Genomic DNA, 66,795 nt, shown 5'->3' on the forward strand with positions numbered 1-66,795 from the left:
CTCCACACAGGACACAGCAGCTGTCAGAGCCACCGCCCCACATGGGACAGCGCTCCACACAGGACACAGCAGCAGCTCTCAGAGCCACCGCTCCACATGGGAGAGCGCTCCACACGGGACAGCGCTCCACACGGGACACAGCAGCTGTCAGAGCCACCGCCCCACATGGAACAGCACTCCACACGGGACACAGCAGCTCTCAGAGCCACCGCCCCACACGGGACAGCGCTCCACACGGGACACAGCAGCTGTCAGAGCCACCGCCCCACATGGAACAGCTCTACCGCACCTTTCCCCCACTGCCCGCCCTCCGCCACCACAGCGCACTTGCCCAACCAAAACAAGGGCGCGGCGACAACGGCCCGGGCCGCGAGGGGCGGCCGCGCTGATTGGTTGCGGCTCGGCGAGCAGGGCGGGGCCGGGCGGAACAGCTTTGCTGATTGGATGCAGAGGGGGCGGGGCGATAGCTCTGATTGGCTGCGGCGCGGCGAAGCTCCGGGCTGGCAGCCGTTGGCGCGCGGTTTGAAGATGGCGGCGGCGGCGGCCCAGGACGCGCCGGCAGCGGCGGACAGCAGCAGCAGCTCCGTCAGCAGCTCCATCAGTTCGGCCCCGCCGCAAGCCCTGGAGGCCGTGGCCGCAGAGTGGATGCTGGAGTTCGCCTGCTCCTGCCTGTGCCGGCACTTCGCGGAGCAGAGCGGGGCGGAGTTCTGGCGGTGGAGGGACGTTGCGCAGGGTGAGGGGCGGCGGCGGTTCGGGGCGCTCCACAGCCGCTCCCGGGACAGCGAGGCCTCGGGGGCCTCAGGGGCAGCTGCCTTCTGCCCGCCGGGGCCTGGGAGCGCTTGCCACCGTGGTTAGCAGCGCTGGGGGTGATGCTCAGCTCTTTCGGGGCCCTCAGGAGATGCCAGGGCTACCGGGGAGCCTGTGGCGGGCTTGGGTGGTATCAGCAGCACTCGCACACGGTAGCAATACAGCAGTGCTAGAAGTATTGCAGAGATCTATAGTCTGGCAGACAGAGATGAGATGAAATGAAGCCTGGTGACTGGGTTTTGAATGGAAAAAACATATATTTAAAATGGGAAATAAACTGTAGAGTGAGAGTGGTTGACAACTAGAAGTAAATGTCTAAGCCTCAGATAAATTTGATGGATTTATGATGTTTTCTTCTGTAACAAGCAGTTTTCCTGAGGATACCAGGTTAGAGCTTTGGGGATATTTTTTCTGTGTATATGTTCTTGATTCAAGTGAACATAGCAGTATGACTTGTTTAAACTTCTGCAGAGAATGAAATACAATGGCATGCAGAATGATTACTAAGTAGACTGATATGGGATATGGTAAGAAAACTAATGATAACTTACTAAAGTACTTTGAATGGGGGGCTGCTAGATTAAATTATTTATGTTGCTTCTCGATGTGTGGCCTTTGGACTGCAACTCAGCAGGAGAATTGTACTGAAGTCTTGTGAAGGTGGGAAGCAGAGACACTGTCAATGCAAAAGCAGATTGAAAAAATCTCCTGGGAAGACTGAGTGTATTAGTAAAAACTAATAATTAAGTTGTACAGAATTCAAGGACATGTGGAAATAACAAGTAATAGCAAATTTTGAACTTGTTCCTATCTGTTCAGCAACAGAGAAAAGAGTTTGGCACTCTAAGATTATTAAGTCAACATTGTAAAAGTCTTTGGGAAAAGCTAAGCACAGTCATAAGATTGTAATAGAAAAGTAGACGTGTTTTTTCATAGAAACACTGAACTGTTACTCGTGCAAGTGTTAAAGAGAGACCCTACAGAAATAATGATTGGCTGTCAACAAGAAAGTCAATTCAAACTGAAGCAAATGCAGAAAGGTAGGAAGGCAGTGGTTCTAGATCATACCCAGCAGCTCCTTTGAACCCTAACTATTCTGTGATTCATTTTTTATTTTGAATGGTTCTGTATTATGCTGTGAAGATTAATTACTATATCCAGCACATTAGCATAAGAAATTCACAGTAATCTGCATGATGGGAATGAACTCATGATAGCTCCCATTTTAAAATATGTAATAATCCTTGTGACCTTCCAGCCTCACAAGGAGGATTTCCCTTGTAAATTTACATTTCTGAGTAAGCTTTCCATGTTGCTTTTATTGCTTTGGCTCTGTAAGTTGCTATAGCAACATGTAAGTGCTACCAGTCTGCCTGTGGCTCCTGATTTGTGGGTATTCCCTGGAAGTGTTCTTTGGAGCAGACAGCTGTCTTTTGTAGTACCCTACTTACTGAAAAAAACCCTACATTTAATACTATGGTCTTTGAATTGGATGAATATAAGCCTGTGATTAATTCTGCTGTTTCTTCAGAAAAGGATATATTCTTCTGGTCGAGCTCTTAAATATTATTTCAGTTGTTTTGGCAAGGAAGAATACTAATTAAGTGGGCTTCATTGGTTTCTTAAGGAATTAGAAATTTAGTGACATCTGATAACACAGTGTCTAGTATATATCTAGCCACACTGTGGCAGTGCTGGAGCAAGACTGACTTAACTTCTCTCTTCTTTTCCAGCTCTTATTACTGGCCTCTCCCAAATACCTCCACATCAGAAAAAAACAGTATATCTCTGCCAGCTTTTGATAAGAATTGCACAAGGAAAAAGCCTTGGTAAGTACTCGGGTTCTTTCTTTCACTTGTTCAAAAATAGTTGCTTGAACTTTTTACAGAAATGTGTATTAGATATCTATATATATAAAAAAAAATTGAATAAATTTCACATTTTGGACTATCTTTATTACACACGTGACTGAGCTGTCTGCAGCACTGGTGTTACTCTGTGCTGATTGACTTGGCTGCATGGACTTTGAATGACCATATACTTCTTAAATTACATGGAGTTTTTTGTCAGTAGTATCAACAAAAGAAATATACAGGAAAGGACTGACTAGCTCTTAGTGAGCAATACTTGCAAGTTTAAACCTCAGGATATGTGTTCTTTTCTGCACATTTAACTCTAGAGATTAAAGTAGGACAGACAGCAGGACTGAGAAGATGGATGAAAAGGATGACTGCCCATGTTTCCTACAGAAGACTGTAAGACTCTCAGCTGGCAGCAAGTCCTTGGGGCTCTTACTGCATCTTCTGTTTGGCTGCATTTGCAACTTGTTCGTTTAGCCAAGATGATTTTGTTTGAGTTTCTGGAAGACTTTAACTTCTTTTTTTTTCTTCACTGTTTGATAAAACTCTTTGGAATTTAAAGACTTCAGAAGCAGTCTTGAAAGCATGAGCATGGAAGAAAAAAGTGTAATCTAGCCTAGCAATGCCACAAAGTCTTATTTTTGTACAATTAAATTTCCTATGTTGCTTATCAGGTATTATGGCATCTTGATTCAGTTTAGCTTGGGAATCAAATTCTGACATTTAAAACAGTTCATCAGATTATTTAAAATAGTACACAAATTATGAAATTTTTGTGCTAATGCTCTAAATTATATGATTGTATATAACACTTGAGAATATATAAAATGAAAGCATAAGTGAGGCTGTAGTTCAGTGAACATCTTGAATTGAGCTGGCAGTGCCATGGAAAAAAAGCACTTGTGCACCTGCCAGCTCCTCCTGCATGTGTTACATTGGCACACTCACCTGTGCAGGTGTGCAATGACCAGACTGAGAAACTGCTTGGTAGTGTTAAGGGGATGAATATTTGGCTAGACTAGATTTCTGCCAGAACTGGTCACTGATCCTTTGCTGGGAGTTTGCATAAACCTTGGTGTTGGCACAGCAGTACGCTGGTGTGGAGGGTTGCTTCTGTGTTTTAAGTGACACTCCTGTGTAGACTTGTTTGAGTTTCCCTCTCGGTTTAAGCACTTCAAATACAACAGGAAGTTAAGACGTGGAAATAGTGATAGACACAGGAAGAAAAAAACAAACTACTTAGCATGGTGATTATATTACAAAATTAATAGTATCAATATCAAATGTTGTGAAATCTCATGCTAAGTTTAATGTATTATTAATGCCAGACCAAATGCCTAATTGCAAGTGGCATTTTAAGTGAACAATGATTAGCTGACATAATATCCCCAGAAAATGCAGCAGTAATGTTAGTAGCAAGGGTAGGAAGAACCAGTCTCTGAAAAGAAGACAGTTGCTTCAGGTTTCTTAAACACACCTAAAAATGGAGGAAAAAGGAATTGAAATTGTATAATACATATTACTTTACTGCATATTGCTGCATACTGTAATCTATTACTTTACTGCATACTGTGATCTATTTAATCCTATCCTTAAATTTTCATAAGTACTTTGTTTTTTTCCCCCCCTCTAAGGATTACAGTTTGAAAATGATCAAAGAATTTCACCTTTGGAATCTGCTCTGTCTTTCTGGACTTTACTTGAAAGGGAAGAAATTAAACTGGAAAAACTTCATGAAGAAATTCGTCGCTTGATTCAAATTCAGGTCCGTGTGACTTACTCGTAATGTTTCAGGATGCTCATTGGGAATGAGTAGCTGGAAAGCTGCCTGGCAGGAAAGGACCTGGGGGTGCTGGTCAACAGTAGCTAAACAAGAGCCAGAATGTGTCCAGGTGGCCAAGAAAGCCAATGGCATCCTGGCTTGTATCCAGAACAGTGTGGCTGGCAGGACCAGGGCAGTGATTGTCCCTATGCTCAGCACTGGTGAGGCTACACCTCGAATCCTGTGTTCAGTTCTGGGTCCCTCAGGACAAGAAAGACTTTGAGGTGCTGGAGAGTGTCCAGAGATGGGGACAGTGTCTAGAGAAGGGCAAAGGACTGGTGAAGGGTCTGGAGCACAAGCCTTACAAGGAGCAGCTGAGGGAGCTGGGATTGTTAAGCCTGGAGAAAAAGGAGGCTCAGGGGCGACCTTGTCACTGTCTACAACTGCCTGAAAGGAGGCTGTAGCCATGTGGGAGTTGGTCTCTTCTCCTGGATCACTAGTGACAGGATGAGAGGAAATGGCCTCAAGTTGTGCCAGGGGAGATTTAGATTGGGTGTAAGGAAAAACTTTTAGTACAGAGTTTTAAACAGTTTTAGTACGGAGTAAATAGATCTGTACAGGGGACCTTTTTCTTTCTCATATAGATCCTGTTTGTACCAGTTAAAATTTGTTTCAAAAGTTGCCAATCTGAAAAAGATAGCAATTGAAATAAATTTCAAAACTAATTTCAGAACTAATGTTAGAAGTAGATATGTGTCAGTAACCCTTAAATATATAATCAGCTGAATTTTTGGAGTCTTAGAAAACTGTAGAATTGTGAATTCTCTTGCTTTTTCTGAATCTCAGGTGGAAAGTATTTAATCATATCTTTTAATTATATTTCTTGTAGATTGTAGCAGTCCATATGGAAAACAGATATTTCAAGGAAGCTGCTGAAGTTCTTGAAAGGCTTTTCACAGACTCTGAATCAGATAAGGTAGTAACTTGTTTAAATTGCATTAAAAGCTCTTGACTTTCAGAGGAGAAAGAGGGGAGTTGGTTTGCAAAGCTAACAAATCCTACCTGCATAACTTCAATCTCATCATTTATTGTCTGTGCAGTCACTTTCATACCTATGTCACTTTAAAATACATAAGGAAAAGAGCAACAGAAGAACTGTAGGTGAAGAGAAGTTAAAAATGCTTCCTATATCTTCAACTAGTATATTAGGACACATGTTCTATGTAAGTAGTAGCCTGTGTATAACTTACTCTTCAGATACACTTCCATTCAGAGGATTTGCATGTTTGGAAAGTGTAGATTGTGGTAATAGTACTCAAATTCATAAACAAAAATGTAACCCATACACAGAAGGTAATTATCTGGCTATATTGGCTTCTCTAAAATTCAGAGGGATTGGTGGACAAAATGTGAATTTCTAATTATCAGTATTGATGTATCCTTCATGCTGCTGTAGTAAGTTATCCTTCTCCTGAACACTGTACACCCCTTTCAATGGCAGTCTTTTTGAGGCAGCAAATGAGAACCAAGTAATGGGTGGCTTTTTCGGGGTGTTTTTCCTTCACTGACAACCCTGCTTCCAGTGTTATTCAGAAAGGAAATGAAAATGTGGATCTCTGGTCAGTTACACTTTACCATTTAGTGAGCACATAAGGTGAATACCTGGCATTATGTTTGGATGACTCTAGAACTGTTTCAAACTGCAGCAGGAAGCTGTATAGGGATATTCAGGAAACTGTGTAATCATCACGTTTAGCTTTCTGTATTTCCTGTTTAGCACAGATACCAAGTTTGCTGCAGGATTTGTGTTGTATAAAGCTGTGCTTTTCTTAGCCTTTAAGGGTGAAGCTGGCAACTGTAATTAAAACCAAGGATCCATATGTTCCTCTTCTCCAAACCTTCAGTTACAGTCTTTTGATAAGTAAAATCAAGTCTTACATTGAACTTTTCATGAAAGAAAATGAAACTAACTTCTTAATACAGGTATGTTGAAAGTATTTAAAAAACTTTTTAAAAAATTCACCTGATACAATTAAATAGATTTCTCCTTTCAAGGGAGTTGTTTAGGCAATATGCAGTTACTGTATTAGATGAAAAGGAAACTTTACCTTTCTTTGGATTGTCTTATTTTCAACCTTTTTGTTTTAATTAATACGTCTTGGAGAAACTTAGTAGGAAAGAGACTCCTCTTAAATATCTTCTGTGAATGTTTTCCCCACAACTGTTTTGATTAGAAAAATAGTTAGGACAATAGTGTAATTAAAACAAGATCTGTTTAAGAGATGCAGTTCTGATATGAGACTCCTTAAAAAATGTAGCTTTATATGTAATGCTTATTTTATTAAAGCCTAGATGACTTCCCATACTAAAAATAAGAAATCAAGACCTGTTAATTTGGATAAAAGCTTTAGGAATGTCAGGGGAGTTAGGAGATAGAAAACTATTATTGCTGTTTTCCTGTAAGTACAAATGTTCTTTACAAACAGTCTTGCTCAAAAGTGATTTAAAATTGGCAAGAACAACATTCCTTCTTCAGTTCATCTTCAGGAGGATTGTAAAGAATTTCTCTTATGTTTACTTCGTATAAAAGAATATTGAATTACTCAATTACAAAAGCACGGACGTCTAAAGGTAATAAGAAGCAAATTTTAAATAAACAATCCTGAAGTTCCTCTGTGTTTTTCATTTTCTTACCAGAGAGACTGGACAAGTTATTACATACACTCAAAGTATAACACGAGCAACACTTTTTAATGGTTTTACTTGAATGTTAGTTTTCAAGTTTATTTTTCAAGGCTCTTTCTTTGAGTCTAAGAGGAAGTGAAGGCTTGGAGGTGTTAGAGAAGGCCCAGAATTCCATACTAACAGGCCCTCACTGCCTGCATCCCCACTACCTGCACGTTTGTCCTACTGTCTGCACCCACATTGCAAATCTTACTTGGAACAGAGTTATTCTGGTACATGGAAGAGACAACTTTGTGAGGAATTTCCCACTTCTGTGCAGCACATGGGTTTCCCAGCAGTGTAGCCTGTCTTCTCTGCAGAAGAACATTCTAGCTTTAACTGCTAATTTCTCTTCCTTCTAGTGCCAGATGTAGAAGTATAATCATAGAGTAGTTTGGATTGAAAGGAATCTTTAAAGGTAGCTTAGTCCAACCCACTTGCAATAGGCAGGGGCATCTTTAATTAGATCAGATTTGTTTGGAGCCCCTGTTTAGAGCCCCCTTCAACCTGCCTTGAAGGTTTTCAGGGATCAGACAACAACCACCTTGCTGGGCAGCATGTTCCATGTTTTGCCACTCTCATAATAAACAAAACAAAATTCTTCCTTATATCTAGTCCAAATCTACCCTCTTGTATTTTAAAACTATTAACTCTTGTCCTACCTCTACAGGCACTGGTAAGTTTGTCCCATCTTTATTCAGTAAAGGAGGCCCCTTTTATGTACTCTATAAGGAATAATGAATTACTACTTCCTTCTCTTGGCAACGGAGGAGAAATAATCTTAGTTTGTGGCTAGAAGTTTGAGCAGGATGTTAGAAATATTTTTTGCTAGTGCAAAAAAGGTTATATTACAAGCCTCAAGTCTGCTTAGACATGTCTTTTGAACATGTTACATGTATGCTTTGTCCTGCCATGTGCTACAGAACTAGATAAACTTGACACCTGTCAGTTTTAGTTTCTAACCTAGTTATAAAAACCAGACTTTGAAGTACTTTGATAGTATTTGCAGTCTTAGTTAAGTTCTGCAATTTACTTAACACATTTTTAAGTTCACTCATTATGCAACTATTTGTTGTATTTCTTTGTGTCCATATAAAAATCAATTGCAGCTATGACTAAAATTTCTCCAAGTTATTAGTTGATAAAGATCTTTATGGATTTCAACTTAGCATGCTAAAGTTGTTTTGAAACTACTTAATGTTAATACCTCTGAAATGTCTGTTAAATAAGCACTGCTAGTTCTAATAAAAAGTATGCATGTTAATCTTAGTACAAACTCCTATCTAGGTACTGCCTGGCTTAATTTTAAGATATCAATTACATTTCTTACAGGAAGCCACAAAACATGTGGTATCTAAAGGACTGGGAGCAACAGCATTGCAAAACAGACCCGTGGAAGTCAATGAAAATGGCAAAAGTGATTTAGAAACAAAACAAAGGTTTGTATTAAGTATTATACTGCTAAGGGATGTGCTTGGACAGTAACATGAAACTTGTAGATCAAAGAGTAGGTAAAAGGGGGGAGGTTAAATTCCAAACTGCTGTCCAATAGAAAATTAGCTACAAGCACATTCCTCATTTTCTTTAAATTTGTGTTCTTCTGTGGTTGTTACTCTTGGCATTTACATGAAAAACTTGTCATTAAGTTTAATTATTTGTGAGGTTGCACAATTTGCAGTTTAAACAGCTGTCTGTTTATAATAATATAAGCACAAAAAAGACTTGGCTTTTTTAATGCTTGATTGAACTCCTTTTAGTTCTAATTTCAGGCTATAGGTCATCTCAAGAAGAAAAAGAATAAGGAAATGGAATCAGTCTTACATTTTTCTTACAACTGACTCCTTAATGATACTAGTGTGAAGGGAAATAGTTACATTGCTTCATGATTCTGACAATGCAAACCTTCAGAACAATTACATGATTATTTCTGAAAATGCTAATATTCTAGGTTTATCACCACTTGTTCGGGCAGAATAAGTTGCTGGCCTTAGCTGGGATATAGTCTGTATTTCTTCATTTTTGTACTTGGAATAATTGGCATCATTCAGTGATGAAAATGCTGATGCAAACAGTATAGAGGAAGACAAGTCATAAGATTTTTTTAATGCTTTTTAGAAGGGCAGCTCCTGACACATCTGAGAGATATGATGAAAGACTCAGTCAATAAAACCTATGGAAATAATTCCTAATGAAAAAATAGAAGTGCAAAATGCCTCTTACCTTCAACTTAAATGTCTTGGGAACAGGCTACCCAAGGAAGTGGTCACATTACCTAACCTCACAAAATTCAAGAAGCACTTGCACAGTGGTCTCAGGCACATGGTGTGACTCCTGGGGATGTCTGTGCAGGGCTAAAAGCTGAACTCAGTGATCCTTGTTGGTCCCTTCCAACTCGGCAGATTCTGTATTTCTCTTTCACGTATAGGGAGGCAAGGTTAAGAGGGTGAATGCATTGATGCAGTTAGTGATTGTATGCCACTGCTTCTGTAGAGAAGTCTTAGGATTTTCTTTCATTTAAATATTGTTGAATCATATAAATGGCAAGTTGCTGCCAAGGAAATAATTTTTTTGTCTTTTCTTTCTAAGGTTGGTGAAAGAGAAACAGTATACTACAAGTCAGTCATCTGGAGACATAAAAAAACCCATAGCAAGGTAAAAATTTTGTTGTTGTTGCTCTGGTCACAGACTTTTCATTAAGTTCTTTGTATTTTTACTTCAGATCTGTGTTCTTTGCAGGAGACATTCAGGACAGAAGCCCAAAAAGAGCAGAGTTCTTCAGAGTGAGTATTAGTTTATTTTTACACTTTCAAAACAGTCATGTCAAGCTTTTATTTCTAACTGCTATCCAATGTGATTGGATTAATGCAGAAATGGTTGTGGTGGATAAAAACACTCCAAGTTGTTTATGGTTTCTGCACAAATGCAAATTTGGTGGTTGCTATATTTAGGAAGCTGTGAAGTGGCTTAAAGTTCTCTAGCAATTAATTTTGCAAAATCATTCACTATTTTTTGGTTTGCTTGGTTGGTTTACAGGACTTATAGTATTCTATGCAAAAGAAAGCTGACAGAGGAGTACTGAAATTCATTACTTTCTGAATTCTGTGCTAGATAACTTGATTGGGAAGGAACTAAAGAAGTTAGCTGATTGGGAAAACAAATTGTACTGTAAAAGGTAAAAAGTCAGGATGTTTGTGTGATTTCCTATTATTACTTCTTAAAAACCTAACACAGATAATATAATAGTTATAAGTAAGTTCTTAAGACCATTAGCACCCTCTTACCACAGTGAGATGATGTTATAGTTCCTGCACATGGCCGTGTTGTACATGGAAGGACAAACTCTTAAGATGCCTTGAATGCTTGCCACAGTTAAAACCTGATACATGTACTTCTAAATGATGGAATTTGTATACAAAGAATCATAGCTCTGATTGTTACTTCCCCTTCTATGTAAAATGAGAGTAGTGCATATAGTAAAAATGTTTTTACCAAAATGAAATGTTTTATTATGACGTACCAATTTTCACCTAAATGTTTAAAATATAATTCTTCTGTGGGCTCTATTGTATAGAAATTATAGTGGGATTTTTGAATAGCCTATTTTTTGAAGCCCTTCGACTATGGCAAGATTCATGTGTATCCATTTATAAAAGTATACTTGTATGTAAAGAGACACTGAAATTTTCCCAGTCTGTCAAAGCATTCAAAATAGTGTACATTCTTGTCAGGTCTAAATGGTAAAATGCAAAACTGCTGCCTTGATATTGACTCCTCATTGTTTTGGATTTATATTAACTGTCTTCTAGGTCTTAACGACATGCAAAATGTGGGGGAAAATGGAGTTTCCTTGGCATGTAGCCGAAGAAGACAGGTTTGTACCTATTCTCTCTTCTAAATGGAGAGTAAATGAATCTGCATGCACAGAATTTTCTTCTCGGCTTTAATCTAATTCTTAAATCTAGTGCTTAGATTTAAGATTCTGTAGATTACTCAAGTGCTACAGTTCCTGAAATTGTTACAGTCCTTTTCTTCTTAAAGACAGGAAATATAACATATTTTTACTGTCTCAAATATTGTTGTTGCTAATACTTCTAAGGCATTTATTTGTTGAAATACACCATTACCAAAGCTTAGTGGGAAATAAAAAATTCTTTCCACAGTTTGCATTAAAGAATTCAGGATGTCATTTGCCTGTGAGAATTGTGGGCAATTATCAGAGGCAACTAGTTTTCCAGCTTAGAAGGTTAAAGATTTAGCAATTTTATAATTCAATACTTTTTTATGTGATGTAAAAACATATTTACTTGGGAAACTACTCTAGTTTTTGTAAACCAAATGGTAGGATCTTCTTATAATGCTACATTTCAAGTGGTCCTTCATGGGTAAGCCTACTTCATTGAATCACATTCAAATAACCCTACTGTGTTCACTAATGCTAGAATTCCCATCGGTGGGACATGCAGAAGTGTATGCCTTAAAAGAATGCAATTTGAAGTTGATTTGATGTTGCTGTTGTTGATGTTTAATTTGATGTTGGAGTCTTTCAAGCTAATTTTTGATTATAGCCAATTTTCCTTCATAAACCTTCAGCATTTTATCAAGGTAACTGAAGAAATTAACATTATATATGTGTATTGCTATTGTTGGATTCCTCTTCATAATATCTCTTAGGAAGCAATGTGGAGTCTTTTTGTTTAGATTATAGTACAAGTTATCATCATATATCCATTTTGATGTGAGGTGTTTCATTCTCCTGGTGTTCACTTTGATATTTCATTTTTCATAAAACAGAGAAGACCAAATCTGCCTTTTTTTTTTTTTCTGGAGGAGAGTTGAACTTACTCCTATTTCTTTAAGCATTCTTACTGAAGTTGATGTACTGATTAAATCTTCAGTTACATGCTGTCCTCAAATGGGTTGAAGTCCTAATGAGACCTCATTCCTGAAGTTTAAGCCCCTATAAAGAGTTTTTCACTTTCTCACAAATCTCAGGAGTAGTTAGATCACTAACAATCTCTTTAAAAGCTGCAGATAAAACCAGTGCCCCAAAAAAAAAAAAAAAAAAAGGCATTTACTGGATTTGCTTTTTGCCTTTAAAGACAAAATTACTTTATTCCAGCATATACTTGTGTAGGTACCTTGTTGCTGGTAAGCATGAACACTTCCATCAAGCTTGTTTTCAACATCAAGAATTAAACTATTTGGACCACAATGACACAGAGCTAATGAAAGCTTTGTGGTCACATATTTTTATGCTGAGCTAGTCTGTTACGGGGTCACCTACAAGCACTGTGCCTAGGTCGAGGGTTTACACACACATCTTGTTAGAAAAAAATAGGAGTTTTTTGCTTAATTATATTGTTATAGTTCAACCTCAGTTGAAATATACAGACTAAATTTGTAGAGAACTGCATCTGACAGGGGCATTGAAAATTTTAAAAGAACTTAAATGAAACTTAAGATTCAGAACTGTGTTTCTTTCAACACTTAAATAAGTTGTAGGCATCTGCTCCCTCTGTTATATTTATGCCTTACTCCCTACCACTAAAACCTCATAAATGTTTTATAGAAAGCAATGATAATTGGCCTTTTAAACAATAAATCTGCTCCTCTGCTTAATCATCTGGGTTATAAAATTGTCCACATGCATGAAAGAATGCAATGAATGTCAGAGCTGTTGACTTCTAGAACTTCCTTTTCCATGTAGTCCCTCATTCAATGTTGGCATTGTTTGCTCTTGTTTTGTAAATGGCATTTCATTGCAATGGTTCAGTGCCCATTTTCAGCCTTTCATTGCAGTGTTTTCAGTTAGCTGCATAGAACAATGTGCAGTGCTATTGAAAGGACACATACTTTATTTTCTCATTCCTAAATTAGGGGATGCAAGTGTCTCAGAATTTAGGGAACTGTTTGTACTCAATTTTATATCCAGTAATTATATGGCAAGTCCTTTGAGTTGTCTAAAATCTGGATGATACTTGATATAAATTAAGCAATGTGTCTGAAAATCTGAGTGTTCAGAATTTTGTCAGACTTGTATGGAAAAAATATAATCCATATATTTAAAGCTGAAGGAGAAAACTCAGAGCAGAGTCCCATGATGCATAAAGGAAGACAGGTTACTAGAGCAGAACTGACTCAAAGGAATAACAAGATCTTCAGATTTGTGAGAGAATGTCTTCACATTCTGCTTGGCAAACTCAAGCTTGCTCTGCTGGTGTTCAGAGCTGGCCAGATGTCATGTTGCTGTGGACCAGGCACTGTGCTGATGTGAGCTCAAGCATAGTGCTGCATTATGTCCAGGCTTTCAACCAGTCTTGAAACAGTGGAAAGCTGGAATCTACATAAATTCTGTCCCAGAGGGGACAGAGAGCTTGTCAGTGAGTGGGGCAGGGAGCAAGTTATTGCTCTATTCTGTTTCTCAGCAAAAATGAGTCAGTCCCTGATTTACCTGTAAAGCAGGCCCTCATTTATACACTAAATGGAAGAAATTTATTTTTTAAAAAACTCAATGTGAGCAATTTAAAATCAAAGCAAGCTAAAAACAACCCTTTTAACAGCAAATGTAATTAATCATTGCAAGTAACAAGGGTAGTGATTGTCTCTTTTGATGAAAGTATTTGAATTATCTGGTGCTGTAGGTCAAGCATAACTGTTACTTGAAAAAAGATTTTATTTAGTAAAGTTTTCTGGCATGCTCTAAAATGAGATGAACTACATTATTCCAATGGAATCTCTGGCCTTTTAATAATAGTAGAAAAAAAAAGCTATTCACTGCTAATGTTGCAAAAGATCTGTGGAACAGGAAGAATTAGAAAAAGGAAGTATTTTTGATAAAGGGTAAACCTACTTTAGAGAAGTTTTAGGTTCCTAACTGTTTAGAAATACAGTTGAACTACTATTACTTATAGTTCTTTCACTGCTTAGTGAGGTTTGTCAGTCATCAGAGTTTACTGAAGAGGCCCTGATACTTGCATTAAGCTGGAATAAATCCAGCTTTGTGATGTGAAGTTTAGTCTTTATACACCTCAGCTTGCACTTTGTGTAGATGCCACATTTTCCCTTTTTGGAGAATAACCAGGATACAGTTTTGATCTGATACAGTTCTGAGGCTGAATGTTATCTAAGTTCCTTCCCCCTCAGAGACTCCCCCTTGTCTTTCATGACTGAGCCCTGCTGCAACTTTTAGAAGTTTAAATTTAACGGAAGGGTGGAACCATGCAGAATAGCACTTAAAATTGTCACCTGGCCAGAGACTGTATTGATGATGCTAAGAAGACCAGAATCTTTTAAAGATCCCAAAAGGGTTCCACGTCATTAAGAAATAAGTTTCTTTTTTCTTCCTATTTCCATGGATGTGGGTTCTTGTGCCACTGACAGTCATATTGGCTGGGTGCTCCTGCTGCTCATCCTCCCTGTGTGCACAAGCAGGAGGGTATGCATTTGTGTAATGGCAGCAGCCATAAGATTTACATTTCCATTAGGTACATTATTTTCAGAGTTAAGTGATGTTTCTTCCCCTGTAATTCACATTTCCTTGCCCTTATCAGATCTACTAGCTGGCTTTAAGCTGAGACTATTCCTTTGCACCCGCATTTCCCTTTCTGCCCAGTTCTTTACAATTTCAAAGGTTTCAGTTCTAAAGGTGAGCCATAACATGATTCTCTAATGTTCCCTTCTGCTCTATAGCCAACATAATTTATCCATTTGATAGTTGGAAGTGAACTGTTACTTACAGGAGGAGGTTTTATACATACTCTGGGAAACCAACCTTTCTTTTATTCCACCAAGCTATAAATTTTAGGCTGTCAGATTCAGCCATTTACAATTCTTATGGCTCTTGTAATGTTCTATTAACATTTTTTACTTCCAATCCTGTTACTCCAATTAACCCAAGGCTTTATTAACACAGGTCCCCTTTGGGAGCCCCCATAAAGCTCTACAGGTTCAGTTACAAATTTATAATTTATCTCTAGTTTCACGATACAGTGCTCAAAAAAAACCCTCTGACATCTGTATTCTAATAACTAGAGAGCTCTTTGAAAACTTGCTTTCATATTTGCTATAAGCTCTCACATTAGTACTTTCCTCTGTTCATATATCTTCGTATTTTTCTTGCCCTAGAAATGGACTCACAAAGAAGACTTGCAGCTGAAATGGGGAGTAAGGGAGTTTGGAGTGGGTAACTGGGCTAAAATTTTAGCCCATGGTAGCTTCAACAACCGAACAAGTGTCATGTTGAAAGACCGGTGGAGAACACTGAGCAAGATCAATCAAAGTTGATTTGGACTAGAGGAACCAACTCTTCTTGACCTTTCCCTACATGAGGACCTACTGTAGCTTTTCAGAATAACATCTTATTTTAGTCTCAGAGTGTCCAGCAGTGCTACTGCCCTAAAACATGAAGCAGAATAGTAATAGGTGTAAAACATTAGTGTAAGCTCACCTACTCTGGTAATGATGACTTACATGTAAAATCTGGCCTTTTTACATGCAGTAACCTAGATTCTGAAATGTGAAAATGTTTGCAGTGATTTAAGAAATGTCTGTTGTGTAAATAGGGGTATTAGCTCTGACTGGCAACATCTTTAGTTTGATGGTGGCTAATAAAAAGTGTTATGTATTTTTAAAGGCCTGCATCTCTTTTTAGATTGACCTTTTCATAATTTTACTTCCTGTCATATAACCCATTCATATTTGTTATGCTTCACTTTGAAATTTAGGCAATTTAGGTCAGACTTGACATTTCTGTAAGTTTTACCAAAAAGTATGTATGTATTAGTATTGCTAATTTTCTGAGATGATGGTTTGTTGGGTAAAAAGCGTAAATTCATATAATGTTGTATTTTTAAGTAACAAAGGGATTGGTTAATTTTTTTACATGGAAAGAAACACTATTATACTAGCACTTAGCATTTCTTGGTTAGCTTGTGCCACCTACCTTGTCTTGACAAGTGACTTCTTCCAGACCAGCTGGAAAGGGAAAGCTCAAAAACACGTGGCCAAAGTGGGGCTCAATAATGAGTCTACACTGTCAGTGAGAGCAAAGATACACTTTAATGGGGGTCACTGTCAAGGTCTTTGCTGGCCACTGCGACTCTCCTGCTTGTGGGAGACTGGAGCAGATGGATGACGGCACTAGCCTGTATCTCTGGATTCAGATCATTTGGAAGAGATTTCCGTAATCTCAGAAAACTCATGCTTTCCACTGTCATACTGGTGTGGATCTAGTGACTTGAACTAACATAATACAGCATTCTTTTAAAAGCAAAATCCTTTGAATTCAGATGTTTTCTGTACCTTTTTTCTTGGCTAAGGTTTTTATTTTCCAAGAATCTTGCAAGAACAAGCAACTGTCTGAATTTGTCATATTAAAACAAAGCTCTCTGAGATAATTTTCCCCATTAAAAAGGTAAACATATAGTTATGAAGTCTGAAATGGTCAGAAAGTATTAAAATAATCTCTGCTTTCTGTTTTGGAGGCTTGCTTTCATTACAATAAAATGGTAAAATGCCATTCAAAGGTTGGTTTCACAAGACACTGTTATTGTGGACAGAACCTCAAGCAGATTACCCTCCTCATTCTTGCTAAGACGCTGTAGCTTCTTCCAGGCAGTCTTTATGTTGCATGGAGATGCTGCCTGTCTTAACAGAAAATTTCCTCAACCTGCACAGCAGTCTTGCCAGTGCTCAGACATTGCTGGTTCCTATATTAATCATTGTAGATGAGCATTTTTAACTAGTAATAAGTAATTTTTTTTACAGTTTGCCAAGGCCTTAGTCACAAAGTCTTGTCTAGGTTCATCTGCCAGAAAAGTTACACTGCGTATTACTGACATGAAGTTCAGAGGAGACCAATTCCTTAACAATGCTGACGAGGTCTACGTCTTCATGAAGGTGGCTCAATGTGAAAACTGCAGTCTAGAGGAAGAATACTTACACAATTATAGTGTAAAAAATTGTCTATGATGATAGTGGAGAGGAACAAAGTACCTAAATTGAAATCAGTTTTAGCTTTCAAAAACTTCATTTTTATTCACCCTTTCTCTTAAATGTTGACAGTAACTATTCTCAGACTTGAAAATATTTGGCTGGCTCACTGCTGAGTAGGAGCATTGCCTGGAGACAGGGCCATGGCCAGTAAAGATGGAGAACGTAAGGAAAGCATCTACTATGGTTAGAAACATTAGCTGTTTAATTACAAAAGAGAAACATGGTAATGTGCTTCTAGTGTTCTAAGACAGAGATCAGTCTTTGCATTTTGTATTAAGGCAGAGAGAATTTCCTGAAATGATTCTGCCAAAGTCCTGAATCATTTAAAATTTGTTAAGGCTCCAGAAAATGCAGCAGAAATACATAGGTTTCTTGGCATTGGTGTTAATTTTCTTAGTCTTTTTGTTGCAGTTTTAAAGGTCTTTTAAACTTTTTATGTAAAAATAAAACTATGCACCAGGGGACAGGAACAGTGTTCCAGTTGCCGGATCTTCTTCCAGGTTCCCTGGCACTGAGAGTTGCCAATTGCTTCCCAGTGTAAGATTTTATCTCTGAAATGAGAATAAATATGAAATTAGAAGAGTAAAGCTGTGTATTTAGTGTTACTGGATTGTGTTGTATAAAATGTCAGAAGATTTAATAATGTAAGATGTTATTAAACTCATCTAGCTCTTAAAATGCTTTCTGGAGTAGACATTATATCCCTAAGTGGAATATCCAGGACAGTGGGTTGAGTAGCTGGTTGTACAGGTATTAAGTAGTATGCATATTAATAAATGCATGAATCAAATAAAAATCAGTTCTGAATATCTACTTTCACAATTACTTTTCTAAAAACCAGGTATATATGCTTGAGGGGAGTACCAATCCACCACTGTTAATTCTGCAGTCAGATTTGGACTATAGCAGGAAATACCCTTTTTAAGTAAAAGTGCCCACAGCTGTAAAAAGTCCTCCTCCACTACACAAATTCCATCACTTCTTCACAATAGTGAATAAAGCATGAAACTCATATGTTGAAATGACTTCCCAATTTTATCTAGCTTTTAAAAGCAATTTCTGTGAGAAGTGAAAGGATAAAACCTTGAGCTCTACAAATGATTTGAGCTGTTCCCTTTCTTAGGTACAATAAATGCAGCTTTTAATGAGATCCTGAGAGGTTTAGACTCCTGTGCTGGGTTTTGGTTTACCCGTGTGCGTTGTGGCCGTCTCCGGAGCAGCGCTGCGTGGCCGTGCTCATGGCCGGCGGCTGGCAGGCGACGCACACGGTGTGTCCCTCGCGCAGGTACTGCATCCAGCGCGCGTACGGACGCGTCTCCAAAGCACAGTGCTGGGAAAGAGATTCCGTCCTGAACTCCACACAGTATCTGCTCAGGAGGAAAAGCACCAGATTATGAGAGATAAAGCATGAGCTAAGTAGGCACTTTGAATGGACTTACATATTGTAAGGGTGGTGTTTGTGAACTACAAGTTAGACATCATCATTGCTAACAAATCTCCTTCTGACGCTAACCCAATCACCGGATTCTTAAAAACATTATGTAAACTATTTCTAATTCTATGCCCCAGTCCAGTGTTTTATGTATAACCTCACTTTCTGGTAGTGTTCTGTATTCCTAAATTATTTTGGAAAACAGATCTCAGTAACCTGTATTTTTTCTTCTATGCTGCTGAAAGAAAATGGAAAAGAGACTTTAAGAATATCAATGAGTTTTATTGTTCTAGGAAAAATAGCACAGGATAAAACATTATGAGCATTACAGACCCAGGAATAGCCTAATTTAAACTTCATTACCATCTCTACTGGTAACTAAACAAAATTTCTTACTGCTTGTGTCAAACAGTTTAAAAAAAAAGGTCTCTTGGGACCAATCCCATTCAGCCCATGTTCAGAGACCTACATCTAATTTCTCAGACTTATACTTAGGATACATTCTGCTTTGTTTTAGCATTGTTTACTGCTGGCTTTCAAAAGCAGCTATTGTCAGATCTGCCATGATTCCAATGTCTAATTCAGGACAACTAGCAAGTAATAAACAATATCTAGAGCATGCAAATAAACTGCAGGAGAGAAAACCAGTATGAGCTATAGCTTATTGTTTAATGATTGCAAATTTAATTACATTTTTTTCTGTAGACAGCGGTTTTCTATTGAACAAGATGACCCACATACATATGATAAATAGATTACCCTGCTGCTTCTTTGTCTGAAGGCCAGAGAGAAGATGCTGCTCGTCTTTTTCTTTCTTTACCGTATTCAGAGGTAGTTATGAAAGCAGGGACTGAGGAAAAAAACAGTTATGGTAAAACAGCAAGGCACAGCTGAGTCATATTTCAATTACTGTAACAGTGGGTGAATGAATCAGGAGCTTGTGGATGGCAATGCTGGCTCACTTTATTGAAAAAGTGATAAAATGTTGGCAGCATTGGACTTCAACCTCATTCCCTACAGCTAAGCTCTCTCTTTATTCAGAAAAAAATATCTAATAATGCTAGCCATCTAGCCAGTGAGGAAACAGGATGTACTGGAATCCCACAAGGAATACTGTTTCCTGTTTCATACTGAATTTGTGTTCTAACTTCACACAGAGATAATATGAAACTTACATCCAACTGAAGGAATGCACGCAGCTTAGTTGTTTGCTTAACAGGAATTAAGAAAAGTCAAAGTAGAAAAACAAATTATTGAATAAAAAGCAATATGACAGTAGAAAGTTCTAAATTATAATTTTAACCAGCTAACTGCAGATAGATGCTTGGGTTTTGCTGTTCATTGACATCAGTAAAATTTATGATGGCTGTGATGGACACAATATACAGCAGAGGGATGAAATTGAGAATACCATGTTCATGGCCGCAGTCCTCTCCCTGGTAAGTCAGGTATTCCAGGCAGCCAGCCTTCTCCTCCAGAGCTGGACACGGATCCCCACCATTTTTAGGTTCCTGTTGTACGTAGCGCCTACGGACCCGCAGCCCGGGATGACATTGTTCTGCACAGCCACTCCAATGACTCCACTCCCCCACAACACAGGGAATAGCTGCAAAACAGTGTTAAAACATTATTAATGGTCACAACTTCTGTTTTATCTTAATTGCTCTCAAAAGCTTGAGATAATAAGGTTATATTGAGGAGCTTTTTGTTTGGTTTGGGTTTTTTACTTTCTCTTTTCTAATTTCATTTATATGGGTTTGAACGCTCTTCTGGGATTTTGCATACTCAAATTGAAAATTCAAACCTGCCTGCAATGCTTGGCTCCCTATTCCATCCCTTGTCCACAAAGAAACAACCTTTTCACTACAGCTGTGGGGCGGGGCTCTTCTGTACCCTCTTCTGAAGCATAAAGCATTAGCCTCAAAGGAGACCAGCTCATGGATTGCCTACACCAGACCGGTCTGACCCTCCTTGGCAGTTCCTACACCACTAGATTTTGTTTAAAGGCTGGAACAAACAGCAGCACGCTTTATTCTCTTCAGATCAACTTCTAACTCTTTTTTCCTCAACACTGAACTGTGTCCACTGCCACAGCTTTGTTTCCATGTTTTAACATAGGACCTGCTCATTTCCAACTACAGAACAGTCCACTGGATATTTGAATTTCAGTTCTCATGGATCACAAACTTCCTCTGAACTTAGTCAAAAATTCTGGGGAAAGTACCATTATTTTTAAAGTAAACTTTGAATCATAAGAAACTGCATTTCCCTCAGGCAGGGAGGAAAAGGTTTTGCAGTGTCATTCACAGAATACAAAAACAGGTGATAGATACATTATTCCTGAGTGAGAAGCTACATAACACAGAAGTCTTCACTTTATTTTTCCATTAAAACTATATGCAACTGTAAAGAACATGCAGCCATTTTACATCTCCATAAAACTGCTTTCCTCAGCCTCATCTCCAGGAACACCAAGTCCCTGTTTTTGAAAACTGTATAACCTAAAAATTTTCCCTTTCCCTAGCAGATAGAATGAATACTACAGCTTTTCAAAGCTTCACTGCAGGCTGAGCCCAGAGGGGTTGGATTAAGATGATCTCTGGATGCTCACTGATAGAACAAACACAACCCCTCCACCTGGGAGGTTCAAATCTGCACAGCCATGGCAGGAGGAGCCATGAAAGAGCAGATAAGAAAAATGTCTCACACATGAGCATCCATCAAGTGGAAGAATTTGCTGAGGATAAGCAATCGTTTTCCTACACAAGTCATCCTCAATTTGTAGCCTACAAGGACATTAAATCTGACTGGTGATCCATTCCCAGAAGCCTTTTTTCCTGGAGGCCACCTGACTGGTGCTTCACATTAGAGAATGGTACAAAATACACATTATCATCAATTGAAGGACTATCTTAAACTGGTTCTGGATTGTTTTGGGTCATGCTTCTCATTATTTAGTTAAATAAAACTTTTCATTTCCCAGGTGTACTATTTCTCATTAGCTTGTAATGGAACATATCACATGCTTTCAATTTTTTTTCTGCATTTCCGGATTACAATTTAAATCCCCAAGAAGCTTTACAGTTTAGCCACTAGTTACATCCTTGTATCAGTGTTGCAGGAAAGTGATGGGACCAAACTAGTCTTTCAGGAAAGCATTTTATGCCCTCTGGGATTCTGCCAGTACAAGACACTGGGAAGGAAGAGTAGAATGTGATAACCTCCTTGGGGTTTGTGACTCTTCTCATAAAACAGAAGTTGCAGTGTTTGCTCTGTCATTACATCTCTTAATTTCTTGGACTACTACCAATATCATAAAGCAGATAAATCCTCTGAAAGAGGCAGCTTGGCAGATGTCCTTACCACTTTACTACAACTCCCTTCCTCTGTTCTCACTGTGCACCAGCTGTTCTGACCAAACTCACCCACTTTTGAGTGCCCTGACAGCACCAGGTGCATTGTGGCTAAGGATGCTGCATTCCACGCCCTAAGGAATTCCACAGAAACAGAACCACAGGGCTGCTCCAGGTATTGGGCCACCAGTTGTCCATTCTGCTCTGGTGTTTTCCTGTACTTACTGACGAACACCTTCCCAGACAGCTCCTGAGTATGATTTGTAGAACAGTGCTGGACAATCACAGAAAAAGCCCCCTTTGCCACATGCAGACACTTGACACTGCACCACACAGTCCTTGACTCCACTAGATTTTATGGTACAAGCACAGACTTCAGTGCCTGATCACACGTCTTAGTTCTACCCGAGTATCCAAAGGAAAGTTGTCTATCTAGCCTGTTTCCTCATCTATTGATTCTCTTCCAAGCTGGCTGAATGAATGACCTACATAAATAAGAATTTCCACAGAACATTAATCCCATATTAGCACCTTGATATGCAGATAACATAAAGTCTAGCATCAAATTTTCCATGAAGAAACTCCCAAAGGGACTGTGTAAGTGCATAACAAATAAAGTGATGACTTCATGTCTTACTGGAATCAAACCAAGCTGACAGTTAAAGATTGGTCATCTGCAGAAATACATGGTAATTTTATGGTTATCAAGATTTAGAGTAAGAAGGATGAATTGTCGTAGTCATGTGGTAAAATAAGAATATTGTGTTGCTAGAATGGAATTTATGCAACGGGATAATAATGTCGCTCTTGCAGTCAGTACCCAAAAACTATTAAGGGACAGTGGGTCGATTTTGTGCCTTGTTGGAAAGATGTCAAATTCCTCAGCATGACAGAGACTGGGTCCATGAGCTGATATAAAAGGAATGGTGCCATCTCTTGACACACAAAAAGAAGTATCAGGGACCAATGTGACATCTTTATGGATCCCTCTCTGTGTTGCTATTTGCTCAGCTTAGTTAACACAACGATGTTAAATGATGATTCATTGAAACAATGAGGAGGATGCAAGTCAAAGGAAACTGAAGGAAGGGATTTGTTCTCAGGTACCTACCAAAACCTGGAAGCTAACACAACACTTAAAATTAAAAAAAAAAAAAAAACACAAAAAAAACAACAACAACAAAAAATTACATTTCTATATTTCTATCTTATGAAAGACAGCTCGAGAAGCCAAAACTTTGGTTTTGTCTTCCATTTGCAGCACTATGAAACACAGATCCTTATTTCTGAGTGAAATTCTATTTATTTTTTTCCCATCTCTGGAAAATGGAGGATTGTAGTATGTTCATTGTACAACATATATGTAAGGATCTCTAGATTTTCTCAGAGTAACCACTTTGATTCAAATGGCGAGCTGAATCCTTCCTCAGGCTTTCTCATTGGACAATAGTTCCTATTTAAAATGCTACATACAAAAATATTCTTTATTCAAAAATATTCTCCAGTGTTAGAACTATAAGGAAGTTTATTTTAAAACTCTTGAACTTGGGTTCCAGAGTCCATGAACTTCTGCTGAGCCATCTATTCATAAAGTACCAAACCTACAATGATTTTTAGACATGACAGAGTTTAACCTTGCCACTAGCAGCTTTAGGATGTTCATCTTTCAGTGGTTTCTTTTGGAGCATTGTTTTTGTATGATTCCTAACATCTCTTGTATCCTAGCATCGCTTGATTACTTACACTTGAGGCACTTTACACTTTCCCCAGAGGATGAAATGTCATTTCTGCAGGTGCTGAAATCATGAGTTGTGAACAGGTTGACAAACAAGCAGTAGCATGAGAACCACTGATCACCTTTCTTCACATTTCAATTTCAATGTTTTGAACTCTACATTCAAAACAGTGAACAACCAGTGAACAACCCTTGGTGCCAGTGAACAACCCTTGGTGTCATTAAACACTTAGAGAGATTTTAGCAAGACTCAATGGGGAGACCCCAACATCCAATAGGAAGAAAAAAGACTCTAAAAGTTTCATCCTTACTCGTGTAAATTGATACAAACTTCCACTGGAACAATTAGAATTTCTGTTTATACAGAATACTAGCTAATGACTACTTGCCATAGAGAATATATATGATCATTTGCCTTTACAAGAACAACTTCTTGTAAATTTAGAATTTTGGGGGTGTGAATTCTAGGACCACCTTGCCAGGGTGCCAAAATTCTGCCCTCCCATGCTACATCCATGAATGAAAAATGAGCTGTTCCCTCTGTTTGCGTTTGCATTGGTGCTCGCACAACTGGGCAGCAAGGCAGTGCAGGGAGTGAAACCAGGCAAAAACAGGCAATAGAGAAAACAGCAATAGCTCCCTGTGTGTTTAGCTCCCTGAACTGGGCCACCAAAAACTGGCAAATTCCAGCTCTGGTGCAGGAGAGGCAGTGAGACAGGGGTGCTCCACTGAGACTCCATCTTCCTGACTGGATCTAGGGCACCCACCTCCCACACAGGGTGCAAGCATGGTGCGCTTATACTGTAGACATACAATGCCTTTTGAGGCAATCACCACTGAGCCCGAGACAAAAAATACCATCTTGATATCAGTAGGGCATCATGAGGTGCCAGAAGTCACCCCAGAAGTCATGGTAATGAAAGTGTTTAAACTAGAACTTCTCAAGCACAATCTTGAGCTTCTTTTTGAAGGATTTCAGCTCTGTTTTATGCAAGTTTACCAGCTCTCTCCTTTTATGCCTGAATATTAAAAATTATTTGATTTACTGAAAAGATGCAATATGCTGTGGCTGTATGACAAGCATCTTGCCAGTTCTTCCTCTACTGACCTTCCTGAATGAAAACAATCTATTTTTAAAAATGCTAATTTCAAAAATGCTACCTTCTGTCTTACCTTGTGGTGCATTTTTTTCCCTTCTGTTACTCCGAGGAGATTATTTAGCTGTGAGAAAGCTGACCATACTCCTTCTAGAGACCTGGGGTCATAGTTCTGCTCTGCTGAGCTCTTCTGTGCAGTTTTACATCCGTTAGGATGGGTCTACACCATCTGAGAATTGTACTCTTCCCTTCCCAATCCAGGCAGATGTAAGCCAGCTTGGGTCCCAAAGCTATGTGGCTATGTCAGCATGGCACTGAGCCTGCTAAATACACCCTAATTAGCAGGACTGTGCAGCAGAGGCTCATGACTTTTTTGGCTGTATGCTGGCATGCATCCAGCCGGTTGGGAAGAGACATTAAGCTGACCGAGTACTAGTACTGCACCTGCAAAGCAAAGTCTGTGTCCTGCATCCCAGGCGCAGAGAGGTCTTCAAGTTGTGAAGACTGCAAAGGGTAGAAATCCCACAGAAAGAGGCACTGTGAATACCTACAAAGCAGACACTCAGTTTGGTAGAACTGGGCTACTTTTCCCTCCTTGTCATTGCTCACTGGGAGGCCTTGCCATCCCCCGAGGGCTGGCAGAGGACCCTCTCACTCATGCTCCTATGCTTATTTTAAAGCCTTTGCCTCCACAGTAAATTCCTGCGGATTCATGCTCCTAGACAAAACCTCACCGTGGGGACTTCCCCAATTATTTAATTGATATTTGTTTGTCAGGATGTGAGGAATCAGCTGAGAGACACAGGAGGTGCTAAATTAATCTCCCCGCTGTCTCTGCAATCAGACATCCCCCCTGCTATCAATCTGTGTTTGGGACTTGCATGAGTGAAAAGTAACACAATATTGTAGAGGTAAAATAACTTGAGACTGTCACTGTACAACAGCTGATCTCTAGTGAGAGAAAAGTCTGTCCCCCTTCCTGAGCCTGCCGCTGCCCTTGGCGCTGCCCCAGCCTGGGGCTGTCCCGGGCTGGGAAGGGAGGAATTTGCGCCTCTCGCAGCCCTGAGCCCGTGCCCGCACGAACCCAGCGCAACCTCCACGCCGCGAAGCCCCGGCAGGCAGCTCCCGCACCCGCACAGAGGGCCGGGGCCGCGGGGTCCCGCCGGCCGCCCTCCACCGCGCCCCCCTCGCCAGGGCCGGGGGCGGACGCACCTACCCGGGCACGCCTGGCCGTGGTCGTGGCAGCAGTCCCCGGCTCGCCGGCAGCCTCCGTCGCAGTAGCAGGTCCCGTAGCCACCTCCCTCCCTCCATCCCTCGCCGACGCAGGCGGCATCCCGGCCCTGGCAGCACTTTCCCTGGCAGCTGCCCCCGGCCCCGCTCCCGGCCCACAGCAGCCCCAGCCAGAGCGCTCCCGACAGCGCCGTGCCGCCCATCGCCGCCACACCGGCCACCGCCACACCGGCCACCGCCACACCGGCCACCGCCGCGCCGCCCCGACGTGCGGGCCCCGCCACCGCTGCGCGCTGCGGAGCGGAGCAGGGCTGGGCGGGCGCCCGGCGGGGGCGGGGGGCGGCCGGCCCGGCCCTGCCCTGCCCGGTCGGGCAGCGGCACAGCTGCCGCGGCAAAGCTTCGGGGTGCGGGGGCAGCGGCAGCTGGGGCGGGTACGTGTCCCCGGGGCTGTCCTGCCAGGTGGTGGGTGTTGCCCGCGGGATTCGCATGGCAGGACAGCTGGCGATGTCCCACGCAGCGATGTTCTCTATCAAAATGTCATGCACGGCAGGAACCGTGTCCCACTCTGCAGGACTCCGGCAGGTATGACCCTCGTAGTGATGCACAGGGATGGCACAGTGAGGGCACAGTGAGGGCACAGGGATGGCCCTCACACCATGACCTACACTGCAGGGACTTCCACAGTGATGACCTTCAATGTCTTTCCCATGGCAGTGTCTCCCACATGTTGACAACGTTTACAGCAATGTCCCCCTCAGCAGTGTCCCACACTCCAGTGACCCCTCACAGCAATGCCTCACAGAACCAGGTCCTGTGCAGCAGCAGTGTCCCATGCAGTGATGAGCCACAGAGCAATGTCCTTCACAGTGGTGTCACACAGCCGTGTCCTGCACAGGACCAATCGGCATGGCAATGTCCCAACCAGCAGTGTCCTGCACAGCCGTGAACGGCCCAGCCACACTGTGTACAGTGGTGACTTACAGCAGAGTGACCCACAAAGCTGTTCCAGGGCATCCCCAGCCACCTACACACAGCCCCGTGGGTGGGAACGAGAAGGGGTGCCACTAGCCATGGTTTATTGGTATGGGCACTTTCTCATTTCAGGGCATGTCCCACACTGCGTTTGTGTGTTATGTTTTTCATTTTTGCACTTTTTTTTTTTTTTAATCTGTTTCCAGAACAAACAAAAGAAGCTGTCCTTGCAGGTGCACAAAAAAAGCGAGGTGGATTCCCAAGTATCTTCTTAGTAACAACAGGTTTGGATTCTGGTTTTCAGGATTAATGGAACCTGATAATTTTAGCCAAAAGTCAAATCCCAAAAGTAAGTAGTGAGGTGACTGCAAAAATATGTTAGCTTTGCACACTTCAATTTGCAGATAGCTACTAAGGCAAGAGACATCTGGTCTCCCAAAGCTGCCTACGAGGGGAGGTAACAGTTTATTATATTATCTACTACATGTGGGTACTTGGACCCCCTGAGACAGCTCAGGCTAGACAGAGTTTAATTTCTTCTGCCCATCAAATATTACTGTTAAAATGTTGTTTAAATCCCTGAGGATTGGGGCTGATCTGTTATCCAGTGTGCCACTAATGAATTTGTTGGCATTCTGCCAGCCTAAAACTTGAACTCCTGAATAGCAAATGTTGGGGGAGTTCCTGGGGTGAGTGAGAGGAGAACAAGACTTACAGCCTGCCTTGGTAAAAGCAGTGTGAGAGAAGAAACGCCTCTTTATGTTTTCCTTTCCTTTATTGTATTCCTGTGCTTCACCTGAAAGGCAAAATATTAGCAAATACCAGCAGAAACTACCTTTGTAGGTGGATAAATCGTGTGCAGATGGCTTATGCTGAAAGGATGAGTCAGTAAAACTTGGATGAGTCCGGAACATGTCAAAGAGGGGCTTTCTCTTAGTGGATATGTTTACAGAAAAAACAAGAAAATATGTCTGCAGAGTCTGGTAAAAGAAAACAGAATACAAATGAAAAATGTTATCATTTCTACTGGACATAGTATTCAGAGCAACCAGGAAAAAAGGAATCTTAATTAAAGGACAGAACAAGCTCACACAGTTTGTTCCAGCAAATACTTTGGTTTTTTTTCTTTTAGTTAATTTCTTTCTATTAGGAGTAGCACTGGGTAACTAGGAAGGACAGAGAAGCACAGTGACGTGCTCTCAGCAGTGACTCAGCATAGAAGCCCTTACAAGCAATTCCATCAAAACAGGCAGAGATTTCTTTCCAGTCTGACATGAGATGGTCCACAGAAAGTAAGTGTTGCTCAGTACCTGCTGTTGGTTATCTTTTTGTCGTGCAAATAACTTTACAAGAAAAGCAGAGATTTAAAATGCACGTGTAGGTAAGCTTAAGGAACATGCAGAGTCCTTGCTCTTTCTTGTAAGCCACAGAGGAGCATTGCATGGAGCAGAGGTCATCAGGCATCTGTTCCACATGTGCACTTCATGCCAAAATACTTCTTAATCCCAGAGGTGAGGAGAAATCTAAGGACTGTATTGTAGTCTTCTCAAAAACAGGTGTTGCTGTTGGCTCTGAGATTTTGAAAACCATGATCAAGCTCAAGTTGTCAGCCATTTTTCTCTCCATTTCTGCCCTATTTTAGCTTTGGAATCTCTAAACTCAGATTCCCAAACTAGAGAGGGGAAAAGAAACCAAGACTGTGAACATTTTTTTTCAACTAATTTTTCAAACATGTATACGGTTCCAGTGAGTTTTGTTCCATTGTTTTATTTCCAATGCAAGTGTCCCCATTGCCTTACATGGAGTTCTCCCTGGTTTAAAGTATCACAAATACAAAACTGAGCCAAGTGTGTTCCAACAGTAAATTAGAATGAGAACTGGTCTCTGTTATTTACCATGCTTATTATATACCATGATTGTTTATACTTACTCTATATAAAGAATGTAAAGCAGAGCCAAGCTTTTATTCTCCATCTATTCCTGTGGCCTCTGCCCATAACAGTAGGTAGAAGACTGAAAGCACCTGCAAGTGGGAAAAGCTGCAGACTAGGTACAAAATATGTGTTTGATAGTAAAATACCTTTCTTATTTTTTCAAGTTGAACTTAAAACTGCTGTGATTCTGGGTACCCGATGTAAGGTCTATTCAAGTAAACTTCAAAGTCTTTTTTCAAATATATTATCTGCCAGCCAGCAGCATTCCACATGACCACACCTCCTCACGAGCAAACTCTCTGGAAGGTCCAAACTTGCACAAATAGAGCTATTTTGTCTTTGCTGCAAGGAGGTTAATCCAATGACATCAAACTGAGAGGACTTCAAAAATCCCGCAGGGCATTTCTTTTTCTTTCAGACTCATGTTTGCACACAGATTTATTTATTTGAGAGAAATACCCTTCCAAAAGCAACGTGCTTGTGTTTTATATTGAGACAACATGGTGACTGAGGTAACTAAAAAGGCTACAGGCTGTCTCTATCCTGCTACACAGGGCCAGGCCTCCCAAGAGCCCCACAGCTACAACTTGGTTTGTCGTAGGAGGCCCTTGTTCCCATTGTTCTGGAAAAGTAGACTTTCTCCTGATAAGAAATAATCCCTGCTAAGGTGGATAACCAAATCCTGGTGTTTGCTAGTGTAGCTGACAGCTTAAAGCAATAGCAACATTTTGTATGTAAGAGAAATGAAGAGTATTTTGTCCTTGCTAATGATCAACCAGTAGAGAAACTCAGCAGAGGATACATGAAAGAGGGTTTTATAGTTTCATGGCCCATGATGTTATACAGAGAGCATGATGCTGTTTCAATGACTAGCTTGAGCTGTTCTCCATTGAATCACCCCTAAGAGAGCAGGCTGAATACCTGGCTGTATTTGAGGGAGGTCATTTGCTGTGCATCCACTTTACCTTGGCATTCCTGACAGGAACAAGCCTGTCATGGGTCATGGGAGATGCATTGGCTTGCTGCGTCTCAATTACAACCATTGATTTTGGTTGGGGTTGGTAATGATGCACAAAATTGCTTGAATTGGAGAGGTTAATGGAAATATAGAAGAACTATCTATCAGGGTATTTTCAGCTGATTTTTAAAGGCCATCATCCTCCCTGTAAGTTATTGAAGAAATGTCCAAGTAGTGTGATGAGCACAGAGCTGCTGTTGAACTTCCATGCAGCAAAAGTCAGGCAAATCTGTGTGTCCAGCCTAAGCATGTAAGGACTGGAAGACATCATTGTTCTGTCTTTTTCTCTGAATTTCTCATTTTCAGATTCAGAGAGCCAAAAGAAAATGGAGGACCTGAGCCAGCACGAGGAAGAGGAGGTAACCCAGGGCAGAAGGCTGCAGAACTCTCTCCACCAGCAGCAATTAAAGATTAGACTGGCTCAGCTGGTGCACATGGTAGAACATTCCCCTTGCTCTATCAGGCTACAGCTACATCTCCTTTCTGAATTAACAGCCTCTGGCTTATGGGATAATAGTATTGCATTAATAAGAACATTTTCTTGTGTTAGTTTTTATTTCATCTTAATTCTAAATGCTGTATAACCTAGAAGTGTTACTGATGTTCCAATTTTCATTTGTCTTAGTAATTTTGAGAGCAATATTCCCCCAGGGGTCACTCATAAGGGAACATGCTGAGTACCTGGCTGTATTTGAAGAACCAGTGACGTGTTTTTAAACTCCTGATCCTGGAAAGTCAGCGTGTTATTCAGACAACCTGTTCTGGTTCTTCAGGCCAAATAGGACACTCGTGCTTTCAAAGGCTTTGCTGAGATGTGAAGGCATCTATTCATTATGTGTGAGAAACACAGTCCACTTGACTCCTGTTTGTTAGCTATCTTCCTGCAGGGTTTACCAGGTAGTTTTACACTTTAAAGGCACATGATCAGCCAGAGTAAGAGAGGGTGGCAGTTTAACACTTTCCGGAACAGAGCTGCCTCTTACCAAATAATCATCCCAGGATGTTATTCCACACACTTTCCTGTTTCCCCTACTTTGGTGTTATTTTCTTTATTATTTACAGACCTCCTCTTTTCTGCAATCATGACTAAATAAATTGTTTTGCTTACCAATGTAGGAATAGCTATTACCGTTTTAAAGACAGGATAAAAAGATACTGACAGATTAGGGCACCTATCCAGCAAAACACTTAAGCACTTGCATAACCCAAGGCACATAATAACACCACCATAGGACTGCTCACTTGTTCCAGGTTGTGCAATCTTGAAGGATTTACTGAGCCGGGGCCTCCCGGTGTGCCAGAGGGCTCTGAGGCTCGGCTCCCTCACTCTGAGCTGCATGCTGCAGCCACCGGCCTCTCCATGCACTACCTCTGAGCAGCCACGTTATTCTGCCAGACCTAGAGCAAACATTAGCCCTGATTTGCACCCAGTCAGCTCCTTTTTTGTCAGCGTATAAAGCCAAAGAGATGAATAGATCATCCTCAAATTCATTATTAAAATTCATGCAAAAAGTAGCTGTTTATTTCTCATTAAATCCAGATCTGATTTTCCCTGCTGTTTGAAACCATAATCAGTATTAGCATAGTCCAAAACTCAGTCAGTTTCTTTCTTTCTCAATTGTCATATCCAGTAGCAAAGATTCTTCATCTTGGAGTTATTGGATGATTTTGATGATGGTGCATTTTGCAGAGAAGAGTGCAGCTCCCACTCCTGCAGCTGATGAGCATGCTCTGCTAGCAGGAATAAACACACATTTCTATCAATGAAGAAAGCAGGAATAACTATGAGTTTATGAAATTAGGGCACTGAACTGTTGAGAGAAAGTAATTTTTTTTCTTATTCTAATCCCACTTTGAAGAACCTCTGCCAATCTTTCCACTGGACTGATGAAAAGATGAATTCTGCTGACTTGAATAATTTGAAAGTAAATGATAATTCTGGTGTACACTGGCTGGCAGAGGGAACTGTTTATATAATTCTGGGCTTGCTAATAACCCTCTTCATAGCTAGAAATGGTGCCAGGAAAGCTGCTGGCTATATAAAAGTGCTCTCCCATTTCCTTGCCTTTATTGTTTTCTGTCACAGCTTGTTTTTTTTTAATTAGTACGTGAACTATTTTTAGTGTCTGAAGACAGAAATGTATTGTTCAGACTAAAATGAGGCCAAGTACCATGAAAATATTTTCAGGGAGAAATATTTGGAGCCAGTTTATCTTTGGCTGTGTGCAGTGAAAGTTTGCCTGCTTAGTCCAATTAGTTACAGCCATGTCACTTCATGTAAGTGAATGTGGTTGTGTCAGTGCAAAGGGCAGATTTTGTCTCTCAAACTGCAGAGCAATACTTTAAACCACACACAGCTAGAATCTGTAGCATCTCGAGCATTCTGAATTTTTTCCATACAAATTCCATGCATATTTTGAGCGAATCAAACTTTTCAGTCAGATGATGACTGAGGGAAATTTGAAGTTTGATAAAGCACCTCTTTGTGACTCATCTAATCAGCTCTGAGAGATCTGAAAGTCCTTGCATTGTGGACAGACTAGCTGCACTGAGTTCTACCCTTATGTGTCCACACCCCTGTGTGCACCATGCAGGTAAAGGTGCAGCAAGTGTTTGTGACCCACTAATTCAGCCTGGAAGAAATAGAAAATACTTCTCCATATGCAGCAGTCTCAGCTGAGAGACAAAATGTGAAGCCTGGACATATCAGTTCCCTTCAGAATTTCAAATCAAGCTCAGTCTTGACCATTTTCTTAATGGTTGCCCGAAGTCTAGTCCCACACCAGTCAATCATTAAATTCCTCTAATGTGATGAGGGCTCCATTACCAGGGTAGAGCTTATCTGTGTGGAAGTATTATCCATAATGGGAATCAGAGGAGAAATCCATAGGAAATAGGGTTCATCCAAAGAACTAAGCGCCTCTTATACTCCAAATACTACTGCATTCTTTGATTTTGCCCAATTAAAAAGAAGCATATCTATTTACCAAAAAGACCCACAAAAGCTACCAAAATAAGTCACTCCAATGTACAGACTTGCATTTTTAAAAAAGATAGCTATTACTCACATTGTTAAACACACCTGGGAAAGTTTATCCAACACTATGGTGACCAGAAAAGCAAGACATGTCAAATTTAGAATCTGTCCTAGCTGCATCTATTAAATGGGTCCTGATAGTATTTTCATTAAAAGAAACCAAGTATTTCTGAAGGAGAGAAAAAAATATTATCTCCTGTCATCTGTCATCAGATTTTAACACTTCACCAGGTAATTCCCTTGCAGAGGCAGATGACTTGCAGTTAAAGTAGCTCTACTTCGCAAGTAGCAGGTATTTTCAGGTTGAGTCCCTAAAATATTCCATTAGATGCACTGACCTCTACAAAAAGAGGTTTAGTTTAGAGACCAGAAATAATGGACAAATCATCAGCTCCTATAATAATCCCAGTAGTTGTGTTTTCATGTGTCCAGCTGTGTTTTCAGGCTCCCATCCTTGGATCCTGCCAGCAGCATAACTACCAAACCTGCTGTAATTCACTGGTGACCTTCAGCCAAAATGGGACGGGGCTGCATGGAGAGAGAAGAGAGGCAAAGGGGATGAGCCTCAGAGCTTGACTTGGCTGGAGGATCTGCTTTAGATCTGCCTCAGCTGACTCTGGTCATTTAATACCACAGGACTGGAGTATCATTTTCTGCCTGAAAGTACCAGGGTCAGGACCTGAAGTCCTCAGGGGGATGTGTAGGTGCCTCAGCAGTAGAGAGAAGCTCAGAAATAATGCATTTAGTCCAACTGTTACCACTTTTTTTCTTGTGTTCAAATCTGTCTGGATAGCAATAGCCTTTGACTAAGCTGCCACAGAACCACAGTACATGCATGTGGTAAAAAATGAGCTTCATCAGCCAAAAAACCAGTTAACCTTGCAGGCTTGCATCAAGATCTAGTGTAGGAAGATTGCTCCATTACCACCAATACTTCAAGGCTTCTTTCAGGAAATTCCCTGCAGGTGTCCTCGGGACCCACCAAACTGCCTCCTGCCACCTTCTCCACTTGGCTGCTTCTGTCTGTGGCGTGCCCAGGCACTGCCTCAACAGCCATGGGCACTCACTGCCCTTGCAGCACCTCATGGGTTTGTGGGCAATTCAGCTGGAGGCAGCCAGCTGGCTTGGGAAAAAATTTTCTGCAGAGACCCTGAATGACTTTTCAGTACTTTCAGTACTTTCTGGTACACTCCCAACTCCTCCTTTAAAGTCTGTCCTTGAAGAGGTAAGTGGCCTCTCCTGGACTCACAGGGGAATGCACATGAAGACTTGAGAGTGGATTAGTGATTTCTTAGCACTTACCTCACTGAGAGGACTATTCTGTGCTTCTTTCTTTTTAGCTATATCCTTATTTATAGAAACACTAACTTAGAGTGCAGGCAGGGGCAGTGATCACAGAATCAAAAGTCCCTCCTGCCTCAATGTAAATATTCTTGAGTGCTTTGCAGTTCCACACACAAAACCCTGTGCATTGTTTTAATGACAAATAATGTAATATTTAAATAAGAGGACAATGCCAAGTCTCAGCTTGCGTCGCTCCATGTAATTTACATGGAAATATGTTATTTTACACAGAGATCTGCCTTTTCATGTTTTGCCTAATTCACATGCTCAGAAATTTTTGGAGTGTTCTGCACTTCATAAAACAGCCGTAAAATAATGTGGATTTCTTCCTAATGTGTTATACCTGCATGTGCTCTCCTTTTTTTCAAAAAGTCTTTTCAAATTAAGTGATTTGGAGAAGACTTCTTCCCAAATGGCAGCAGGAAGAGGTGAGGAAGTGAAAGTGCCAGCTGAGGACAAAGAGTGAGAAATAATCTTTTTGTACTGAGGTGTTGAATTTGGCTCCAATTCAAGCTCAGAACTCAGGATGGGTTCATGTATTTTTGCTCTTACTTACTTTTGCCAAATTCTTTCCAAGAAAAATTTACTGTTGTGCCATTTTTGAAACTTTTATTCTTTATATCACACACCAGCAGGTGGCAATTTGGATGCAAACATGTGACAGTTCACTTCCTTCAAGTATACTTCAGATGGAATCTAAGATGGTAGCTACTGACTCTTAGACTGTCCCTGCTTAGGAGGAGAGTCTAGGACTTAGTTACTACCACTGCATAGTTGGAAAAAGACAGAGCTGATCAATGTGGCTAGGCTTTACATTCTATTGGGTGAATGTGTGGTAAGGGCAGACAGAGCACTGAACTCAAGAGGAGTCAGATCAGCTTTGCCTGTAGCAGATGAAGCAGAACAGCCAGTGCCTACAAATGTGAGGGCTTTTCCCACCTGGGAAACCCACTAATCCATGTCTCTGAATTTATCTCAGTATCCCTGAGTTTAAATGTACATGTCAGACATGTAACTGAATAATATATAAAAAGGTTAAACTGAATAATATATAAAGAGTGTATTAATTTTAGGGCTACATTGTGTCTTGATTTGTTTGTATCTCTTTCTCTTAAATGTCTGATTTTGTTATCTAGCTTGCATGTGTGAGTACTACAGCTGTATTTCTGTCTCCTTCTGGATTCCAATATTGGCTTAGCTACAAAGCAGAGGTCTCTAGGGCAGAGGATGCCTGCAGTTAGGCCTCTCTGTCTGAAACATGTTTATCAATTCTTTGTACAATTATCTGTGCATTAATTTGGTTGTAGACCGGCAGAGCATGTCTACAAATTTGATGTTAAAATTTTTTACATCATTTTTATGTTCAGATAGAGCTATATCCATGGAGAGCAAAACTAGCTATACTGCACTTAGTGCACAGAGAAGCTTATATCTCAGAAAGCAGAGCGATTTTCTTTTCTCAAGGGATCACATTCCAGCTTTTTCCACCACTCATGAAACTCGCAGAACTGCCCTCAGGCTGTCTGAATGTATATCAGTACAGAATGAGCCACCAGAAATCTGGTATTGAATTTAAATTAAATTGAAAAATTCAAATTTGTACGCTTTTATACACTTAAACTTCACTAGCTCCAATGAGAATATAGTGTAGATACTCTTTGGTGTGAATTTTGAAGATTCTAAACACCGACATTAACCAGGCTACCGATTCATAACTATTCTTTCTGGCAGACAGCATCAGTCTCAGAGAGATCTTTTTGTTCATCCAAAGCAATCAAAAATACTGCAATCACACAGATGAAAAAAAAGACTAAGCCCTACGCCCATTTTGAATGCCTTCAGATTTGCAGCATTCGTAAAATGTTTGACAGCACCAAGTGTTTAATTTTCAAAGGGACTATAGCTACCTTCACAGCATGGACACACCATAATGTTAATGGGAACTGCACCTCCAAGACTCACCTTAAAAGGTGGGACGTAAATTGCCTCCCAGTAGGGTAATTAAAAGTCTGGTAGAAATGCAACAAGTTCCAACAAACATTTTCTCCCAGGGTAAGTGATCAGAGAATTTGGAATTGAAAGATATAATTATCAGTTTGCCTGTGAAAGGCAGTGCATTGGTTTTACAAGCAAGATCACACAAAACGGCTTTTTCCTACTTGGGTATAATTTTAGTTGGTAAATTTTGCTGTGTATTTCTTAGCCTACTTGTTTTTTCTTTAATTTCTGTAATCCTACTTGACCTGAAGTTCAACACTGGGCTATGTTTGCAATCGTTACTGCATCAGGATTGACAATTCTCATTTCTATTTCTCGCATGCTAACTACTGGGAAAGATTATCAAAACTGTTAGCAGAATTATATCTTTTTTCTCTCTGATTTATTTTTTCTCACACTTAACAGAAAACCATGTTTCATGACTGGATATAATTTCTGGAATAGAGTATGTTAAAATTAACTATCTTCTAAAATTATAGCTGATAATTATACTTATCGTCAGCTGAGAAGTACAAAATTGATCTGTCTCATTTTCTTATTCTGCAAATATTGATGATGAAGGTAAAGCTAGGAATGAAATCAAAATAATCATCTAATACCCATGAGGTCCAAATTACACTGTCAGAAGGAAATAGCCTAGAGCCTCTAGACTGCTTGTAATGTCCCATAGGTTATGCAATTTTGAGATGACAGTGTTTCCCCATGGGAACAAGTAAGCTGTGGGAATGGTTTTCCTAATCCACAGAGGTTTTAAAGTTGCTAGGAAACATTATAGGTCTTGCCACATTTTTAGTTGATCTAAGATGTTCCTACAGAGACTCAGAGCTTATCCAGTAACCTTTGAATCTCCATCACTGACATCAAGAGACTTCAGACTTAGTCTCCACCATTGCCTTTTTTTTGGCCTCGGAGAAAAAAATCTCCCAGCACATTCCTGCGTGTGCATGTTTAAATGTGTGCATGAGATGAGTTCTTTAGCACAGGATATAAAATGCTTCAAACAAAAAGGGACTTGATTGTTTATGTGGAAAAGAAAATCAGTTTGGAACTTTGGAAGTTATGCCGCAGGCAGCATCTGATTGTGCTGCAAAACACAAGGCCTCAAGCAGATTTTGCTGCAGTTTTTCTAGAGATGAAAAAACCCCATTTCTTTAAGTGGTTATTTTCAGCAAGTGTTTCTGAAAAACTTTTTAAAGGAAAAAAGAGACTGTTTCTTTTTTTTGTTACTTGGTTTCTTGAGCTCCTTACAAATCAATTCACATTCTCTTTAAAACTTTCTTGATAAAACAAGTGGTAAGCACTTTCCTGAAACAGATGTTTATTTGTTTACAGAATATGAGTTATTGGATGCAAAAACAGATTAATGACTTGTGCTACTCTATTGAAATCAACAGGCACTCGGTGAGGAATTGAATCAAAAAAGATTACAAAAATGATGTTCAACTTCTTTATACACCATCACTTTTTTTTTTCAGATTTTTTTTCCTCTTTCTCATGGACCCAGACATCATCCTCCAGTTCTGCACAGCACTGGTGTTCCCACTGCCATCACCCAGCAAGTGACCCAAACGACCTCACAGCCCTGGGAGCTATCTTCTTCATGTCTCTGGTGCCACCTATCCGTCCAGCATCCTGGCCAAAACACGTGCTGCCCCTCTTTGGCTCTAAGGCTTCATGAAATCCCTTCTTTCTCTGGACTGAATCTCTGGGGCACTTTCTTCATGGTTAAAGTGGTGAGACACTGGAAGTGATTGTCCAAAGAGGCTGTGGTGTCACCACCATCTTGGGAGATACGCAGAATTAGTTTGGACAAGACCTCAGGCAACCTGATATAACTTTGAAGTTGGCCATGCTTTGGGCTAGGTCTGTGGATGTCCTGTTAGACTAGTATTACTTTATAATTTTAAATACAGCTTTCTTCTTAACCAAATCAATGCATGTCTGTAGTGGTAGGATTTGAGGAGTATCCCTTTCACTGCTTGGGAAGCATCTAGTGATCTTGACTGTATTCTCTGTTTCAGAGTCATCGGAACTCAGTCAAAAGAATGGTGTTTACATGTTGCTTGGCCTTGCATAGTACACACTGAGTGTTTACAGAGAGTAAATGGAGACATTTATACTTCACCCACATTGTTCCTTTGAGCTGCACACTGTGTAAAGAGAAACAGGCAAAGCAGGGAGACAGGAGCCTGCTATACAGTGAAAAAAGACAGAAACTACAGATATACCATATTTCCTTTCCATGTTCTCTTGGTAAGTATTAAGTTAGCAAAGGATTTGTCTTAGAAGGGATTTCAATTGCTCAAGTGAGTGATTTCTTTCTGATGTGAAAAAAAACAGTTGTTTTCCCTCTAGTAATTCGGAACTGCCATGTATTTGGTTGCTTACATCAAACAGTTATATATCTGGACATGACAAGTCATTTACAGAATACAGTTAATTTTGACTTCACTGCACCCATTTTATTCCTGGCAAAGTGGCAAAGTAAAGGACGCAGCACCACTCCTTAGGCCTTTGCTTGCACTAGTAGATCAATGCCCTCATGTATTCCACCAAAAAGTGTCATCTTATATTGTAGAATTGTCTTATCCCTAATTTTTCAAGCTCTGCTTTTTTTGTTTGGTTTTAAGCAACACAGTGGGGAATTTTCTCTAGGACATGGAAACTCTTACTGGCTTAAGATTTTCAGTGAAGTATATTCAACTCCCTGCTACAGTAAGTAACAAAACCATGTGTCAGACTATTACATTGATTCCTAATAGAAACCATATCATTAGGATAAAATTAATTTGATATAGGCAGGTGGAAATAAAGCAAAGAGTAAATGATCCCCTAAAATTTCATAGATATAAGTGAAAATTTGAAGTTCTGCACTCTGGTACTATGCAAACAACTTTTTATTATGATTACATAAATTTTTACTGCAGTAGTACAAAATAGTCATAAGAAAGAAAAATTAATGCAGCCCTTGGGCTTTCTGCTTAGCACATGGTGGAGTGATTTATACCTGCAGAAAGCAGACAGAATACACTACCAATTGAGAAATATCAGTTCACCTGCCCTGGTTTTGAAGCCCAGTTTGCACAGGTTGGAAGGGTTTCCTAATGAGCAAGGTAGTGAAAAGGCAGCACAATTAGAATGAGATTTGTTACCCTGAACCAACTTGTAATGTAGAGGTCCAATTTAAAGAATAGCTTGAGATTTTTCAAAGACCATGCTTCTGTGGAAAGGGTAATCCTGCCTTTCCCGTGCCACTGCTGCTCCCATCTCTGCTCTTTGGGATGAATAGAGAGCCAAGTCAGCTTACTGATTCAGCTAAATGTTAACTTTTTTTTTTCTTTTTTTTAATGGCTATTTTCAGGCAGCTGTGCAAGCAGATTCAACAGTTCTGAGATTGCATAATAGCCAGTGCTAATGAGAAAGGTATGGTAGGCACAGGACTGAAGCACAGATGATTGTACAGGTATTTTTGATGGCAATATGGCCTTGAACTGGGTGAAGAAACCACCTTTAAAAAGCATGTTGTGATGCTGATTATGACTTGTCACTACATTGCCATAAAGTTTTAAAAATAATGAGTATACAGCTTTATATGCTGTTCGCCATGGTGACATATTTACCCTTAAACTTACAGTATTATACCCCTTACCCAATGAACTCACTTCAACTTCTATTAAACATTTAACTTAGCTTGATAAATTCAGCTTTTGTTAAAAATAAACAGAAGCACAGTATTCCGTATAACTTTTCAGTATTTCACAGCAAAGCCAGTAGCAGAAATTCATATTGGTAAGGAGGAAATAAAGTGTCTGCCAGCTTCTAGAGAAGGTTTATCAAGCCAAAGAATATCTGAATTTCAATTTGGTAGCAGAGTACCCTCTCTTCCCTTGAAGAACTCCTTAAGTGAGCAAACTATTTCAACACGAGTCAGTGAGAGCTGATTTTGCAATTTGACTTCACTGGAACTCTGAGAAGACCTTTTACAAGATGCTTGTCTTTCATTTCAGGGGAAAAGCTTACTGGGCAAGACTATTTCCTGCTGCTTTATCACTTTTTACACCAGAAGTATGGTTTTGGCATTTTTCCTTTCAGCTTCAATGGAAATGAAGAACAAGCTTGATTGAGGTGTTGCCAGCTCTCACAATTTCATCACAAGTCTTACTACTTATGTGTTTTCTTAAAGCCTCAAGATTCTGGCTGACAGAAAACTAAAAGTTTTCTATTTCATGGGACTCTCCCCTTGCATTCAAAGCAAAGCTTCTGTCTTTTTACTTGCAGACAAAGCATGAAGAATGTGAGACAATTATAGTTTCAGGGCTGAAAAGTCCCAGGTCAGCTATGAATAACCCACTTTTCTTTTTCTTCTTCATGACTTTTACACCATTTAAAGGCTGTGTGGATAAAATTCTTGTTTCCTCTGAGTTTGCAGTTGGCAGCACTGCAAATGTAGCGGGAAAAACATAGGCATCTTTTATCAGTTTTGAGTGTGACCTATCAAATTGAAAAATATAGGACTGGGACTTACAGTGCTGACTCCAGACTAGTAAAAATGAAAGGAAATGGTGCAGATGAATGAAATTGGTTTTCTGTAAAGGGAAACATGATGTTTAAGTAATACCCAAGTTGTTGATATTTTTAGTTTATTTCAGTTCAATATTCTTTTTAACACTAGATCATCAAGGTTGGTAATCTATAAATACTACAAAGAGTTTTTTTGAAAGTACTAGTTTTCCAAAAATTAAAATGTTGCTGTTTGTTTTGTCAAAGATACTTCCTATGATAGTAAAATTTCTATATCCAGTGAATCATCTGGAAATGTCATATGTAACAATGTGTATAAATAAAAGAGAATCCTATCCTACCTGTAGCAAACTTAGTCACTGAAATATTAATATTGAGGAAACTCCTCAGAAATTTTATTCTTTTATTATTTTAGAGTTATTTATTATCTTATCAAAGACAATATACAGTTCACAGGCTCCTAAGCATTCAGGTTTTAACAACTGAATCACACACAAAACAGGCATAAGCACAAACCAAAAGTGAAAAGCCAATATTTTGAACATTCTCCACTATTTTTTCCCTCATCAGTTTCACCTTTTTATAGAGCGACCCACAGCCTGGCAGAGGATAAATATTTCCTGTCTTTAACTATTCCCCATAACTTATGCTACACAAAAATCCAAGCATCAATTTGTTTATCTAGTAAATAGATAAAGTGTTGGAGCAATTTGCATGGCTGTCATGAGACATAGGTTTTTACTGCCACTTAATTTATACTAAATGAACACAAAGAAAAGTAAATGACACAGTCGTGCAACCAAGCTAAAACTTATTAAACAAATGCAAATTATTTTTTAAATTTCTACAAAGTAGAAATTGCTGCCAAAAGTAGTACATGTTCATGATTCTGTATTATTTGTTTAATTCAGGATCTTTAACTCAGTCAGAATTATGAAACTCAACACCCAAAATATCAGCCCAAAAGAAAACTGGTTTATGAAACTAAAGATGTCCAGTTAAATGAAAACCTGACAATTGTGATTCTGTTGTGATTTCAGATTTTTAGCCTTTAAAAATCAAGAACTGAAAATGTAGATCACTCAGGCTTGACCCCTGAGTGCCATGGTTTGGATCTCTAAAAAAATATTTTCCAGGGGAACAAAATGGCCTAGTTCTCTCAAACAGAGAGATAAGCTACACCTGAGGGAGGCAGTTCTGCCCTCTCCATGGTCCCAGCTCCTCCTTTTGCTTCCTGCATTGTCCCCCCCTTTTCACCCCAAAACGCCTTGAAATTACAGTACAAAGTCCTGATCCCACTGCCCAGGCCCATCGGTAACAAACCATATGCATTGGTCATCCACCATGTTGAAAGGACCATTTCCACTGGAAGTCAGGAGTTATGGAGCTCTTGGTCCAGGACTTTTGAGGAATTTGTTAATTTATGAATAAAACACAGTGGGATTTACGGTTAGTCACAAATGAATTCTGGTGCAGCAGGGGTGGAGAGGAGCAGTGATAGGAAAGGTTCAACCAGCTCTCTTTTCATCCCACTGGGAGGGCCCGAGCTGAAATCCTGGGAAGACTCTCAAGCAACAAGGCCAGCTATTGCTCCCTGATTGCAGAGGGACAGCTCCCCTCTGCCCTAGCCTGTCCATCCCCAGCTGCCAAAAATCCCTCCTCTGCCTCTCCCTCCTCCAGCTGCTTTTGTCCTCTGTAGCAGAGTTTAGTGAGGACATCCACCTGGGCTCTTCTGATGGCTCACTGGCCCAGCCAGATTTCTGTCCCTCCCTCCCTCTCTCTACCCTATTTTTCCCCTCTTCCACCCTTTTCCTTTGGCCACAAATGCCACATAAGTGGAGGTACAGGAGGGTGACGGGGTATTTTTGTGCCAGAAAAAGACTTCATGGGAAGGTGGGAGATGAAGAAACAAACCTTGTTCCTGTAGTTTCTCAAGAATTATTCTCTCAGTTGCAGGGCCTGAAACCTCCTCCAATGTCTATCCCCACTAAAGCTTCCTAATGGTCCTGATGGTCCCCCAGCCCCAGAAAAAACACAGATCTGCTTCAGCATTTCAGCTCCACCTTCTTCCCTCAATACAGTGTTTCAGAACATGTTGCATTCCCTTTGGCTTTTTATAGCTTTCTTAGAGGCAATAAACTGAATTGGATTTCCTCCTACAGAAGAATCAATCAAACCTGCATTTTTAAGCACTCTGGAGCCAGCAGAACAGGAACATGTAGAACAAAATATGTCTTGCTTTCCTGGGAGGTCAATATCTCTTATTTCTGCAGGCTGGATGTATCTCTGAGACTAACAGGGTTTATGCCCTGTCTTGCTGGGTGTGCAATATCATTCCGCCCAACACAGCCTGCACTTTATTTTTATTGAAGATCAGAGATCAGAATGGGATTTATATAAATAAACTATATTTCTTTTAACCTTCTGGGAACAGGTGCTCATGAAAGAGTAGAGGTTTTCATAACATTTACTCAAAATATTTATTTAAACTTTGGAGTCCTTCAGCGCACACAGTTTTACTGTTAACATTTCACAGACATTATCGGTAGATCAACTATGTTAATTTTATCAGATCACACCATATGTGGTATGATACTGGGGCTTTTCCAGGCTGTTGCCCATTTTTATGTATTTTCCTCACTGGTAAAGTCAAGTCATTTTATTTGTATGGTTGCCTCCACTAAAAGAACTGGTTCTTTATTAATTGTTTTGTCCATACAAGGAAATGTTGAAGGCTTTTAACTCTGAGACCAAAAATGCAGGGAAGGAAAGAGGGTGCCAAAGTTGTGACCCACTTTTTCCTTCACTCCATTTATATTTCTATCCCCTTAAATGCATGAGAAGAGCTATGCCGCTCTTTTGAATAAGTTCCATAAACCAGATTCAGAAGCCTGTGGAGTTAACTCTAGACTTCCATTAGTATAAAGGAATTTGGAGCTGAGAGTTTATGTTGTATATAACATATGCCCTTCATATGAAGAAAAAAAACCAGCATGATCCCTGCCCAAAAAGGCTGCAAATGAGATTCCAGACCACTTCTTGAAATATATTTTTGTGTGCCAATACTATTGCTATTTCTCTGCTGAATAGCAATTAACATCTTTTTTCCAACCTTATTCTGGCTTTTTTTTTTTGCACCAAAGTGTCTTGGACCCAGTTGATATGCATAAATCCTCTTAGTCCAGAGGAAAATACATTCCAGCAACAGTGAATTGTTCCTGCAAGGATTAGAAATGGGCAAAACATTCCCACTGTGTTTGATTCTAGTGCAGCAGACCTTTGGGAAGAAGTGCTCGGTCCAGCTAATAGTGGACTTCACAATAGCCCACTTTCTTCCCTGCAGGTTTCTGGCATGGTTTCTGGCATGTTTTCCATAGCCCTAGACCTTCCTAGAGCATCACAGGGGACCAATGTCTCCTTCCTCCTCAAAATATATCCATTTCTGTGTTGCTCTGCCAGCAGCAGAAGGCTTCCATATTTTCTTGAAAAACAGTTTGGAAAGCTTAAAAGAAAAGTGGCAAAATGCACTTCTTAGTGTTTGAAAATGACAAGGAAACGCTTGGGGTTTCCCAGCTGCAGTTCTAAACTCACTTTCATCGACAATCCTGCTGGACTTTGGCTGAAGCTGGTGGCCAAATCACAAAACTATGTCCAAAGAATTAGCAATTTTGTTGCCATAAATTCTTGAACATCTTGCATTGCACTGCATTTAATTTTAATTATATTTTCATTGAACAGTAGGAATATACTTCTGCCAATTTTGATTTGAAAATAAAAAGTGGGGAGAAATCTTCCAAATGTTTCAGACAGAGGTGTTAAATGTTGAAATGTGTTTTTGCAGCATTATACAGTAACACAAATAACTGAGGAGAACATTTCTGACAACTTCAGGTACATTTTGGTAAGACAGTTTGACAAGGAGATTAAGAGTTTTCATATATTTGAAAAACTGAAAGTATGCTTGAAGAGAGAGAGAAACCTCCAATACATTTAGTACCTGTAAGATCTGGGAAAATCAGAAGATGAATAGAAGGACAAAAATAATCTCCCTAACAAGTAAAGGCAGTCTAAAATAGTGGTTTCTACTCTGGTGCACCATCCATTTGATCAATGCACCCTGCTACTTCTTGTTACGTTAAAGAGGATAACAAAGGAGCAGTGAGGAGAGGGGACTGAGAGAATGAAGACATGTAACATACGAGCTATAGGAAACTAAGCTTTATTTGTTCAGCTACACATAAAATCATTTTTGTTTGCAATATGTTAGGGTTATTACTTGCACAAATAGGTTTGATGATTCCTTTCTAATTTATTTGTTGAAGGATGTTGAGGAGTTCATTCAGTGCTAATAAGACTACTGCAATACAGCATTAACTGCTTATCTGAAAAGGACCTTCCAGTTGCTTTCAGATAGAATATCTGTCAGCAAAGATAAAGATTTAGCTATTACTCAGTAAAACAGTGCTTGAAAGTTTTCATGAAATGCAATATTGAAATGTGTTTGAATTTTCAGTTCTGCTGTTACTGCTCAAATAAACTTTTTTTGAATGCATTCAAACAATTTTATGTCTTGCATTTAAAATTGCCTACAATTAAGCAAAAGTCGAACTCATTTCAGGTAGAGCAAGACTTGGTCTCGTTCACTGACAGATTTCCACTTCTGGGTGTGGAACACTGCAAGCAGTGAAATATCCTCCCTGCAGGAAGGAGTAGGAGGCTACAGTGGTATGTTCATAGGAGGTTAAATGCTGCTGAACCGGGGCACCTTTATTCTGCAGTGTCTCATTTGTATTAAATGGGAGTTCCTTGCTATTCAACAGGCAGCCATTTGGTTCGCATTACATGAATCATAGATTCACAGAATATTCTGAGTTGGAAGGGACCCACAAGGATAAATTCCAGCTCCTTAGTGAATGGCCCATATGGGGATTCAACCCACAACCTTGGCATTTTTAGCACCAGGCTCAGATCAGCTGAGCTGGTCTCAAAGGATGGAAACGTGATTTGACAAAGTCACATGAGATGAACAAGATATCAGAATAGCATACTTTGTGAGAAATGGTACCTTAAAAGGGGTACAGACCTGTAGACAAGGGGGAGATAAGATTAATTAAAATCTACAATTTTTTTTCCTGTCGTAAACAATGTACATTATTCTACTTTTTTCTTGGGCTTGGAGAAATACAACAGAAAGAATATCTGCACAAAGCTTTGAGGAGGGGCATGAGATCACACTACCTACTGAACAAGCATTGTGTGGCTATGCTAAATGCATCCCTAAGCCATCACTACAATACCATCTGTCAGCTTTCTTTGCCATGGGATTTATGCCAGGTCAGAACACAAGCAGAAAGAGCTCATGTTTTTTCCAAAATACTTTTTAAACAGTGGTAGCTACAGGTAGGTATTGTCAGAGTAAGAAATGCAAACTGTTAGTTTTGACTTCCTTTCTCTACATTTCCTTGCAAGGGGAAGAGGAGAGGATTGGTCAGACACTGGTCTCTTCTCTCTGGCAACCAATGACAGAACCCAAGGGAATGGCCTGAAGTTGTGACAGGGAAGGTTTAAGTTGGATATTAGAAAAAGGTTCTTCACCAGGTGGCTGTTTGGGCACTGGAAGGAGGCCCTCAGACATGTAGTCACAGCACCAAAACTGACAGAGTTCAAGAGTTTGGAAAATAATCTCAGACATATGGTGTGATTCTTGTGACTCTGGGCAAGGCCAGGAGTTGGACTTTGATGATCCTTGTGGGTCCCTTCCAGCTTGGGATATTCTATGATTCAATGAATATAACCCAATACATTTATAGTAATATTCCAGTCAGATCACAAAATGCACATGTCTTTTAGTGAAATGTTTGTGGCTAGCATTTAGCAAAAATGAAATACTCAGGTTGTAATTTTTGCAGTTGCATAGGCAAAAATTCTGAAAGTAACTGTTATGAAAGGGGTTTGACCATGAAGAAGAGATGCATGCATAATGCCAAGATACAATATTAACTTTGAATGCAGTTATGTGTGCCAGCAGTTCTTAACATTAGTAGATATTGTATCCTAAATAAGCAAGATCCTTTCGTGGGGAAGAGCCCCTTTATAGCTAAAACTACTTGCAGGAACAAACATATGCTCAGTTAATCTCTCCAAGTCACCAGCCTCAGCAGCCCACTGTGCTGTCTGGGGGCTAACCAAGTCACTGAGGAGTGGAGGCAGACTGAGTACTTGGATGCTCCTTTCATTTTTGTGTGAAGAACACCCACAAGTGCCCTTTATCCTTCAGATTGCTGTCACTGGTCTTTGAAGGAATACCCATTTTTTACTTCAGTGGCATTGCTATTTCTTGGTTTTGTGAATAGCATCACTTTTACTTCATCCTGTTACCAACATCATTCCTATGTGAGCCAACTGTCTCCTGCAGCTCTTTCTCTCACACTGTGCTGAGGGTTGGACCATCTACCTTCACAAAGCCATTGCTCTTCAGCCAGATCATACAGACTGTGGCTCTTTAACACCATGCACAAACATTCTCCCTCCATTCTGTAGGCACAGTGCTCTTACATTCTTATTACCTTACAGTGGTTCTAACAGGCCAAACAATTTACAGGGAGCCACAGTATTGCTTGGGCAAGAAAAAAATTATTGAGTAGACAGGGAAGTTTCTTTGCTAGCAGAGTATTTCTCTGTTTAGAAGCTCTTAAAAATTTTTTTCTTTATAACCACAAGTAGTCACAAGTTTATTAATCATTATATCCTATTTGAAGTTATCTGATTACATGTTATATAAACTGGGGAGTGGGAATAGCTTCTTTAAAGACAAAAATACATAAACACAATCCTGATGCTTTTGTGGCTTTGCTTCATTCCAGAACAGGAGGTGAGCTGGTCCTTAAACATAGAATCATTTCTGGTTTTGAATATTTCTCTACAAGCAGGTGACCTTAGGTCAATTCTTTGTGTATTTTCACCAGTTCTCTTTTTTTAGTTACTTCATTTGTGGATTTGGTAGATACTGACAGCAGTTTCTGAGTTCCTCTGATGTTGTATATCCTAGTTGGGTGGAGCTACAGAGGATAACTTTTAATAGGATTACATAGCATTTTTTTATTTGAATATATTTTTTATAAAATAATATAGTCCAGTCAAAGGATTCTTGTGGCTGATTGATTTAAACAGAAAAGCTTAGGGAAACAATCCTTTCTTCTGCAGAGTATTTCCAGTAAGCCCTCTGTATCCTCAGGAAATGTGACAACATGGTACTGCAGAATTCTGTAAGGTAACATAGCAGCTGAGAGTCTGTCTTGTAGTCTTTACGTGCATTTTGTGGTATAGAAAAAAAAGTCTTGGAATTTATCTTTGCTGCTTATTAAACAATGCAGAAGAAGCAGTTAACATAAAAGTGCAGATACCCTGAGATCACCAAAGTCCTTGAGCTCTGGGAGGCAGTAACTGCAGCCAAAGGGCTCTGGTCCCTGCAAGAGTGATTACCTTATGATAAGGTAAGGTCAGTCTTTCTTTTACAGGGAGACCATTTGCACTTTGATAGGGAAAAAGAAATAATGGTGTTGACATTTTAGAGTGGTTTAAAGTGGTTAATCCTTTGTTTGGAGTCAGTATTTCATACGATAATCTTAATACCCGTCCAAGATACCGCTCAAGAGCTGAATATCCATTCCAGTCTCTCAGAATGCTCCCTCTGTTCAGACACACAGTTTGGGCATAGGAAAAGCTGTGATGCTTCTGACAGCTAGAGTTTTGTGGCAGGCACCAGATGGATACACATCCATCACACTTTGGAGTCACCTGGCAAGAAGGGCTGAGGGATTTAGGCAGGTCCCTCCTGAAAGGTAGACCAGAGGCAGTCCTTGGGGGACGAAGCTCCCCATGCAGATTCAGGGACAGATACTATAAACTACTAACCCCCAAAACACCTTAATGTTTGACAATTTGCATAGCTTGAGCCAATTCTAAAATCCTCTCTGGCTGTATTGCTGCAGTGACTTAATTTTTCTATGAAACTGATCTTGATCCAAGACACTCCTTGGAAACTTGATTTCCAGAGAAGTAAGACAACAGGGATGTTCATGATAAAACACCTGTTAGTTCTTAATTTAGTAAGGACCTTTGAAGCCTTAGTCTGTCATGATTCTGTCTTTCTGGTTCTCCTTAAAGACACAAGTAAGTAATGTAGCTAAAAGTAATTTTTCAAGTGCCTTTCATCTCACCCATTTGAATGTAGTTCTGGTGCTAAACTAAGCCTTTCACTCTGAGATTTTTGTAATGTGGGACATAAGCCAGACACTAATAATAATGCAAAGAGAAGTTTTACATCCAGGATTTTTGGAGTTTCTACCCATGGCTGAGCCAATTCAAAGATCTAAGTGGACAGAAACTTTCTAAAGACTAGGGCTAAAGTTGTTACTTTGAGGGAATAATTTATTCCACAAATCTCATCTCTTCTTTCTCAGTGTGGAACCTTACAAGCAGCTGCATTGTTTTCTTATTCTTTTAATTACCCAAGCAGTTGATTAATTTTCTATATGTAATTTGCTATAGAAATTATGACAACTGAACTGCATCCTTTAGATATCACAAGTTAGATACATGCTCAAATAATGCTCTGATTTCTCAACATAAAAGTTTTTAATACTACTGCATTCAATATTCATGGAAAGTGGGTTTAGTTATTGGAAGACTATAAATCAGTAAAATGCTGTACCAGTACAGGAAAAGACCAGGCTATGCTGTAAAGGCTTCTGATTGCCCTACAGTTCTTTCCAAAGGAAGCAGGTAAACTTGTCTCTAAATAAAACAGTAAAGGAAAGATGGAAAAAAATATTCTTGCTTGGAGTGGACTCTCCTAGGAGAGGGATTTTTGTTGGTTTCTTCATGAACATTTTTCCTGCAAAATCCTAGGGAAAAAATCCTAATTAAATGTAATTTGACACTTTTTCTTTATAAAGAAAATAAGGAAGACTATCCCCATAAGAAAATAGCTTGTACTCCCTATTATTACATCACACCAAACATAGAAGAAAGTGTTCCCCACTGAAGGTATCCATGACAGCCAAGGACCCTTACTAGGGGGCCAAAAAAAATTCAAAACTTAAGTTGTTGCACCTGATCCAAGAAGAGGTACAGACCCTGTGGGGAGCAATCCAAAGCCATGCAGGTCCTGTCTTTCTCCATTGGGCAAAGAAGGAGTTTAATGAAATTGCTCACCTAAAGCTTTGGTCTTCATATGCTCCCTAGGTTTCTTGATCATTCCAGTGATGGTCTTTTTTCTGACCCTTTGCCTGTAAAAGCCTGTATTACACAAGATTTCCATAGCTAGTCTAATCCTCACTACAGTTCATGTTGCTGTTCCATATCAGAGATGTCTGTTTTGGCTGAGTGGACAATCCTGGGTGGGTTATTTCAGGCTACACCTCTGGTTTCTGCATTCTGGGATAGAGAAACATTATCACAGTAAATGTTGCTATCATTGCATTATCTATAGCTATTCCAAAATCCACTATAAAGGAGAATTCACAGCGGGTCAAATCTTGCACAAATTGGAAAGATAATGACCATGATCTGTTCAAGGATTCATCTTCTTTGTATATACAAAAAGCTCCCTGCACCTTACAAATTCCAAGATGTATGAGACTTCAAATGGTGTTCAACAAGTTTAGAAAGTTAAAATTTGATCACAGGCAACAAGTGGATTCCAGTTGCTTCCCTCCCCTGAAATAATAAGTTCTCATAATACTGTACTTCAGAGTCCCCTGTGCACAAGGAAACATTCCCCAGCCAAGGATGCATAATGAAGTGCAGTCCTTGTTAGTCACACAGGTAAAACCTCCAAATGTAAAACACACGAGGTAAATAATAAGGTATTTAAGATTTATTCTAAAGAGGGAGGCATTATCAGTGATACTTTTAATGATGTTCTGGTTCACCAGGAAGGCTCTGAAGACACATACCATTGGATTACCTCCTCTTGTGACAGAATGGCACATGCTCAGCTGTGTTGTATCATATTTGGATCAGTTATAGGTCCAAATAGCACCTAAAAGCCAAATGCCAAATGCCTAGATGAGAGGTTGGATTCACGCCTAAGGATTGAAACTTCACTCCAAACTTTTGAGTTTGGGCCAAGCACAAACTACAAAAAATACGTTTGCCAGATTTTTTCCAGATCAAGCCCAAGGAAGTAGAAACTGCACAAGACCTGAAAAATTAGCAGGTTTTTCACCCTTTGGATACAAAAAGTTCATCCATCAATTAACCCTGGATCATTGTGGATTTGAACTTTGAAAGATGACCAAACACAGCTGGACTGTACTTTTGTTGCACCGCTTTCCACACTTCAACAGGCAATGAACTCCATCTCAAAAAATTTTTGTTAATTGCTCTTTCTTGTGTCAGTGTCTATATTTTTCATCTCAACCCCTCAAAGCAAACCTAGCTTAACTACAAGTCTGCTGGGTTGATGTAAAACCACAAAGTCACATCTAGCTTTCCTTCAGCCAGGGCTCACTTCTATCTCCACTGAAACTGAGATGAAACTTCACCAAGCAGTGGCTGAGCTGTGGCCAAGGCTGGAAAAGGCTAGCTGGAAACTAGTTTCCTCTGATGATGATTCAAGTCCAAGTTGGATGGGGCTTTGAGCAACTTTGTCTAGTGACAAGGAGTTGGAAATAGACGATCTTTAGGGTGCCTTCAACCCAAACTATGCTACAAGGCTGTGAGTCTATTCATTATTTCCGTGCACCATCTGGTGGTTCTTTGCAGTCGGTGCAACAGCAGTTCTCAGTGTTCCAGCGGTGGTTGCAGCATTCCCAGCTGACCTTGTAAAAAATCTTGGGCTAATGTAGAAGATAGCACTTGTTACCAGACTAGGTAATAATGTAAAATAACACAAATCCCCCCGCTATGGCAGAAATCCTGCTTTTTTGCTTCAGGTTGCTCTTCCGTCATTCTGATCCCAGACCTCTTCACAAAGTCATGTGGTGAGTAAAAAATGAAATCCGAAAAAAACTCTATATAAAGGGGAAAAAAATTCAGTCAAGGTTTAACAAATGCTTTAGTCAGGGTATTCTATAAAGCCTGCTGGAGATATATGCCAACTAACAGCAACTTTTGACCCTGATTTTTGGCTTCATTGACTCTTGGCACTCAAACAACGTGCTGGCTCAGCACTCTGACAAAGCTGACCAATTGGACTGGATTGTTTTTAAGTGGTTTTGGATGAGGACAGTCATCATCATTAGGCGATTAAAAAATCTCAGGCTCAGGAGTCATCCAACAAATGCATGTTGAACTATCTGACTATGGAGCACAGGTCATAGGATAGTTTAAGGACTTGAAGAAAAAACAGAGAAAGACATGTATTTCCCCATGGGAATGTGTGACATTTAATAACAAGTGATGTCTTCACTTCCTGCTTATGGAACCTGAATCTGGTGACTGTGGTGAAATGGTTTAAGGTCTCAGTTGCTGAAAACAGCAAATCCAAATGGATCAGATTAGACAAGTTCTGCAAACATTGCCAGATGCTGAACTGCTCAATTAAAACCTGGACTAACTCCACCAAAGCCAGTAGAGAAATTATGAGCTAATGAATTTCCTTCAGCCCAGAGTCATGTCCTTCTTGTACTTTATGATATGTTCAAAAAGCAAGATTCTATGTCTTCCTGCTTTGGACAACTTCATTTTTATAAGTCATATAACTTCGGTACATTCTGATGGTCTCTGGAATGTGAAAATGGACCATAGTACTGATGGAACCTGACCTTTGAGAATATTCCCTGCACACAGGGAACAGCTCTCAGAATGGTGAGAGCCTGTGGCCTGTGTATTAGGGCTCCTGTCCCTAATACAAGAGCTGTCTCAGGGAATGGGACCAGTGAGGCTGGTGAAGCTCTTAGACTGCTCTGACTATGATTGGGATAAGCAATACCCTTCCCTAGAGGCACACACAGCCCAAAGCTGCAGGAAACAGAGAAAAGGCTGAATCCTCCACTTCTTCCTGTCCTCACACACCCACAGTCAGTGAAGGCTTGTTCTCTTTCCCTCCCAGATCAACTAAATTTTTGACCAGAGGCAAAACAATGTTTAAACTTTCCAGCATGGAAGGAAAATCTCTGTCTCCCAGTTTTACTGGGTCATATTATTCCAGTATTAACTACCAAGCCTATTCCCTACCTGGACATCTGTGAGAAGGACCTCACACAATCAGGTTGTTCTCTCATATGAAAGATTTTCCAGTCAGACACACCCTTTTTGAAATATATGGGATACAGTAAAAGTTCTTCAGAAAACATTTCCTCTTTCCCTGCTTCTGAACTTGGATAGCTGTAATTTCACTGACTTGTCAGCCACTGAGCCCTGTTCTAAGGAAAATACTGTACAGACATCTTCTGTTGGAAGAAATAATTGAGCTGTTTAAAAACCTCAGCAAAACACAAACTGAAAACCAGGTTTGTTTTTAACCTTAGTGGTTTTGATCTCAGCAGTAATGTGAGTTTCTCTCTGACCCGTCATACTGATATTCTTCCCAAAGAAAAATTACCATTAATTCACCTTCATGAAAAATACAGAATACCCCCCTATTCTTAAAATAATAGGGAGTTTTCCTGGGTTTTTGAACCTTATCTAGACTGTATATTTTAAACCCTATTTTTTTAAAGTTGATCCAGCACACAGATGCAGGACATTATGTGCCACGAACCCATCTTTGAAACACCTTTGCTGAAATTTATATTTGTGAGTAGTCATCTTTTAAAAGGATTCATTTCTGAAGCTTGCATTTACATCTGAATTCAGGGTAAGGATTTGGCTCTGATAAGAGCACAATTTCTGCTATAACAGTCCTGCCTCCACTGGGAACTACTTTCTTTGATCTGTTATAAACTGATCAAGACTTAATAGTCATCTGAGAAAGTTCATAACTCATTTTTACAGCTATCTGATTTCTTTTCTGTTTTGGGTTTATCTTGGATACGAGACCCCTGAAACAAATTTAAACTTCTCCACAAAACTATGAATGTAAAATCTCCTGTGAAGCAATCCAGTTTATCTGTTATCGTGATTAATCTGACTGTGACTCCCCAGCAAGGCTGTCACAAGGCCAGAGCAATTAGCAAACTTCCATCCTTTTGCAGTTCCTGTTTTGTATTTATTTTTATATACTCTCAATATCTACCTAGTCATTTCAGTTTAATTGCAGTAATACTGTACCCCTACCTCCACCTTGAAAAAGCAGTTCTTCATGAACTTTTTGTCCCCAAGCACTAATCTGTTTTCGTGACCTGAACAGTATTTATCCCCTGGTTATAAATGAAATCTGTATTTCATCACATTCATCACTCTTTTTCATGCTACAGCCAAATAGCTGCACTCCTACAGCTTCAAATGATGGCACAGAAGAGAATTGTTAGATATGCACATTCCAGCTATCCCACATCTGCCAGGTCTGTTGTGGGCAAAAATGAGGAAACCAGAGCCAAAAAAACAACCCTGCTTTGTGTGTATGTTTTATTTTAAATCATTCTGAAGCCAAGAATGTGAAGATCAACCAAATGCTGACATGCTAGTAATATTTTGTTTTACACAGATCTATAAATATACTTATCACTGTTTAAAGTAAGCCTGAATATACTGTAGTCATAAGAAACACACATGTTTTAGAGGACAGATAGAAATAATTATATGAAAGAAAGACTGGAAACACTTTCTTTTTCTGGGTGGGGTTAGACTTCCTATAAAACTTCATTGGGGATAATCTTCCATTCCTTGTGCAGGTGAACTTAATGGGAGCTTTCTCTAGGATTGGGCCCGAAGATAAATATAATTTTTTTTGCTTTGGTTTTCAAGTTTTCTGCAAACTTCTTTTATTCTGGACCCATTTCTAAGCCTTCTATAGCTATAAATAGCAAAACTATTATCGGAAACTCTGAACTCACAATATAGGAGCACCTCCACTGGAAAAAATGTAGGCTCCCATAAATAATAAAAAAAAAAATGTTCAAAAGAAACACAGAATTGCCTCATCTAGGAATCAGCCGTGATTAATGTACTTCGTTCTGCTGTCTCTGACAAAGACCAGCACCAGACACAGGGCTAGAAAACTGGTATGAAAGGATATAGCAGGACTGGGAAGAAAAGGAGGAAAAAAGGTAGTGAGGTACCTGCTGTATGCACAGAATGCACATACTGACCTTCTGGAATTTCCTTGTATTGAAGCTCAAGGAGAAGGGAGGGACAGATTTCACAGACTCTCTTTGGTATAGACAAAGGAGAAAAAAGAAAAATGGTAATGTTAATAAAGGATTGTTAGCAAGGAAGGGAGAGACTTCTGCTTCTTCTGTATAGAAGGGACAAGGCAGGCAGGAGTAGAGGCAATGCAGCAGGAAGTGTGGGATCTTTGGATAAGTTCTACTGGATCTACACCTATACAGGAAAGAAAATGCACACATCTGTGTGCCTCTGGGGAAGGCAGTTGAGTAGGTCTCTGCCAGACTAACAGATAGGAACAACCCCATTGGTGAAGGGAAAGGTCTTAGAAGGCAACCAGATCTCGAATAAGAGGAATTAAAGGTATCAGATGAGATTTGTCAAAGTTTAGAGGACTCTTTAGTCTCTTTAGCAGTGACTGGGGAGCATTTCTATTCAGAAAAATAAAATGCAGTTTCCCAAGTCAGTGCCTGAGCTGGCTGAGCATTTCCAGATTGAATAGATCTGAATTCAAAGGTTCCTCTCACCAAGTACCATATAAGGTACAACACCTGGGTTTGAGTGACCTTTGTGAGTCACTTTACCATTAGTAGTAGCTCCTGGCTCTGAAGCCAGACCTGCATTCATATGTAGCAGGAGATGCGTTTCAAAGCACATCCCCTTCTTCATTCATGGAGCACAACACACACTCACAAGCACTGTAAGAGGCAGCTGGACTGAAAAGCTCTCCTCTGCTTGCTCTTCAGAAGTGGCAGTGGACCAGGGGGAAGCATCCAGTTACCCAGATCTGACTTGTGTGCTGGCAGCAGGGCCACACTGCTTTTGCATGTGGTGTATAAAATGAACAAACATAAAAATGGGTACTGATGAAGTGTGATTCCTCCTTAAAGTGCAGCTGAATTCACTGCAGCAGCCCAGGCAAGTGCCAAAAATGTGAGGGAGCTGCAACAGCATCACATAATCTGTGCAATGAAAAACCTCAGAGTTAAATGGACCTCACAGCATGAATGTAAGTTTGCCCATCTAGTGTGAGAGTACAAGGAAAATTCAGAGATAAATCCTGAAGGAATTGCAACAAATGGGATACATAAACAAATTTCAGGCCTGTGCAAAAACTATTGTTCCAACCACTTAATGGCAGTACCAGGGGAGTATTGAGCTCTGCAGGTTATACATATCCATGGGTAAGCCAGTGACCAAGCTGTGTGCTTATTGTCTGCACGTTTACACTGCTCACTCCTTGAAAATTTGTCATCTTTGTATGGTTCCATTTACTCACTTGGCCCTAGGAAAAAATAGTTGGTTAGGAAGGAATGAGTAACTTTTTTTCAACTTGCTTTTTTTTTCTCAATAAAGGAGCAGAATAATCTCCATTTTTCCCTTGTTTTCTGCCAGCATGCTGAAAGATGGGCATATTATCAGGCTGATAAATTTTCCAAAGGATTCTAAAGAGTTGATCTGAACCAAATGTAAATACTAAGCAACACAACTCTTGTGTTTTGGTTTGTTTTTTGGTTTTTTTTTGTTCAGTGTGGTTACAGAAATCATTAAGTTGAGTAGGGCTTGGACTGAGATCTGTAATACTTTTTTCCATGTTCATCAGAGACCACTAAGTAACTTGAAAAATGTTCTTTTGTATCTTAGTAAACAAAAACAAAAATTAAGACCAAGTTTTTCCTCTATGTCATTCCAAGGTGAAACATTTTAACTTCCTTTGTGGTTTGTTCTTCCCTTGAAAGATGTATTAGAGTTTAAAAAGTACCATCAGACTGACAGACTGGCATGTCAAAACTGGTTGGGTTATTACTGATGCTTTATGCTCTCTGGAGCATGACTCCCACAGTTATTTGGTTTTCAGTTAAATGTTTCTGTGGGTAATTCCACTGCAGTCTTCCAAGGAAAAGTTCAAAAACGTCAAGATCTATGCTACTTCTGATCCCTGAAATGTGATCTGTACACATTGTTTGTAAAACACCTGAAGTTTATTAAGTGCTTGGTGCTCATGGGCATCTTTTTCACCTAAAAGCATCCACCTACTGTTTATTGAAATCTATGTAGATCTAAACAAAGCCTGGGGCTGTATCATCATGACAGGTAGCCACAGAGGAGTTAACTAAAATGTGCAAGCTAAGTCTCAATTTGTAATTAATAATTAACATTCATAAGATTGCAAACCCTTTACTCCCAGTGTCAGGCTGTTACTTATCAAAACGTTTTCAGTGCAGTCAATGAAAGGTGTGTAACTGCTGACAAACTTGAAAATGAGTCTGCAAGTCTTCTATTCTTGGTGTACACTGCTGAGTCTTAAGCAAAATATTGCTGTCACTTATTCAGGACAAACTAGATCCATTATATAGCTGTTGTTACTTTGAAAACTTGTAACAGTTATTTATTTATTTGTTTGTTTGTTTGTTTGTTTGTTTGTTTGTTTGTTTGTACTTTGTCAGTCTGGCATGTTTTTAAGAAGATTCATAAAGTTTTGGAGTAGCTCACCCATGTCTACAACATGTGTAGCTAACAATTGGGCAGCATATGTCAGTAAGTCAGACCAGCGTGGAACTGGCAGGATAAATCCCCCTTTTTTCTGTGGAAATAAATCTGCAGCAATTCCCTTTGATATCTCAAACCACCCATGCACACAAATTGTGCCAGAAATTTGACCTGATGTGTAACAGCATACATATCCTGACACTGAATGAGGCTGGCCACATCCTCAGTTGCCATAGGAGGATGAATTTCTTCTATAGCCAGCTTCCTTCACTTCATCTGTCAGTCCCTTCTCTTGATAATTGCCATTAAGTGAACTACTGACAGCTAAAAGAAAACTGAAACGGAATGTGAGCATCTCCTCTTGAAAGTCACAGCAAAAGAGACACCATGATTGCTCTCCCTCTTACCAGACTTGCAACAAGGCAAAGACAGGCAGGCCTGTGACAATTGCTCTTGTTTGCACCCTTTTCTTACACATTTTTATACTATACCATATACTTTGACTCTTTATCTTTCATAGGCCATAGGTGCAGAAGTCTTTTACTGATAATTGATACCCCACTACCCAACCAGCTATCAGTGCTGTTCTGGGAAACTCAAAGCTGTAAGAAAACTGGTATTGGCTGTGACTCACTTGAGCCTTGCATGTGATACATGATTTGGGAAAAACAGAGAATAAAATGCACACTGGAACAGAAATACCATAGTAGCCACCTTCTTAACATTTTAGTCACTCTTCAACCTGAAAAATTACTGTGGGTTCTGGAACTAGGTGTTTAACTTAACATCTCCTACATGTCAGGTCCCCTTGTGTACCCTATTTCTCTCCACTGATCTCAGTAATACAAAGGAACTGAAACCTTAATTTTAGCTGCTGCATGTTGATAGATTGGCATGAGCCACATTAAGTTAACATCAAGTTGTGAACCCAGACACAGATGCTTTATTAGCATTTAAATCAATGGTGGGTGATCACAGGACAGAATATGAGAATCGTATTCTTAGAATGACATTAGCATTAGAACCCTTGAGACACAGAAGGCATCAGTGTTCACTAGAAATTTCAAACTTCTCAAGCATCTAGAAATGTGTCTTATCCTGCCAAGTACTGAACATCCATCTTTTGTAAAAAGCCGTTCCACGCATTTCTGAAAGCTGGAAAAAGGCATGCCACCTCCACCCTTAAGCCACTGGGAGAGATAGCAAGTTGTCAGTGTGGTTTATTTCAGATGATTGAGGGTTTAACTCTGCTTTCTTACAGTTTTGGTAACAAAGATCTATATTTACTAAGGAAGTTGTTGTTCTTCACCTCCCACATGCTATTGCTTCTATTTCTTATAATTTAAATGATTTGAATTGATTTTAAAATATATAAAGCAACTAAGGCTCATGCTGACTTCATGGAGAACTCTTAATTTCTCAGTACATCTGGTCCTCACTCATTAGTCCCCTACTTCATTTTCTCAATAATGCAGACCTGGGTTCACTTTCCATGAGATTTTTATGCTCTTTAATGTCTCACACTGAAGACTCTTTTTTCCTTCAGCTGAATGATGCTAACATACAGCTTCTGAAGGCATTCTTTATTTCAGCAGTTAGATACTAGTTATTAGCTAGTCACCTGAAAGTTAGATGATAGGTATTATCCCCAGTTTTAATAAAGAGAGTTTGTGACCTGTGGGCAAATGGGGGAAGGTTCCTCCTTCTTCTTATACGTTTTTTCATGAAATCTCATTCTTCCTGCTGATGGCTATGCAAGGTTCCTCTCAAAACTGGAACTGTTTCTTTATAGCTGAAATTAGTTGCTAACTGAAGAAGTAGTAGAAGATTACAGTGATGTTGATGAGAAGACTGCTGGAACTGACTAGAGAAGCTAGTAATTACTGAAAATTAATCTCAACAATTACAGTGGGAGAAATAAATATAAGGTTCTTGCAGGTTTAAGGCACATTGCAATCTGTAAACTGACATTAAAATCCTCTAAACCTGTTATTTCCTTGAATTTAAATAGATTTCCTAGCAATTCTCAGAGTATCTTTGGGAAGAAATTATTTTCTTGCAATTTTTTGTGCCTAGTGCTTTTCCCAACCTTCTTGTGAAGCCTGACTGACAAAACCATGGGGGTCCACCCACATTTGTTTCAGTACACAATGTAAGTGATACTGCTTACATAGTGCTGTTTGCACAGTGAGACTGCAGGTGGTGAGAATGGCATAAAGGCTGCTGAATAAGCTTCTTATTTATGGAAAAAAAAACTCATAGAAAACTTTTCTTGAGGAGAATAAACTCACCTTTTATTCAGACTTTCATGCAACACCTATTTCTTTGGGTATGCAGCATTTTTCTTACACACTAGTATTCTGGATAGCTATTCTGTTTGACTGCATAGGCCTCCCAGGGATAACCTTGGATGGCTGAATCTGAATATCTGGGCAGTATCTCCAACAATTTTGCTTCTCTGTTTCATGAGACAGAATCCAGCTTTATTAGATTTTTTTCCCCCTGATTTAATGTGCTGGATATGTGCATGGTTTGATGTGCAGCGTAATGCTTGTTTGGCTTTATTTCCCCTCTGTGACATATAAAATCTAATAAGCAAGACTTTTTCTTTTGTTGCTATGGCAGGAAGATTCTTGAAACACTTAATGATAGAAAATAATTTAAAAACAAAAACCAAAACCAAAAAAAAAAAAAAAAAAAAACCCAAAACAACAGAGGGGCATCTCACTTCTATTTTTGGCAAGTTTGTTCACATGTGTTTACAAAGCCAGAACTCTGAAACGCTCTAAGCTAAAAGTTCCACAGGGAAACCAAGCCAACCTCATAAAGTTCAGTAACTCCAGAGTCCGAATTCTTATACTAAATGTATTATTGTTCAAAAGGAACTTGTAAGGATCATTTACATGGGAAGGCAGGCCTTCCTAATAATTTCCAAATAAAGAACTACCTGCTTGCCACAATGATGCAACATGTAGGGACTGTGATTTACATTCCATAATTTCATCCATGCAGTTGTTCAGTATTGCAGAACTCCATTTATAAACTTTTCAAGAGATTTTCTTGCCCAGCTTTATCTGAAGATTGGATGTTTTTTCCAGGTGTAGCTGTTACAAAAATTTCTAGCAACACGTTTATTGGTTTTTAGGTTTCAGGAGGTGCATAATCAGACAGGTATAAAATTAATAATGTAAAGAATTACAAGATGCAGCTTCCATAAAAATCTGGTGAGAAAAGGTACTGAATGGGATGCCCTGGTTGTGTGGTGTTTTAACTTCGATGATTAATTTTTGTTTGAAATCACATTTGATTACTGTGTGGAGGACAAGGGAAAAGCTTAAAACTTAACAAGCATTTAATTTTTAATTAAATTTTAATTTAATTTTTTAATATTTCTTACGTTATATGTACAATGTTTGCCTTCCACCTTCTTGCTTACTTATCTAATTTCCCATCTTTTCCAGTACTGCCCAGAAACTTTCCTGCAAAATCTGTTCTATCATGTTTTGTCCAGCCTAATCTCACAGAAAGCTATAGCCAGCCTTTCACACTGCCCCCAGAGTGCACGTACACAACACAGGACCCCTCTGGGTGTGAAAATTTCAAGAGAGAGCAAGGGAATGTAGTGAGGGTGCAGGGGAAAGCTGTAACAGGAGCAAGTTCTCCTGTTGTGGTGGGGCCTTTCTGCTCTCCCTGTACTTGCTGGTACTCTTGTTTCCTTCAGGGCACTTCCTGAGCTCTCCAGTTAGAGCCAAAAAAGGGAGCAAATGAAGCGTGTGGAACCTCATCACTGTCACATTATGTTGATGTTACCTTTCCACACAGGAAAGTATTCACCCTGTTTAACCGCAGGTATCAAATTTATGCTCACCCTGCAGGCTCGGTGCCTTCCACAAGTCAGATAACTCGATTAAATACTCCATGTTGCAACCAGCACCAAGGTAGTCATGTAACTTTCCCTTTTTGTCACTTCCATGTGTTTCTAATGCTTTTTCCTGTTTAAGCAGACTGGCAGGGCAATTGCTAAGTGCTTGAATAACTCATCCTTGATGAATGTGCAATCAGCAGAATTAACAGCTTCTCTGGCACAAGCAGTTGTGTGGCAGGAATTTTCTAAGTGTCCACCTTAAGTCAGTAAAGTGTGGCTGCCTGGGGCAAAAAGCATAGCAGAGAGTCAATGTGGCTTTGGCTGACTCAATTTTAAAGAAACAAGATGAGCTTACAATTCTGTTAAAAGCAACTTTTAACCAATTACTTTTTTCATGGAGGTGTTAGGAGTAACCAAAAGCAGTCATACACAGCTAGGTATGAGTTTGTTGGTTTCTTGCAATCTTGGAGTCACGTAGGAGTTTTTTACAGGGACAAAAAATCTTGCAGCGGACAACTTCTGAGGCTAGGACTCAAGAAAGGAATAAGGAGAATCTGGTACTTCTAAAGGGCCCTAGGAATTGCTGGTGCCAGGGAAAATTAACATCCTGTTTAATGGAAAAATATTTTTTCATGAGTCAGAGGCGTAACACTGATATAATACCAAAAAAAAATTATGTGAAAACAAGGAATTTACAATATCTTGTTGAAATATAATCTGAGGAAATGATGTAATTACATTTTATAATAAGAACCTGGTTTTGATTATTTCTCTGAAATTCTTCTCAGTGTCCCAAGTGCAAGCAATGTTGCTGCTATAGCATGCACAGCAAGTTAAAAACTAAGGTCAGATAACCATACACAATCTCCAACATGTTTTACTGGGTTATGAATTAAGAGATAGTGGCTGGAATTTCAGATCTCGCTCTGCAATACTTTGAGAGAGTGGGAGCATCACTTCTTCTATAAGATATTATAAATCTCTTTTATATTTGAACATGGGGAAAACAATGAAAATAAATCAGATTATGGGCCTGTTAAAAATTGTATAAACTGTTCTCTACTATCTTTTCTCAGATCAACAGATCTCATGAGGCTGACAAGACTCAACCTTCACTTAGATACCTTTACTCCAGACCCAGTTTCATCCCAGCATCCCACAACAGTTCTTGATCTCAGCTTGCAGCTTTTGAAAAAGGAGAATAAGAAAGCTCCATCAGGATCAAACCCTTCATGGACTGTTTCCAAGGCATGCTCAGACCCAAAGTGATAATTCATGAGGGCCATCAGGTCAGTATAATGGCTCATAAAAGATCAAGATTAGGGGTGGCAGGAGGGAAGATGCTAGATACAGAAAGAATTCTGGGTTAAGCTTAAAGGTTAGGCAGGTAGCTCAAAACAAATAAACAAAACAAAGTTTTGGAAATTCATTGATGGCCTTTCTTCATGTGAGAGGTACTAGAGCTGCCTGGCAGCATCTCCCCACTGAGAAGGAGGCCCTGAACATTGTAATGAGAGGGCAAAGTCAGAGTGACTGGAAACCCAGCCTGTTACAGGGCTGCGAGGCTTGGCAGTGGCATGGAGCACACTGCACAGCAAAAGCCACACCAAGCAAGGAATATCATCAGGGAATTTGGAAAAAAAATCCGTATGTATTCACAGGAAGCAGAACCTTCAGGAAAATGAACCATAAAGCTGTTGACTGAGCACTGTAGCAGGCACAGGGCCTGCAAGGCCTGCCAGGTGTTCGGCAGCCTAAGATAGGAAATGCCAAGTCATGATGACTGGACCTTAGGAGCCCCTCTCTTCTGCCTATGGACCATTGCTTATTTCTCTGTAAGACTATAGGTCACTTTCCTTTAACTCTCACCATTGGACAATTTCCAATCCCCCCATACCCTATATAAACCCTTACTTCTGCCCAGTTTGGTAGAAGAGCTGTCACTGAGAACCTTCGCAGAAGAGCAATAAAGACATCGCTGTGGAACCTCACACGTCTGCCTGCTGCCTGCCCTGCCTTGCAAGCTAAGAGCTGGAATCACAAATGAGCTGATAATCACTAAAGAGCTGATATCACTGAAGCTTGCTAAGGTGGCCAGCCGAGGGCTGCTTGGGAACTCGGACAGGCAGTTCTGAACAGGACTGAGCTATCTGGGATCTAATGCAGCCATCTGGGGACACCCCGTAACCCAGAGAACAGCATTAGAGCACAGGTGATGAGTTCATTTTAAAAGCTGACTAACATTTAAATTGTTTGAAATATTATTAAGGATAATGCTTTAAAAGTAGTTTTCTAAATGCTGTCTTTTGCATCTCAGAATCATATACAAAACAAATTAGCACCCAGGATGCTTAATTTCCTTCTGAAAAGTGAGTTTTTTATTATGGTGTGTGAACAGCTTGATACTTCCCCACAAAATAAGTGGATTTTTAAAAAGCTTGAGAGCTTGAGAGCATCTTCTCTTGTAATTAGTCTCCAGTTGTGTCAGTGTGGCCCTCTCTGCAGTACTGCTGGTTTGAGTGTGCACAGGGATTTAAGGCTCTGTTGTGCTACTGCCAGCTATCGCTGCTTTCTGAGTTTATCAGGCTGCACAGCACTGCAGGGAGGGAGGCAGCTCTGGATCACGGGTGAGGGGAGGGTTGGGTGGGCTCTGGCACTGTCCTGTGCTGTGGCTCAGCGCACTGCCATGTCCCGGGTGGAACGGGAGGGTTGTCCCTGCTCCATGCTGCCTGTGGCCTCCAGCTCAGGGAAATACACAAGTGGGTTATTTGCATTTTACTCCCTCCAGGTTCTCACTTCTCCATGCCATCTCCTTTTCAGAAAGCTGTGATACACTTCTAGAAATGCAAAGAGGCTTTCATTGCACTAGTGCAGTTTTTGTGCACTGTGTCCCTCAGGAGGAGGTGTGATGTTACAGTGACACGATGCAGCAGTGAGCTGCTGCCATCCGCTCTGGCACCCCTCTGCAGAGCCTTGCTCTGGCTGTAGCAGCCCGTTCCCCCTGTTTCATTTCCAGCCAGTATCATGGCTGTGTGGTTCTAGGATCAGTCTGTTTATGTGGCCCATGACACAGGGAACTATTCTGCTTCTTTTCTCCCAAGCCAGGGTTTCTCTTGGATCAGTTCATACATGGCTACACCTTTTCTAGATTTAAAACATAGAAATGTTGAGGGGTTTTTTGTTCTTTTTATCTTTCTTTTTTTTTTTTTTTTCTTTCTTTTAAATACGGTTATGGAGTTGAATTGGTAAGAGGCAGAACCTTTGTTTTCTGCACACATACCATGTGTGTAGTTACCCATTTTCAGCGACATTCTCACATGCTAAAGTAAATCACAAACAATATTTATTCTGTAGAGACATTTTTCAAAACTAAACAAGTGGAGAGCACAATTCATACTGAAACCCTGAGGAAGGTGCTGCCTATGTTGCTGTCACCACTTCTTGTCTCCTCTGTAAAGTTTTTAAGCCTCAAGAAAATAATGACTGAACTTTTCAAAGAATGTGATGAGATACACCTCTTATTAAATGAATTGAGAACTCTCAAAATCTTCGCTCTTCACGGCTCTCCTTTCCTTTAGGTGTTGCAATTAGTGCAGACAGACTTGAAATGTGTAACGAGAGACCATCCAGCCCTAATTAATCTGACTCCTCTGGCTGCAAGGGTACTGTGCATGTGGGCAAGAGGCAAGTTTCTGTAACATGATTAAAAATGCAAGACTCCTTTCTCTCAAAAGCAGCATGGACGCTGCAGAGGGATAGAGTTGATCCAGGTGGTACCTGCAGTTGACAAAGCAGGCACACGTTGACAAAGATACCTGACTTCTTCAAGAGTCCACCTCACAAATACAAGATGTCATGACAGCCTTGGTAATGGAGACCAGATCTCTTTATAGCTGACAGAAACATTTGTTTGCATTCCACCAGATGATTCTGTTTCCCATCACTAAGAGCTTTAAGAATTTCTTGACATTATGAGTTTTTTAATAGCTTTTCTTTTTATTAACTTAAACAATTTTCCATTAACGTGCCAGTGTTCTAACTATTTGTTTAATGTCCGAGGGTGATGTAAAATCACCTTAATGGCTGCTATATCACCATTTTCTGTGCTGGTCTATTCTTTCCCCAATATGTAACTTGAGTAATCCTGTCTTTAAGAATCCTGTGTTCTTGCTGGAACAGTATATTGTCATTATAGTAAAAACAGTATAAAGCCCAGTCAGCCTCAGACAAGTTCTGACTCATAAAGAAACACAACTGATATCCAGAAGATTTCAGGATGTGTGTCAGTGTAAGAATTTTTTCTTTCCCTTTTAAGAAAAAATAGGGAGTTTTATATTATTTTAACTAGTTTTGACAGGTTTTTAATGTTCCTTGCTAAAACCACAGAAAACATTCTTTGCCAACTCATATTTTATTCTGTATTATTGCACTGGTGTACCACTATTCTGAATCTTTTCTTGCATGCTTTTAATGACAATCTGTACTGACAGGAGAGAACACTTTATCATTACAGAAAGTTTTCATGGGAAGGATCGTGGGGTTCTGAGTCAATGCAGGTCATTCATACCCATGGTGTATTCATAGCAATTATATGCTCAGTCATGCTTCATTTGTGAATTTGTGGCACATAAATGACTTATCCAGGGGGTACAGAGGTAAACAGAAAAGTTTCAGCTGTAGGGGGAAAACTTTATTGATAGATTCAATTCTATTTTCATTTAAAATAGGTCAAATACCCTCTTTGCTTCAGCAGTCAATACACATAAATCAATTTCTATGTTTAAAAATATAAAATTATATCACCTATCAATGTCAGTCTTGTGTAACTGTGAACCACAAATCATCTGACTACTGAAAAAATTTATTACCTTAGACGTTAAGAAAAAAAATATTATCTGGATGGCAAGCAAAGTAAACAAACATGGGATTTTGGAAGAACCTATTTGGGTGCCTGTTAGGGGCTGACATGCTTCCCAAGGCATGTTGTGAAACAGTTTGTCTGTCTACTGCATTTATTGGCACTATCACATTTCATCTTTGGAGCAGATATGCATATCCAGTCTTTTATTTCTAAAGAACAGGAACCAAGTAAATATGGATTTTCTGGGTGTGAATTCGAGGAAGAACAATTGATTCTTTGCATACTTCCCACTTTTTTCTTGCCTTTAGATTTACTGATATGCAAAAAAACTCAACACACTTAAAAGTAATCTGAGAAAGACTGGATTTTGAGAAGCCCTAGCCCAATATGTCTGCACAAAGGGGAAATATTACATGTTCTTTTGGGAAAAAAAACCCCAATAAATTTAAGTAGTTATGCACATCTACTCTATTTTTTAATTTCATATTTGAAATATATAATTTTTATCTTGGGCATCTTGGGAACAAAAATCAGGTTTTATTTCTGGTC

General features: G+C 39.8%; 2 protein-coding genes across 3 annotated transcripts; one reads left to right on the top strand and one right to left on the bottom strand.

Annotated features, from left to right (window-relative positions):
* The first annotated feature begins 309 nt into the window (after nucleotides 1-309).
* On the top strand, nucleotides 310-17,018 carry TERF1 (telomeric repeat binding factor 1). 2 transcript variants are annotated; one of them, XM_038129280.1, is made up of 10 exons: nucleotides 310-733; nucleotides 2,541-2,636; nucleotides 4,301-4,431; nucleotides 5,318-5,404; nucleotides 6,262-6,411; nucleotides 8,485-8,591; nucleotides 9,739-9,804; nucleotides 9,889-9,932; nucleotides 10,959-11,023; nucleotides 15,277-17,018. In XM_038129280.1, exons 1-10 carry the CDS (start codon nucleotides 445-447, stop codon nucleotides 15,433-15,435), a joined length of 1,194 nt encoding a protein of 397 aa, XP_037985208.1. In that variant the 5' UTR covers nucleotides 310-444; the 3' UTR covers nucleotides 15,436-17,018. The 2 variants fall into 2 exon arrangements, with proteins under 2 accessions (XP_037985208.1, XP_037985210.1); XM_038129282.1 differs by lacking the exon at nucleotides 6,262-6,411.
* A 142-nt stretch (nucleotides 17,019-17,160) lies between these two features.
* SBSPON (somatomedin B and thrombospondin type 1 domain containing) lies at nucleotides 17,161-26,571 on the bottom strand. Its single transcript, XM_038129283.1, has 5 exons — nucleotides 25,979-26,571; nucleotides 19,989-20,183; nucleotides 19,337-19,427; nucleotides 18,336-18,512; nucleotides 17,161-17,696 (listed from the first exon to the last, which is right to left on the bottom strand). The coding sequence occupies exons 1-5, from the start codon at nucleotides 26,478-26,480 to the stop codon at nucleotides 17,579-17,581; spliced, it is 1,083 nt and encodes a 360-aa protein (XP_037985211.1). The 5' UTR covers nucleotides 26,481-26,571; the 3' UTR covers nucleotides 17,161-17,578.
* Between the last annotated feature and the right edge of the window lie 40,224 nt (nucleotides 26,572-66,795).

This window comes from Motacilla alba, chromosome 2, assembly GCF_015832195.1.
Source record: "Motacilla alba alba isolate MOTALB_02 chromosome 2, Motacilla_alba_V1.0_pri, whole genome shotgun sequence".
In the NCBI taxonomy this organism is placed as follows: Eukaryota; Metazoa; Chordata; class Aves; order Passeriformes; family Motacillidae; genus Motacilla; species Motacilla alba.

Coding starts and splice junctions, on each gene's coding strand:
- SBSPON (XM_038129283.1), bottom strand. CDS start 26,480: ATGCGAATCCCGCGGGCAACACCCACCACCTGGCAGGACAGCCCCGGG. Junction 19,428..19,988: donor GGACTGCGGCCATGAACATG/GTATTCTCAATT, acceptor TTTTTTCCTCAG/TCCCTGCTTTCATAACTACC. Junction 17,697..18,335: donor GACGGCCACAACGCACACGG/GTAAACCAAAAC, acceptor TTCTCATTTCAG/AGATAAAATCTTACACTGGG.
- TERF1 (XM_038129280.1), top strand. CDS start 445: ATGCAGAGGGGGCGGGGCGATAGCTCTGATTGGCTGCGGCGCGGCGAA. Junction 4,432..5,317: donor GTCGCTTGATTCAAATTCAG/GTCCGTGTGACT, acceptor TATTTCTTGTAG/ATTGTAGCAGTCCATATGGA. Junction 9,805..9,888: donor ATAAAAAAACCCATAGCAAG/GTAAAAATTTTG, acceptor TGTTCTTTGCAG/GAGACATTCAGGACAGAAGC.